The sequence below is a fragment of the Tinamus guttatus genome, unplaced genomic scaffold (assembly GCF_059628265.1).
Source record: "Tinamus guttatus ecotype Peru unplaced genomic scaffold, ASM5962826v1 Tinamus_guttatus_pri_ptg000602l, whole genome shotgun sequence".
Taxonomy (NCBI): Eukaryota; Metazoa; Chordata; class Aves; order Tinamiformes; family Tinamidae; genus Tinamus; species Tinamus guttatus.
In genome coordinates, this window is record NW_028289136.1 from 215,009 (window position 1) to 278,398 (window position 63,390).

General features: G+C 37.9%; 2 protein-coding genes across 2 annotated transcripts; one reads left to right on the plus strand and one right to left on the minus strand.

The window, feature by feature from the left end:
* The first annotated feature begins 7,470 nt into the window (after positions 1-7,470).
* CHORDC1 (cysteine and histidine rich domain containing 1) lies at positions 7,471-20,428 on the plus strand. Its single transcript, XM_088534923.1, has 11 exons — positions 7,471-7,560; positions 11,894-11,943; positions 13,780-13,836; positions 14,345-14,505; positions 15,148-15,248; positions 16,127-16,185; positions 17,193-17,263; positions 17,845-17,950; positions 18,401-18,520; positions 19,159-19,221; positions 19,781-20,428. Exons 1-11 carry the CDS (start codon positions 7,497-7,499, stop codon positions 19,919-19,921), a joined length of 993 nt encoding a protein of 330 aa, XP_088391049.1. The 5' UTR covers positions 7,471-7,496; the 3' UTR covers positions 19,922-20,428.
* A 9,624-nt stretch (positions 20,429-30,052) lies between these two features.
* On the minus strand, positions 30,053-58,660 carry NAALAD2 (N-acetylated alpha-linked acidic dipeptidase 2). The gene is made up of 19 exons (XM_010221528.2): positions 58,549-58,660; positions 56,813-56,924; positions 52,946-53,132; positions 51,693-51,794; positions 50,564-50,689; positions 49,718-49,904; positions 49,009-49,102; positions 48,378-48,476; positions 46,380-46,465; positions 45,691-45,810; positions 45,197-45,279; positions 43,052-43,115; positions 40,727-40,794; positions 36,856-36,947; positions 35,449-35,539; positions 34,529-34,793; positions 32,622-32,703; positions 31,768-31,860; positions 30,053-30,242 (listed from the first exon to the last, which is right to left on the minus strand). Exons 1-19 carry the CDS (start codon positions 58,628-58,630, stop codon positions 30,053-30,055), a joined length of 2,223 nt encoding a protein of 740 aa, XP_010219830.2. The 5' UTR covers positions 58,631-58,660.
* Between the last annotated feature and the right edge of the window lie 4,730 nt (positions 58,661-63,390).

Below are 63,390 nucleotides of genomic sequence, written 5' to 3' on the forward strand. Positions count from 1 at the left end.
CATAACCCTATATCATTTATTATTTACTATACAAACATTTGTGTTTTCATTGCACACGCTCAGTTTGATAGCCCCAACTAGCTCCTGCCTCAACAGAAAAAAACATATTATTATATAAATATGGTAACTGTATGTAGGCAAAACTACTTAGATGCATTTCAAGCACCGAAGTGATGCCATGTAATTCACAGTCACCTTTATCCTGTCATTTTTTGAGCACATAAGTTTTTGTCTATTGAACGCTTTACCTGTGAATCTGCATTCCCTGAATATTTATCTGTATTCCCTGAAATCTTTTGCTCATTTTATCAGCTCGCTCTGCTTCTTCATCACCGTTATTTTTTTGGCACCACTATCAGTTCTGCCCATTGTGCCGCACACAATTTTATATTTACGCTGTGAAGGACAAGAAATGGGGAGACGAGCACGCTGAAAGAATGCTCCGTTGTTGTAATCTTGGGTGAATATTTTCTCTGTCAGAACTTGAGCAGGAGGAGATTATGAAAGCTGCGGATGTGGTAAAAGGCCGTCAAATTTTCAAAGACCTTCAACTGCAGAATTATAACAGAAGCAGGGCTTGCTCTGGGTTTCTTTTTATATATTTATTTTTTGCTCTGCTTTTCTCTGTAGTCCTGGCAGCTTTGGACTGCTTAGCTTTTAAGCCACGCAGGGAGATTAATGTTCTCTTGAGCTGCTGTTTCAATTTACTGATAAATAGATCAAACACAGAACACTTTATTTTTCTAGCTGATTTTGTTGACTCTTCCTAACAACACATTTAAACTCCGCTCCCCACATTCATTTCCAAACTGCCCACTAAGTTTAAAAAAAAAAAAAAAGAGAGAGAAAGAAAAAAACCCATAGTTACCATAGAAACTATCTCTAAGATACAGAACAATTTCTTAAAGAAGCCAAAGCAGCAGAACAGAGGCTCTTGGGCACATTGAGGAGCCCTCCTGGGCTTCCTCGGAAGGAAATGAGGGGCAAGCTGGGCTCCAGAGCCAGAATTTATCATCATTTTACTACACTGATGAAGACTGAAGCAGGAGGGGTTATTCGAACAGAGAAATAACTTAGCAGTGGTTCACATGAATATCACAAGTCCCTTGCAAAATAATAAATATGAATATTTAAAGTATGACCCTTCACATCTTTACAGTGTGGCGCTTACTGAACATGTTAAGAGCATGAATGTTGCTTTGCACCAGCCCAAACTGATGGAGAAAGCTCTCAGTGTTTGTGTTCATCAGTGCGATGGAACGAGTAACAGAATTCCTCTTGATGGAAATACTGGGATATCTGTCCTTATCGTGGTACTGACAGCTCCCAGTCTTGCAATACTATGAACAAAACAAATCTCTTGCCACTTCAGCCGATAAATTACTCTCTTTGGTATTAAAAAGTCTGTAAAAATAATAATGATCATTGAAAAAAAAGAGACAGAACACAAGTAACAGATCCCGTACATCCCTGCTACTAAAAAAAATATATATAAATATGTTTTCTGAACTGCATTTCATCACTTTGCATTGAAACTACCTGCTGGAACATAACTACCCAAGGTTTTTAGGAGAATTGTGCTACCACCTTCTGGCTGACAGAAATATTTATCGCTTTTTTAATCAGCAGTACACTGAGGTTTTAATAGGTCTACTGCATTTTTTCCCATAATACCATGATATATATACATACATATTTAAATATTTTAAGAATTTTTGGTTATTTTATTAAGATTTAAAGTCATCATAAATTAAAAGAAACTTTTTGACTTAAAACTGTGTGTTCTTTCCACTTCTTTCCTGCCTCTGCCTCTCCCAAGTGTGTGATTCGGTCCAATTTATTTGTTTAAATGAGCAGCAAAGAGAGAAATCCATTATTTGCAGTACTATAATAATTCATGAATGCAAAGTCTTCTGGGCGCTTCTCCCACCGCACATTTGATTCTGTCCCATGGACTTCACCGTATCAGAAGCAAACAGCATAGGCTGGCTGGTTGTTTTTTTAATTTAATATAATTGCTTGCAATAAATGCAAGAAGGAAGAGGGTAATATAGATCACAATCTTGTCAGCTGAGTTATGACCTTTTGAGTATTAATACAAATCCTTCCTAAAGCTTCTGGACTTAAGTAATTACACAAGAAAATCAGCACTTCTTTTTCTCTCAAGTAACTCTCCAGCCTTCAGCCATACGAAGGAAAACCTGAACACCTAAGAATACACTAAAGATTAAGAAACAAGATGATAAGCAAAAGAGAAGTTCATATTTTAAAAATGTAAATAATTGCATTATTAAAACATGAGATTTGGGGAATGGATAAAGAGAGTGCCTTGAATGTCTGAGTTTGGCAATACTAATAAACCAGATGAGCAAGCAGTACGGGAGGAAAGGTCACTTTTTTCCATAGTTAAGAGTGGGTCACTTTATCTGGTGCTAAGTCCCTGGTGCTACTGAAACAGCTGAACTGAACTCTCCCACCCTGTGGACGAAAACACATTCGTTCTGTAGGTATCAATCCCTCCAGCAGCAAGGAGAAAGGAGTGCACAAACAGAAGCCCAAACCCCTCTTTCAATGGTAGTGAAAATATACATTAAAGCGAAAATACTACTGCTTTGTAACCTTTAAGTATCTAATCCATACACAGCCTTGCTTTCTTCTCACACTGGTATTCATAAATTCCAACGACTTTACTTTCAATTTGCTTTGGGTCACCACATTAATGTGTATTATGTGCATCTACATAATTTATCTGTTTATTATTTTCTCTCAGCCAGGGAGTTGTATTTTTTCAAAATTTCATCATGGCATTTATGTTTACTTACTTATCCATATACCATTATATTTCATCCACATTTCAGCTGCAGGAAGGAATAAAAGGATTATTATAATAAATGCATGACTGTAAGTTATTATGAAGTGCCATTTTACAGAAAGGCTTAGTGAATTGATACAGATTGCATCAAAAACATATATATATTGGTCAAAGAAACAGAAAATGTAAATGGGGAGGTATCACGGTACTTCTGGACTTAGCTTTTATCCTGTTGAAGTCAATAGGGAAATTCTAAGTCCCTTCAACAGGACGTGAAGTAGATCTCCAAATATAAATATATATATGGAAAATACTTTTTAGGTGTCCAAGGCCTCTTGGGAATCCAGCCTTAAATGACTAAGCCTCCCTCAAAATGAAATGCAGGCACCCAGGTTATTTAGATGACAGCTTTGAAAATTCCACCCTAAATGAATTCTTAAGATCATACAGCAAACCTATAATAAAGAGCCAGATATCAAAGCCAGGTGCAGAGCCTTAACAAAGCACCTACTCAAATTCAGGCCATGTTTTGGCAGCAAGCACTCAGGTGGATTATTAGAAATGGGTGCTCTTTAATCTCTCCCACCTCCTTGGGAAAACTGACATTTAAAAAATGTTATTAGCTACAATCACAGATGGGGGGTAAAACTGTTCCCTGCTACAAAGGCAACAGCTCTGCCTCTCCCTCTCCCTGAGAAGTGACATTTTCAGATGCTCTGCCCGTCAAACCGAGCACATTTCGTTGAACTGGACAGTTCTTTGCAAGCTCTGCAGCCTTTTGACTCTTGTAGCATTTCAGGGATTTACATCTGTATTTTAAGCCTCTGCTAAGCATAAGCTTCCTGAAGAAAGGATTTTTTTAATTGTTTCACGGTTTAATATATCCAGACCTGAAGGACAGCTGCCTGCCCTGACTCTCAATGAGTCCCTAGATTCCCTTGAAGTTTCAAAGACTTCACAACTGTTCTAAGGAAGTTGAGGGTGCCCCAAATTTTGCTAAAAAATCACGTGCTGCCCATATAATACTCCTGATCTAGATAATCCTCCCTCCACCTCGAATTTTATTCCGAATTTATTCTAGGGCTCTGCACCTTGGCATCCTGGTATTAGCAAATCCTCAGGACTATAGGATGGGTGGAAATGCTGGATTCAAAAGCTACAACACATATTCCTGGTTATGGCAGTTCAATGTATCCAGCCACCACTTTGGGGAAAGCAGAACAAATCCATAAAGAGAAGAAAATATTGTAAGAAATGTTTCATCTTCTGATTCAGATTGTAGGTAATGAATCTTAAGTTAAAAGAATATGAGTGTCTGTAGGAAAAAAAAAAAAGATTGAACTCCTTCACCACAAGAGAAACTAATTTTCTCTGTTTAATCATCTAATTTGACCTCCAGAATAAAGACACAGGAATTTCCAGGAGCAAATCCTGTTTCAGATATTTAATCGGTGCTTGAAAGAAACTGTGTCTAAAATATATTTATATATCCAATCACCATTTTAAAATTTTCAGTGATGGGATAATAATAATCCTTGGAAACCTATTCCAAAGATTAATCATCACTACTCTTAAGAACATGCACCTCATTTCTAGATTGCAGTTGTACAGCTTCACTTTCAAGTCACTGACTTTTCTTATCCTTTGCTGTTACCCTTGATGACCCTGTATCAACAAACGCTGGTTTCCCATGAAATTAGTTACAGATTATGATTAAGCCACAGTTTAAACTTCTTCAGTTAAAGGAGACTTTAAACTTCTCTGGAATTACTTCAAAATTTCCCTGTAAAAGAAGACTTCTGACATTTTGTAATCATGTAAAATCAGCAAGAACATCCACAGAAGATATGTCCTTATTGCCAATAAGGACCTGCACCAACAGACTATTTCCCAACAATTTTGGAATTCTATGTTTAGAAAAATAGCACATGTGTAACAGCACAAAAAAAGGCTATTACATGAGCACTTGAATCTTGCAGTATTTCCCAGCTAAGGCACATCAGAAAACAAAACAATAGGTCCAATTGTTAATGGTTTATATAAAGTTCTGGAAGACTTTGCAACAACAACAAAAAAGCAGAAATTTCATCAAAAATTATATATGGGATTTCAGTTTGGGGAGCCAAGATCCAGTGACCATGCATAGGACAGGTATTCCGTAACATTTTGAATCTCAATTGAAAACTGAATATTCTATAAAATATTTTACACCAATAAAATAAGATTAAATGGCTACTATAATGCACATGAGAACATATCTAAACCTTATCTGAACTACATCATTATTCTCTAAATTTCAAAAGTAGCTTTCAAAATCTTCTTACTATCAAGCATTAAAATTGCCTATTTGACTCCATAAACACTTTTATGAGATGACTGTTGCCTACTGCTGATTTGAAGTGTGTTTTGTGTGGGTAGAATACATGCAATTTCAATTAAATTTAATTTAAAATATTATTTGCTTGTATGCTCTTCTGTAAAACAAAAAGCTCATTCCATTTATCACATACAAAGGCAGTTGTAAATCAGAAAATAGATTGTTTTAAAATTAATGAAAAACTGAGTCTTTAGATTACTTTTCCATTTACTTTATTGTGATACACTAAAGCAGGTTGGACTTAAAAACAATGACATTTTTGCTGGATTTCTGTAAGATCTAAAGCTATGTTTCTGCATCACCGATGTAGTAATTAGGTGCAGAGTAGAGCCACATGAGACGTTCTGAGAACTATAAGGATTTTCAATTTTAGGTTCCCCCCTAAAAGTTTTTGAGTGGTTGAACCTACCTTTGTTGCTAAGGTGAAATGGATGCTACTGTGTAACCAAGTAAGCATCACACCATCAAAACTTTTAAATTTTTAATCACTTAACTTTTTAATCACTTTAAGCTAACTTTAAGTTAACTCTAAGTTTAATCACTTAAATTTTTAATCAACTTTTTAATCACTTTTTAACTGCTATGCAACTATTCTCAGGACAGAAAATGATGCTGCCTGTATAAAAGCTTTTTTTAACTTTTTTTTTTTTTTTTTTTGCATTGCATTGAATAGAGCCAAAAGGTGTTCGCTCCTTGTAAAAAAGGAAGCCTGCTCACTACATAAGGAATTCAACCATAGCCACAGGAAAAGCACAAGATTTTCTTTACAGATACAGATCAGACTTTTGTTCCTAAGCAGTATTTTAATTAAGAGTGTTTAAGGTAAATTTCATAATTTAAAAACAACTCTTGGCTCCAAGAAAATAATAAACCGACTCTAAATATAATGTTTCCTTCAGTTTTCTTCATATAACTGGAAACAATTTGAGTGATTTCTATATAAAAAGGAAGCGTAAGACTTAATGATATTCTTTGTCCTCTTCTTTCTTTCCAGTTTATTACCACACCTATTTAGACATTAAAATGCTCTGGGAAACAGCAAAAGAATGTGGGTTTTTTGTTTTTTTTTTTCCTGCCTAGAGCACAAATGTACCTTCCAAGGCTCACAGGAGCTTTAGGAGCTCCATTTCGACTTCAGGAGAAAGAACCAACACTTGGTTATTTATTGGCTCAAGCAAACGTTTGTTTTCTGACCTGGAATATGCCTATCTGTATATAAAGTAGGTACATAAATGTATGTAACCAGATATTTAACATACCTAAATGGATATAACCAAGTAGATAAAAGCACTTTATGTAACTTTAGCATTTTATGTAAGTTTATGGCTACTTTTGAAGTAATTTGATTCTCTTTGCAGTCCCTTTGAAGCAGTGATTTTGGGGAGCAATCTGCTCATTTTGCATGTCTTCTTGAGGGTGATTTGTCACATGCCCTGTGAACACTTACATATCCTTGTGGATAGTTCTCTGCAGCAGACATTTGAGATAAAATTTTAAGAAGTCAAATTGCATTTACCAGCAGGAATGAGCATGGTGAGTTTCAACACCTTAATGTACCCAAGAAAAGCTGAGGCACCAAGGGAAGCATACGCTGGTTAGTCAATTTAACACAAGCACTCAGGGTAGTTCCTGGGACTCAAAAAAACCACAGCAAAAACCTCTTTCCTCACCAAGCAGATCATATTCCCAATGTTTACAAGTGTCCTTGCTTCAGTACAAATGAGATGATTGAGCATCTAATATAAACTCACAATGGAAAATATACACATATGGAATTCATACACATCATGAACATCTAGGAAATTCGCACACGCGCACGAGTTTTTTGGCTTTTATGTCTTTTTACGTGACCACACGCTCTGGAGGTGACTTGAAAACCGCCATCCTCATGAGAGCCAAACGACGCCCGCGCGCTGCCAAGCTCCTGAGGCCGTTTCTGATCTAAACCTCTGCCCAGAGAAGCCGCGGGCTCCTCTTCCCCCAGCGCAGCCCTCTACCGCACCCCGCCGCCATTGCCCGCCCCCTGCCCGGGCAGCGCCGCCCGCACTGCGCCTGCGCGCCGCCACCGCGCTCCGCCCCGCCCCGCCCCGCCGCGCTGCGCAAGGCGCATGCGCACCACGCGCGTTCGTCGCCCTGGCAACGGCCGCGGCGCCTGCGCAGTGCGACCCACGAAGCTTCGTGAAGTTTCCGGAAAGCTCCGCTCGGCTTTTTCCGCCATTCCTCCCCCCTCCTCCCCCCGCACTGCCGGCTTCCGCCGCATCCGGCCGCCGCGCTGCCCGGCCCGGGGGAGCTGCCGCCATCGTCGCCATGTCCCTGCTCTGCTACAACCGCGGCTGCGGCCAGCGCTTCGACCCCGACACCAACACGGAGGGTGAGAGCGGCCCTTCACCACCCCGCTTTGGGGCAGGGGGTGAGGCAGGGCCTCGCGGCGCTGCGGGGCCCGCGGGGGCGGCCGGGCAGGACCCCCCGGGCGCTGGTGCTGAGGGCGCTGGGCAGCCGCACGGCGGAACGCGGCGAGGCCGGCGCTGCGGTGCCCCGAGTGCGGCACTGCCGCACCAACCCGGCGCTCTGCCGAGCCCCGCGGGCGGCAGAGTGCCCTACCGAGAGCGCAGGGGTGGTAATAATCACCGAAGATTTTGCTTCTCCCTGTAGGCTTGTGTTGGTCCGAGTGCTGTGTCAGAGGACTGTGCGGGAAAGCAGACCGCAAAAAGCAGTTCTTTACCTTGTTGGGATGTAGCCTAAAGGTATAAACTGGATGCCTTGAAAACAAAATTTTGCAGGAGAGCACCTCAGAGTGCTTCTGTGGTTACGGTGTGTATCACAGTTGCATTATCACCCCGTTTGTATATTTATAGCATGTACTCAGCAGGTAATTAAATGTGTCTTATGATGCACGTGCGTCTGCTTTGTCAACTGCTGTGAGCTGTAGGAGTTCTTCCCCCATGAGTACTGGGAACAAAGTAGGTGGTGAGAAATATCTTTGGTCCGCTGTCATTTTAGGTTGCAAAGTTCCGTAGAGGCTGCAAAAGGGTGATCTGAGTTCTCGACAGGATTACCCTTGACTGGTTTGTAAAGTATCTCTGTTGGCTGAGTTTCTAGAATGGCCTCTCTGTGTCAACTTATTCTTTAGTGACCCACGAGATAGAAGTAGACTAATGTGCTTTAGCATGGGCTTTAGCATGTCCGATTAAGAACCACCGCATAAAATCTTTGTTTTGTTTTCTTGAGCTAAGTGTTTTCCAGAGAGGGATGATGTTTTGAGCAAGATTCACAGAGGTTGGTAACAGCCGAAGCAGACATGGTTTTGGAAAGGTTCTGTTTGGTGACCTCTCCCACCCACCCTCGGACATGCACATATCTGCTTCCAAAACCCACAGTAGATACGTGTGTGTATATATGTATTAGAAACTTAACTGGAACTTCATGATCTATTCTTGCTAATACTTTTATTTGTCCTTAGTATATGATAAAAAAACACAGTAGACCTGATCAAGTTGACATGACCTGGTCATGCTTGCTAATTGAGTGATGGTTTGACGAGGAAACTAGCTTTTTGATCTGAAGTTTGTTTAGGTAAATGGCTAGAATGCTTGTTGGCATTACAGTGTCCTAGATTAAGCTGAAGTAAATTAATTCTGACTTTCAGCATCCCTAAATTTCTCCAAGGTCAGTGAGATGTTAAGTTAAAGGTTTGTACTTCTAAACTCCATTCTAAGTGGATAAAAACATTTCATACATTGTGAGGATTAAGGTTACTCTGTGTGTTAGCCACCAAAATGTGTTTTCTTTTCATAAAAACTTCTGTATTGATGTAGTATTACAGTTAAATTTAGGAACTGGCGTTATTAGGAAATATTCTAAAGTAAAAATCAGGACAAAATCAGACCTCTCAGTCCCCAAGCTGCTTTGGAAGTGATGATTGATATAAAAGGCCTTTAATGTCCTCTTTGGGATCAAGTGACTGAAATAACATGCATCAGTTTTCTGTATAAACCATTGTTTCAAGAATAAAAAAGACCAAGTGTTAAATGGCTAACATGGTGAAGGACTGAATACTTCTGAAAAAGGGGCAGAAAACAGCCAGAGGGAAGACAGTAGAGGTATGTCTGCGTAGTGACCAAATACAAAGTTATGAATTAATTCGTGGAATGCCTGCCAATATACAAATTGCACATCTATTTTAGATATGTTTACTAATTGGGCTATTACATGTCTAGAGTGGCTAGCAAGAGAGTTTCATTTTTTTTCTCAGCTTTGACTAACCTTATGAGTATTTTTAATCTGTTAAATGCTAGTCAGAGCAGAGGTGGTGCAAAGTATTACATGCACAATTTTTCATAGGTTTTAACAGTGTCCCTTTACTATAGTTGAAAAGCTGGTGTGCGCATGCAGACTGAGAGTACATCTATTACATGTTTTGTCTTTATTTTTTTTTGCTGTTGTGTGAGGTAGCATTCCTTGTATTTAGGCATATCTTGCTTCATCTTTTAGAGATTAACAAGAAGACATTGCAAATACCTCATTTAATTTTAGGTGACCTGTACCATTTTCTACTCTGATGCTTAACCAAAAGTGTAGCAAGGTACTTAGGTGAACAAAAAAGGATGTTACAGTGGAGAGCAGCATGTGTGTTGAAAGATTGGGTCTGGTTTATGAGCATTAAAAAAAAGTGCTGCTGTCATCTCCAGGAATGATGTGAGCGTGAGAGAAAATAGCTTTCTTTGCATGACCTGGTGGCTTGTGTTTGCCCTGGTTGAATGTATTAGTGATAATGGAGAAGAGACTTGGATTTCTCAATGTTTAATGGCAACCAAAGGATGGAAGCTGGACTCAGACAAATCAGAAGCAGGACATGCTTGGAACTGGTAGGTGACTACCAGTGTGTGCCAAGTTCCCTTTTTTTTCCGTGAGTTTGAAGTGGTGTATTTTTGTGGAGGTAGACTTCACTCAGATATGAGTAGTTGGGCTCTAAGAAGAACAAATGAGTGATAATCTTAGTGTCCTTTGATATGCACACTAGATAACTGGAATCCAGCCTACTTCATGGATATGTCCCATGGCTTGAGGCATGACAGAGCTGCTTCCCTGTGAGCTGCTTCCCTCTGCATCTTCTATTGTCGCTTCACGGAAGAAGGAAAAAGTCTTTGACTTGACCAAATGGGCACTTGTCTGAGTAGGAGCTGCAAGCCAGGGGATTCCTGTCCCTGAAGTCTGAATGACTTCAAAATGGTTTTGGTCTCTACGAACTTGGTATTTACTAACAGCGTCTCTCATTTGAACCCACATACTGCTGAGGAGCCCCAAATAGTAATACAAGACTTCTGATTCAGAAATTGTATTTGCTGCAAATAGAGCTTAGTTTTACTGCCATAATTTATGATATACTTTCATCCTTCTGGAAGAGAATAGCCTCTATTTTTAGTTTTGTTTGACTTATCAGGTAAGCCCTGGACTCTATACAAATAACTTTCATAGCTTTTGTGAGGTTTACTAGCATTAGCCTTTCACCCTAAAGCCAAAGGGATGGGTGGAAGTTAAGGATGTACATACAAGTCTGGTGTGGGGCAGATGTCCTAGAATAGGAGCTATTTGAGTTGTAGATGGGAACTGCCATCTTAAGGTAACTTGTTTTTCAGACCATTTTACTGTCTTAGACTTAGGTCCCAAATACATAAGCAAAGATATTAAGCAAATTCTTCTTAAAAACCTTATTTATAAATATTAAAAATAAGTGATTTGTGTTTGCCTACAGATATTAAATGGGCTACTTTGTTAATAGTTTTGTCACTTATTTGCCTCTTGCTATATAAAATGTGACTTGGTTCTTTTGGTCTTCTGTTTCCTAGGGACTGCTTATAAAATTGATTATTTTTTGAGTCACTTCCAATTTTAGCTGTCTCTACCTCAAAAATATCCATGTAGTATGTACTGCGGAGAAATTATATAATTAGAAAAATGAGTACACTTGACATACATATATTCAACTGAAAAAAAAAAAAGGCAGTTGCTACACAGAATGCTATCGCACTGATGTAATGTGTTCTGTGAGGTGGAAATACAGTGTTTGTGCACAACCTAGGTGTAATTAATACTGTTAACATGTCTGAATCTTTTATGTGGAAGATTGACTTTTGGGTTTGAGTTTGTGTGACCTAGGATACCACAAACAGCCACTGAAGAACGAGTTAATTGTCATGGATAAATTAATAAGCTTGAGATAAATTTTCCAGAGTGCTTGGAGACATAGAGCTGCTTCGCAGAAAGCCTGGATCCATCTGTGCAGATGTGGACAGGTGTATTTGATACTGTAAACTAATACTTTATTTCCTTCAGATGGCCATAGGGCTACTTTTTCTTACTTCTGTTGGGTTACCAGTGAGGACCAATCATTGATGGAGGCGAGAGATGATCCACAGAAAATCTGTTTGGTACAAACAGAGGAGGAGTTGGAGTTTACTTTAGGTGCCTGCTTTGTGGTCTGTGTTGTGTAATACAGAAGAAATACTCTTGGCTATTTAGGTTTAATATATGCAGGCAGGAAGCCTGTGGTCATTTCTTTCCTAAGTATGTGCATTTGGGGCAGTGGGGTAGCTCATGGCATATGTGAATTGCATGTGTGATGACTCTGCTATGTTTGTGATCAGATGAATAGCTTTAAGGATTTTTGGCATGTCTAAATATTAATAATAGTCATTTTCTTATAGATTCATGTACATACCATCCAGGTGTACCAGTCTTTCATGATGCTCTGAAAGTAAGTATGAAAATAACTTTTTCAGACTTACCTTTCTTTCTGTTTGTTTACAGCAGTCATCTTGTGATAGTTTTTCTTTCTTTCCTTTGAAATCTGTCCATTGCATAGAAAATAATGTCCAGTCTATCATGTTGCAGCAACACTGTGAAACTAGAAAACAGTGCTTATTCAAAACTGCAAAAGAAATGAAAACCTGTATTCATATCGTGTGAATGCTGCACATGTCACTGTGAGTGGTATCCTGTTGATTGACTTTAGGTGTCTCAACAGTTTAATTAGGTTCTCTAATAGATCTTTGGTAGCATTGAGAGGTGTCATACTCTTCAGTTGTTCACTTGCATGGCATTTAAACCATCCAATTGTAGGTTTCTGTGGCTAGAACGCTAATATCTAAGTTACATTTGGCTACTATTAGAAAAAAAAAAGTGTGTTTTAATCTGACAAATGTAAATGTCTGTTAATTTAGGAATGTCCCATGCCCTAGACACTACTTCCCAGGATCCTTGGACTGTATCTTCTTTACTGAAATAAATATAGCTGGAATTGATCTCATGTGGTTAGAATGGCAGACACAGCGTGGCCCATATTCATAATATTGAACGCTTTTCTACTTCAGGATCAAGTGGCTATGTCTAAACCATCTATTGGTAACTACTGAGAAAGAACAGTCTGGCTCAGGCTGAAATAGTACCAGACATCCTATTAGCAACTTAACTGTATACTAACAGAAAATGGCAGTGCATGGCACTGAGCTGTGGGGCAAACATCTTTTTCTGGTGTTTAGTAACTGCTTCTCCTGGCAGTGCAACACATCCCTTCCCAGTGCTGCATAATGTCTTTAAGTGCATGGAGATTGGTAGTTACATGCTGGGAAACATGTGGTCAGTGAGCTAGTGCTTGTGGTGCAAAGTGTGGCTCCAGAAGTGGCCCGTGTGTCACCCGTAAGAACATGATGGACACTGTTGGGTCACCTCTGGGTGTACTTGCAATATAGCAAATCACTTGCTATAAACTGAAGTTGTACTCATTATATATACATAAACTTTCTGCCTAATTAAAAAGATAAAATTCTAAATGTACTTCAGAAGATTGTGCTTGTTCCCTCTTGGTTTTATATAAGCACTGTTTCTAAATCAAGCACTACTTTTCCTTCTCTGCCTAACCCTATTCTTTTTTTTTTTTTATTTACCCTCATTAAAAAATTATAATCTTGTATGGGCAGCCTTCCTCCTGAGACGAATTGCAGATGATCTAAGTGGACAGGGACAAGTCTTCTATCTCCTTGGAAATACTGAATATGTGGTGGAAATAATAACATAAAAATAGTCAAAATAACAAATATTTTAAGAATGTTTTACAACTGCCTGCCTAAAACACAGTGTCTCACTGAAACTCCTGATGTTGTGGAGGAAGGTATTGGTTAGTCCAACTGTCACCTTTAATAAAATTGAGTTCTAAGATTTGTTATTTACAGTGGCAGGATACTGTTCTCTAAATGTTACTTTCTTTTGCTTATCTTCTATAGTACCACTTCAGTTTTCTGTCATACTAAGTTGGCATTTATCTTGTAATGGAATTACTGACTCTGAGTTTCTTATTGGACTTTCTGGTTAAGGTACCGTGAATAAACTGAAAGCTGGCAGTTGTTATACGTTTCTACAGTTTTAAACATTTCTGCAGTTTTTAAAAATACAGAAAGTTGAAGGCAGTGTCCAAAGGAGAGAGTATTATACTCTTGAAATTCTGCCTCTTGTAAAGGAATATAATTAGTCTTTTGTAACCTTTGCTAAATAAGGTGTTCATGCTTGTTTTGTTCTTATTCCAAAATGGTTATAGGGTTGGTCATGTTGTAAGAGAAGAACAACAGACTTTTCTGACTTCTTGAGCATTGTGGTATGTATGCAGGATACTTTGAAATTACTCTAATTGTTAAATCGTAATAAATATTACACAGTATGTGATTATACATGTTTAAAATTTTCTTACTTCTGTTAAAACCATCTGAGTCTCAGATTGACTATTCGTTGCAATGTTGAAGTTAAGTCTCAGTTTTCAATCTTTAAAGTTTATAGTTAGTTCTATCAAAACCTCTTTAGACTATTGTTAACAATGAAGGAAGAAAAATGAAGATTTTTTTTCTTAGCTTGATATCAAAAGAACCATTGCTTATATTTAAAAGACTTTGTTTCCCTTGCTCAGTTTTAGAAACTATACACTTAAAAAAATAAAATCAAGTGTTTGTGCAAGTGAAGATATTTTACATCTTAGTTGTAGGATTTCCTTTGCAGCCCATTAAATAGGCTAGTGGGGAAGATCAAACCTTGTTGCTGTTTCTGGTCGTTCTTAATCGGACACACAAAATATGCTGTATAATTATATAAATCTATGCTTTCTGTAATAGGGCTGTACAAAGGGTCTCCATAACAGTGAGAAGCCTCCTGAGCCTGTTAAACCAGAAGTCAAAACTACCTCTGAGCGAAAGGAGCTATCTGAACTGAAGCCCAAATTTCAAGAACACATAATTCGGGCACCAAAACCGCTGGAAACAATTAAAAGACCAAGGTATAGTATAGCAAACAGTTTTGCCAAATCGGTTGTCAGTTAGTGAATTTAAAACTCACCTGGTGTTAAATTTTGTGCAGATGTGTCTGAGCACTGGTCAGGGCAGTGTTAATAGCGGGTGATGATGCTCAGCTAGGCTTTCTGTTGCAGGTACATTTAGAAATTCCCAAATGAACTTTAATCCAACTTGTGTTTGTCGTCAGTGATGATGTTATCTTGAGATTCAAGATAAGATGTCAGGATTTTGATTAGGACAAGTCAGTACAGGATCCCTCAGCATTGACCTTAACAGGAAGCAAAAGCTGCAGTGTAATGCATCATGGGTTAGAATATCAATAACAGTTGTTCTTTGTTTTAAACATTCTTAAAGGTAATTTTAGGATGATTATGTTGAGACTTCATAATTTCTCTCATTTATTTTTACTGTAGGAAATTTAAGATTCTCTCTTGAAAAGAGATTGTCTATGAAATTTCTAGTCTGTTTTTCTGTAAGCAGTAAGAATTAGCATTTAGGAATATAGTATGTTTGTTATAAGGGAGAATGAAAAGGAAGAGCTCTGTAGCATAATTGAAAGTTACTGCTTTGTCATTTTTTGTAAATGTTTTTAATTAGTTTAACATGAATGTATTGTCTGTTTTTAGCCCAGATGAGCCAATGACAAATTTGCAGCTGAAAGTGTCTGCTTCCTTGAAGCAAGCTTTAGATAAACTGAAACTATCAACAGAAAATGAAGAGAGAAAAGGTAAAGTTATGCAGAAATCAAGTATGTTTATGAAATATCTTGTCAGGGAGATACATGGAAAATAAGCACTTTAAAAATATGAACATATTAAAAATACTATATTTTGTTGATGTTCTTAGTAATCTATGAAATATCATTCCTTCTAGCAGAAGATAATTCAAGATGAAACAAGAGCATAGTGTAGGGGTTTAATGTGAATGGCAATATATCTGTCTATTCTGACGTAGTATATATATCTATTCTGACAGTATATTTAAACTGTTTATTTTGTAAGGTTTTCCTGATAGAGTGGGTATGGGAACATCTTTATCTAAATGTAGGATTGAAGGAATTTCCCAAGAATTGAAATATGCTAATCCATTATTACAGACACTGTGCGCTCCTGAGAACTGATTCGTTCTCCCTTGCATGTTTTTCCCTTTTCCCATAGTTAGTTGGAATTGTGCTCCAGAGCTACTTTACTCCTTCTAAAACTTTTTCTGATATCAACCTAAATGTATTTGTGGTCATTTTGTGTGTTTTCTTTTCATTTATTTTTTCGCTTGAGTGTGAAAAATGTCAACTGTTTCTCTTATCATGAGTTACGTTTCTCCTACATTTTTAGTCATCCTTCTATGAATGTATTTTTTCCACTCTTACACCGGTGCGAAAGTCTAGAACCTAAAATCTTATACACAGACTGATGTGACACTTTTGCAGAATGTTTACGTAGCTTTTGTTTCTCTGTATCTTTTGATCAGACTTCTGTACAAGGCAGAAAATGGAAATCTCAGTATTTTTTTCCATTATCCTTTAGTTCATTTAATTTAAAAAATAAGAACAAAATAGTAGATTGTATGCTTTAGTTGCTTTACTTTTGTATATGATTCTGTTTGCAGAAGAAGACAGTGATGAAATCAAGATTGGGACAGCATGCAAAAATGCAGGCTGTTCAAAAGTAAGTTATTCATTTCTACTCTTAACAGCTTAGCAGGTGTAGTTAAGCTCATGTTTTTTTCCCCTTCCTTTTTGTGCGCTATAAAATGATTCAAAATTAACATAAAATCTACCAGGCTGACCAAATATACATTTGATAACACAGCTTGGTAACAATAAATGTGGGTTGCTTTGTATTATACGTGTAGGAAGTCTTAGGACTTTTTTTTTTTTTTTTTTTTTTTTCCCTTGCTTCAGTGCCCATCCTCCAGTTGTGGTTAGTGACTTTGTCAAAGCAAGGATGTGGAAGTGGTTCAGTTTAAAATGTTAAATAAGTATTGCTGTGAGCTGGCCTCCTGGTAACACTTTAAATTGCTCCTGTTAATCTATACCTGCTTCAGAAATTTCTGTTGACCTTACCAGTTAATGCTTCCCACTTGAACAATCCACAAAGGAACTTTTTAACACTCGCGTCATGAGTATTTCCTTTTATGTTACTCTCATATTTGTTGTTGTTTTTTTCCCCACTTATGGCCTTGTCTTACACAGAATAAGACAGTATCTTTGAAATATATGATTCACTTGAGATCTGACTTTTCTTTTTACTAAAATTCTGTTGTGAGAGGAGTTTACAGAAGTCTCTTGTTTGTGGTAGAAACAGCTGATATCATTGTATGGCAAAGATGTCTATCATTTGATTGATTTCCTTTTGGGAATCTGTGTGTTCTCTTTTAGTAATGCAACTTTTAATGTACTTCTAGTAAAGTACTTGTTTTCTGTGAATATTTAGTGTATTTTTTAGGCCCTCAGGGAGATCCATCATCTATTGAACCAATGCAAAATACAGTTTGTGAGAAAGGATTGCCAGGGGACTTTGTGTACGTGGAGTTTGGGAAAACTGGAACTTGCCATCAGATGAACAGCTCAAAAGCTTTATAGTACTTTGTTTAATATTTTTGTTGTGTTTTCTTTGTTTTATTCATTTTACCGAATTAGTGATGTGCTCAAAATGTTTTCTGTCTTTTACAGACATACGAAGGACCGCAGAGCACAGAAGAAGTATGTATATACCATTCTGGTGTACCTATATTCCATGAAGGGTTAGTATTTTAATGTTAAATCTTAAAAAAAACATAGTGCATTATCTGTAATTGCTTTCTTTGCAGATTTTGCATTGTATTTGTTGTATATTTCAGAACAGCAGTGCTAGGAGAGAAAATACCAAATTAACAGTAATACTGCATAAAGGAAAGCTCTTAAGTAATCTTAAGCCATCATAGTAAACAGTGTCTTAAACCTGTGTCTTAGACCTTATCGCCCTCTACGTCTACCTGAAAGGAGGTTGTAGGGAGGCAGGTGTCGATCTCTTCTCCAGAGTCTTGTCCTATGGATAGGACAAGAGGAAATGGCCTCAAGTTGTGCTGGGGGGGGTTCAGGTTGGCCATTGGGAAGAATTTCTACATGGAAAGAGTGGTGAAATATTGGAGCAGGCTGCCCAGGAAAGTGGTGGAGTCACCGTCCCTGGGAGTGTTCCAAAACCATGTAGATGAAGCACTTCGGGACATGGTTTAGCAGCCGTGGTGTTGAGGGGCTTACAGTTGGACTCTTACCTTGAAGGTCTTTTCCAAACATTATGATTCTAAATATTGTTTGTTAATCGCCTCCTTTCCAAACTCTAAAGGATGAAGTATTGGAGCTGTTGTAAAAGAAAAACATCCGACTTCAATACATTTTTAGCTCAAGAAGGTTGTTCAAGAGGAACACATGTGTGGACTAAAAAGGATGCGGTGAGTGGTATTGGTGTTGCGTTCTGTAGCTAGAGTTCTGAGTACTGAGAAGTAGTTGTGTCTTTGAATAATTATAATACAGCTGTTGTGGTTCATACTTTTGAAGTTATTACTTTTTTCTTTCTACCACCCAGTGGATGCTCTGGTCTTGGATAGAAAGTTAGTCTAACAAGAAAGATTTTGTTTTCATTATACCACAGTGTCCCTTTTTCTTATCATTGTCTCTAGCATGAACGTTCGTTTTTTTTCAATTTTAATATTTGTCAAGAACCGGTAACTGGATATTGATTTAAAAAAAAAAATGTGGACTTTGGCACACTCATCTGAATGGAGGATATAGGACTGTATTAGCCTTGTTTATTGATTATTAAAGTTGACCTTTCCTGTTAATCTTGGGAAAGTTCTCATAAATGCAGTTTTAATGTTTTTCATATCTTTTTTCTTACTTAGGGAAAGAAAGTAGTTCCATGCAGGCATGACTGGCACCAAACTGGAGGGGAAGTAACTATTTCAGTATATGCTAAAAACTCTGTTCCTGATCTTAGTTATGTAGAAGCAAATAGCACAATGGTAAGTTACTTCCGTAGGATTTTCCCTTGTTTTGTTGATTTGGTTGTTAAAACACAGCAGCTTGAAGTAATGAAAACCTATTTTTTGCCTTATTTACAAAGCAGAGTTGAAAATAGCATAAGATTTTTTTTTAATAAACATTTTTTCATGACATTTTTGTTCTATTATGTATAGCACTTTTTTCCCTTCCGTATACACATCTGTACTTGCAATGCATTTATAAAAACTGCAATAAAACATATAAAAAATCAAGCTTTTAAACCTTAAATTTACGTCACTGTATGTATAAATAACTGTAGATTCATCATTTCATTATATTTGGATTAAAGTAGATTAGTATAATTCATTATGGTATGCAGTATGGTATTCAGAGGTACTAATGTTAATCAAGTTTTAAAAGGACACTTCCATTAGTGCAGCCTCAGGAAATATTTATGACAATTATAGATTATGATATATAGGATCTTTTATATTGTCAGAATCTATTGCTATGAATTTTAAGCCCTGGTGTAAGAGGCAGTTTGATTATTTTGCCCAAGTAGGGTCCAAGGCCTGTTGTGATACATTTTACTTTAAACATATTTAAGTTACTAAATGTTTCATCAGTCTGACAAAATTCTCTGTTTTCCCTCTTTAAGTTAAATATCCACATTGTATTTGAAGGAGAAAAAGAATTTCATCGCAGCGTGAAATTGTGGGGAGTAAGTATAAGAATCACTTTAAAAAAAAAAATGGCTTTCTGTCTTTCTAAACCCATTTTTGAATTGAAAAGTTGAATTGCACATCATTCAGTATTAAACTTAAATCTGAATTACTAGGTCTAACATGGTAGTTTACCTTGTTTTGAGCAGGAAGTTGGACAACATTGTGAAGTCCTCACTGACCTGACTAAGATCCTTTCCTAAATATGGTAGTGGTGTTGCAGAAAACGCTTTATCATTTACATGCATTCTTATGTATGTGTTAAGCTTGTATGTATATTGTATGTACCCTGGCATTAATTCGTAGTTTGGAAGTGAGAGGCCTGAATGTTAGATTTATTTATTTTTATTTTTTTAAATAGCAGTAGGAACTTGGTCTAAAAATTAAATCTCTCCCCAATTGTATAGTATATAAAATATTCAGGTGTAGGATGGAATAGTTTAAACTTTCAAACTAAACATCTAAAGTCTAATGTATCAAGTATCCTCTTTAACCTTGTCTTAAACTTCTGACAGTTATGCTCTTCAATTGAAGTGTGAAATGTTTGCTCTGTTTTAGGTAATTGATGTAAAGAGGAGTTACGTGAACATGACAGCTACAAAGATCGAGCTTACTATGAGAAAAGCAGAGCCCCTATTATGGGCAAGTCTTGAATTACCAGGATCAAACGCACAGCAGCAAACAGAAAATTCAGATTAATAATGAATCCAAGAGACGAGTTATTTCCCATCATGAAGTGGTGACTTGCTACTGTAATCAAGTATTTAACTTTTGTACACTTTTTTTGATGCTAGATCTTGTGCTTCAGCCCACAAAGAAAGTTGATGCACAGTAAATGAGGGGTAAATTGAAGAGCAATAGCTATTTTTGCTCTTGCTCCCACGAGGATATTTATTCTAATTGGAGTGTTCCCATGGAAAGCTAGAGCTGTTGCCATTCTCTTACATCCTTGCCTGCTGTGCACCGACTTTCCAAATAGATGGGCTCTGTGTAATTTTTCAAGTGTTTTGTTTAGACTGGATCTGCTGGGATAGTCCATGCTAAATTCAGTTCTATTCATTATGCAACTTTTAATATTAAGGATACAAAATCTGAGTTTATGAAGCAATTAACATGAAATTCCACATTTAGAATAAAAAGGATACTTAAAACTAATTACAAAATGACACTTGTAGAATCTTCCACTTTTGTCTTCTGAAATTAATGTGCTGTTACCTCTTGATTCTGCAGTGATGGGATAAAGAGTATTTTGCAAAGGGTTTAAGTACTTGCTCACTTATTTGCTGTCTTTTGTATGTGAGAGCAGAAAATGGAGAGAAGGGGGAAAAAAAAAATAAAAGCTACAGCAAGATGGGCAAGAGAGTATTCTTTTGTTCCAGGGCATTTCCCTGGCATTGGTTCTTGAACTGTAAAAAGGAATGGACAGTGAACTGGCTGAATTAACCTAGCAAAATTCAGAGTACTGTAAAATTGCCAGGCTGCTATCTGTATTTGTTTGGTGGAGTTATTAGAATGTGTATTCTGTCCTATTCCACAGCATTCAAAATTAGGAATCTTTTTCAGAGAAGGTGGATATCTGTAGTAGTAGAAGACAGTGTACACAGTGGATACCTGAGGAGAAGGTATTGCTATACATAGCACTTGTTGCTGAAGATAGGTAAATTTAGTTCTTCGCTGACTGTGTGATGAGTCCTAAGAGAAACAAATAATAAGTTTTAAAATATGTCTCAAATCATAATTATACCGTTCAATTAAAGTAATTTAAAAATACATTTTTGTTTTCATTTCTCCAATGGAAAACATTTAAGGTGCAACTTTTATCTAAGCAGCAGCTTGTGTAGTAATATTACTTTTACTTTTTCATTCTGCTTAAAATTGCTTCTTCATTTTGGGTTACAGCTGAAAAAAAAACACACTTTCATGTGCAAGTCATGCAAAATCGCATTTTGGCATTTATTGTGCCAAAATTTGAAAAGGAAAATTTGCGTTCATGTGGGGTTGATGGTCAGGTTTCCTACCTTGGCAGTCTTTGGAGTGAAGCCAGTAGTAACTTTGAATGCAGGAAGAGCACTCTGAAGTGAAGAATGGGCTTCTAAAAATCGTACTTTTTTCCAGTAGGTGTAATTTGATTTAAATATCAAGTTCTGTTTCTAGCAGTACTCTGAAATCCTACTTTATGCTTAAAATAGTAGGAAATACATTACCAAAGAGCTGTTCTTCCCCCTTCCTTCCCCACCTGCCCCCCAAAGTCTAATTCCAGTGTTGCATATATGGAATCTGTTCTGGTGATGCTTCACCTTTGCTTCAAGATCCTGTTTCCTCATTGACTTTGAGGAGGGAGTATGACTGCTTACTCCCTCGACCCTCTATTTGAAAAAGAAATCCAGCTTTACGCTAGCTCTAAGTTCTGCCTAAAAGCATTCTGTTAACTTTAATAATACTATTTTGAAGTATTCTTGAAAATGTCAGATGATACTCAGTGGTGAGGTGCAAGCTTGCAAAAATGTGTGCCTGAAAATGGTCCTCTAAAGCTTGTGCAGATGCCTGGTATGTTCTGAGCAAACAAGCAAAGTTCCTCTAGTACTGACAGTTACTTAAGCAGATGACAAATCCTAGATGCTGCAACTAATAGCAGGGCATGTGTATTTTTGTAAGCAGAACTCTGAACTTGGAGAGCAAAATGAGCACTGTATAAATGCCAGGATAAAATTCTTATTTATCAAGCAAGTTTTAAAATGGCTGTCTTTATCCATATGTATGTATATGGATATGCATTTGTTAATGCCTTATGTTAATGTTTTCAGTGCTTTAGTTCTTCCATCTTTTTTCAGTATCATTGGCAGTAAATTTATATCATGTAAACCCCATATTAAGGAACAACAAGAAAAAAAAAAAGAATTTATGTTTTTAAGCAAGTCACAATACTTGATCAAGGCCATCAGTCATATGATTACTGAGCCTACTAAACCCTAAATTTAGCAAAGTGTGGGTGAATGGGGCTTCTGCTGTTCAGGCTTCACAGTCCTGTATCCATTATACTGTTTTACATTGCATGCTGCTGGGAGCTGAGAGACCTTAGCAGTGCATTGGTCTCAGAAAGCTCCTGTAAACTCGGCCTTCAGTTTTGCTGCTTTTTTTTTCTCTGGTTTTGTTTAACTCGGTGATTTGACAGTTCCTGCTTTTCTCTGTTGTTCACACATTCAGCAGAGAACTATAGTTATTTCTGCAGTTCCCTAACTTCTTTTCTAATCAGTGACAATAAAACAAGGCAAGGAGGTACAAGTCTTGAAAATAAATAGTAGCATAATTTTGCAAGGTCTGTGACATTTGGTTTGGGGAATAAAGGATGAACTTTCAGATGCTGTAAATCGCTGCAAGTCTTCTGTTTAATAATTTTTAGCAGCTTTGTATAGCCATATGTCTGCATCCATCATAAAGTTGCAAAAGGTATTTCACTTTGAATGCTTTGAGGAGATCCTTACTGCTACTCTGAAGCTGTCTTTAAAAGTGTTTTTGCATCCTGTGATATGGAGAAAGGAGATCTTGAAATATTAGTGGTTAGGTGGCACTTGGGAGTTTTTTTTTTTTTTTTTTTTTTTAACTAACTTTAGTAAACATGGAGAGAAGGTGAAACCACTTGTCGTACACCAAACCCACCATAATACTATTTGAAAGCAATATTTGAAAATGTAGATAAGTGATTTGTTGATCAAACAGGTCTTCACCTGTCTAATAAGAGTTAAACTAAGTAACTGTATAAAGTATGACCCAGCATGTATGTACTGGGATGTCTGCAGTTAAATTACCCTTTATTTCATGTCTTCAGAAGTTGTACTGTATTTAAGAAGTTGGTTAACTTGTTATAATCTGGTTATATTTTTCTACTTCATGGGACTCTAAAAGCTATGCTGTGTTTAGGAATGAGGTTACATGTTACACATGTAGACAGCTTATTATATGTCTTAGAATTTACCAGTCAGCTGCATGTGTCATAGTCCCTCCTTCAAATGAGAAATAATTTATGGATTTCCAAATTTGTGGGTTTTTTTCACTCTCATGTATAAGCACATTCTCCTACCTAGCATTACATCTTATCCTTAAGAGAAGTTTTCTGGGAAGAGTTAGAATTTGTTTCTAAGGTTAATGCATGTAGGCTCTTTTGCTGCTCTGACTCTTACATTTTACATGGCACTGATGTAGTAGTACCAAAAAAAAAAAAAAAAAAAAAAAAAAAAACCTTCCATCTACTGATCTGCTGGAACACTTGCATTATCAAGTCACCATTTCAGTAGTCTAGGAACTAGTTTTGCTAGGAATTTTGTCTTGGAAAAAAAATGTCTACTTATGATGCAGTTTTTGCTTGCATTCTTTGAATATGGCATGAGTGTCGGTGAAATACTGTACTATCACTGGTCCTTCCTTATTGCTACTATTTTATTTCCATTCAGGAAAGATCTTTAAGGTAATGAGTTATGTGTCTGGAACACTGTTTTTAAGGTGGCAATTTTGCCATTACAAGAGTCTTGAATTACATTGCAGAAGGGAAGTTGTCTCTTGCATGGTTGTCTGATTCTGCACATTCATAAAACTTACATGCAGAAAGTTTCTCTGATCTCATGTCTTTATGCTCTAGATTTTTTTTCTAAATGTATTCAATAAAATTGTTACTACATGCCGGTTCCTTGTGTTTATTTTTGACTTTGTAGCAGGGAGATCTTTTGTTTGGATTTGCAACACAGTTGTCTAGAAGAAGAAGAAAAAAAAAGATTCCAGTGGGCACTTCTCGCAGGTCAGCGTATATTTGAGGAACACTGCTGTATTTTGATACAGCAAAGGTGGTTTGTTTGTTCTCCCCGACCCCCTTGTTTGTTTCTTTACATTTGTTCTAAAACAGCAGCCCAATCAAAAGTTTTGCCATGGTTGCTGGGTGGGGACTTGCTCATAAAAACTTTTCTGCCCAAGTTTCTTCAGCTTGGAATGGGATAAAGTAGGTGGTACAACCAGTAGATAGTAGATGGTATAATCAACTTCACAGTTATTGTGTCAAAGGGTTCATAGTCCCTCAACTATGGTCAAATGGTTGATAGCGCCTTCCCTTTCACTGAATTTGTCAACAAAATGAAAGGCCCTGGGGACAGACAGGCAGGCACAGTAAAATCCACACCCTGTCATCAAATCAGCATGCACGGACTGCAGATGACAATGAAATGATCAATATTTCTCAATATGTGTAACAAAGTCTGGGTGTGCTGAGTTATGCCAATTAGAGTGGTTTGTAAATGTAAGAAGAGAAAAAACAGATGTTTCATCCATTTGATTTTTTCAAGATCTAGAGATATATATATATATATATTTATATACACAGACACATATCTTTGTTGACAATATATTGTCTTTGATAGTTCTTTCAAAAACTGAAAATGTTGGTCCATTTCCCAGTAATCCTTAAGTGAAGTTTCCTCCTCACAGGTGACGCTCAGGGGAACTTTTGTAGTGCCAAATGCAGTGCCAAGCAGCAAGGCTCCTTTTACTTTGTTTGTAACAGCAATTCTCTAATGACCAGCTGGCTATTGCCTCATTTGTTTGACATATGGTATAACCATATTTAATAGTGCCAAGCAGATACCGATGTAGGATGAGGTGTGTTATTCTAGCAGTCTGCTGCAAAGGCAAACAAGGCCTATCCAGCAAGCGCCTTGAAAGCTGCGGCCAGGCTCAGTGCAGGGGTATGGGGTGAGTAGAGGAGGGGTGAGGGTTGGTGCTGGAGACCCCAGGAACCGTAAGGGATCAGCCTAGTAAATACAGACCTAGGAGCTCGGCCAACAGCAAAAGAAATACCCTGCATATGGCGGGCAGTGTGGTGTTTAGGACAGTGGAGAGTGAGCGAGGAAGTATTTGGAGAAATTGCACTTTGAAGTGGCAGCTGTTGTGAGGAAGAAGAAGCCATGAGTATCACATGTTTCACATTTTACTTATTTTTGTTTTTCTAGTTGTGACTAATTCTTGGATTGGACGGTTAACATAGCAGTTATACTCCCCATAAATTTTATTTCCAAGTCTCCTTCGGCCCTGAGCAAGGCTGTTGATGCCTGCGTTCTGCTCCTTTCTCACCTCTGGCCATGGGTAATGTACACAAGTGCCTGCGTCTTTTGTGCTGCATTTCCGCAGAACTAGGAGTATTTCTCCTGCCTGAGCTGTTGCCTGAAGCTTGTGTTTGCTGCAGAGAAGGAAGGAGGTGCTAAAGCCCCCAGACTTGGGTTGAAGGGAATGGAGATAGGGTTTGGGAGGAGGAACATGCTCAAGAACAAAAAACAGTGGGAGGTGTTGGTTCCAAGAATACCAGAAGGGAAGAGTGATCTCAGCAAGGGCTAAATCTTTCCAAGCCTTTCTCTGCAGTGTCCCCAGCTGGCAGCGGAGAGGCAGCCCGATGCCCTGCTGTTTATCCGTTACATAATCGTGTGTTGTTACAACAGTTGCTGCATCCAGCAGCTCCGGCTCACGTTTCACTGTAAAACTGCAGCCGTGTTTGGAGGTAACGGTCGTGGCGGCATCAGCGAGACGTCAGCAGCGGCTCCAAGCACAGCTGGGGAGCTGCCAGATCAGCAGCAAGCCGTGACACCCTCTCGTGAGATGCTGCTTTCAATGTTGTCTCTCTGGTTGTTTCCCTTTAAAGAAGGGCGGAGCAGGTGTTCGCACTTCTGCCTGGACCAGGCCCGGCCTGTGGTGCTGCTCCCCGCTGGAGACAGCTGGTCCGAACTGCAGGGTTCTGCAGGTCGGCCTGAAGAACCACCCGGGTCTTCTTAGAACTGGATGAAAGGGGTCTAAAGGATTCTGCAGGAGAAACTCTCCTTTGGTTGTCAGTGCCTTCTGGACTCTGCTCGCTTGACTCTATGGATTAAAACTGTCAGAAGAAAGAAACACCCCATGTCATTGACAACTTCTTAACCATTTTGTTCATCTAAGTTCCACCTACTGACACTGATTAATATATGTGACCAATGTCTTTTCTGAGCTCCACTCAGAGCTTAAGTCTCATATTCCATACGCCCATGGTTAAATCACAGGGTTAAACTCTTACTTTATTGGATCTAGTGTTAGTCTCAGTGGTGCAGAATGGAAATAGTCTTGTCTTAAAAGAGGCTGTTGACTAAATTCAGCTCCTGCTGGTTTCTCAGGGGATAATTTCTCCACAGCAGGTGTTGCTCAGTGAGCAGCATGTTCCTTTGGCTTGGCTGAAAAGAGAGCACTGTGGCAGAAACAAGCGAAAGTAAAATGAAATATCTGTATTTCATTTAATTAGCGTTGTCTTTTCTGCTTTGCTGTAATGCAGTCCGTAATGTTTCCCTCCATTCAACTCTTTTAACTGTATAACATTAAAATCTCAGAAGCAAAGATTAGGAGAATTTAAGAAAAAAAATGCAGGGTGTTTTGAGTATATATTCCTACAGGCTACAAAGAGCGCATCCCTGGCTGCTTTTAATACCATGCTGCCTGGAGGGCCCAGCTCTGCCTCCTTGCGAGTTTCTACCATCATGGGATTTTCTGGGAGGTAGGAAATCTCCTCAGTGACTTTCAGACTATGTCAACATGTTCCAGAAACTAATCCTGCTTTTTTTTTTCCTCTAGGAATAAATCGGGGTCACTATATAGCTCTTGCAGATGAGGTGTATCGCCTTCCACCCTCCGAATGGCACCACTGCAGGATAAACTGTTCCTACTCTCAAGCAATTTTGTTATATTAAAGTGTTTGCTTAAAAAAAAAAAAAAAAAGATACCTTAGAGGGCTAAAAAGTACTGTCTTCCACTTCCCTTGTGACTCCTCTACTTGCAGGTATCTCTTTTTAACCCTTTGCAAGTGCCTGTAGCAATGAGATCCCTGATGTGACCACATAGTGTGTCGGAGTCCCTAGGTATAAGCAGGGCATGGACAGGAGCAATGTTAGTTCCTCCATGCAGAGGAGGACTTAATGGTAACACTGAGGCAAGCAATGCATTTTTTTTATTACTGTAAACAAAATCATAATTTTAGCTAGATCAGCTGAAGTGACTTAAAAGTTTGACCTTGACTTGACAAGACTCTTCAGCTGAATCATAAAAAATGGGTAAGTTAAAATACTCTGTTTTAACGCCTGACTCATACAGCTTTTGCGAGGATTTGTGAAACTTCTTCAGTCAGTCATCAAAAATTACAAGTTTATGGTGTACTTGCACTTCAGTCATTAGGACACCAGGACAAGTAAATTCTAATTTGATTGCTGCATTCAAGCAATTGCTGATGTGTAACTCAACCTTGTGCTGGGGTGCTACATTACAGGATGTTAAAGGTGTTGAGAGAAGCACTGGCATCTTCTGATCCTCATAACTTTTTGATTTAATTTTCAAAGGTACTAAATTAGCTTAAGCTTTTATTAAGCCTAAGATCTGCAGGGCATTCTGAGGATAGTTTGATTTTGATTTATGTGATGACAACTTGCAGAAGAAATGTTTAAAATTACTACAGTTTTTGGTGCTAAGGAATGATTGTTGTGATTTAATTGTCTTATCACTTAGTCAGGTAATGCAGATAACATACTGAAAGGGCCATGTATATTATCCCCCTTTCTGACCACCACTGAATTGGACAATTGTTACAACTTCTTTTTCCAAAGGCAAAACAAAGTTATTTCAAGAGTAAGGGAATCTTAAATAATAAATACATTTATTGGCACTGTTCCCTAGACATTGGTTTTCTAAGAGACAGTTAGCAAACCAAATGTCAAGTTTTATCACAGTTTAATTTGTCAGATTCATTTGTAGTTTTAAACGTTGACGTGTGTTTTCCTTCTAGCTACATGATTCACAAATTTCTTTGTCCAGGTTGAGTGAATGAGCCCAAGCATGGGTACTGTGTAAGCAGAGTTCATAAAGGAAAGAGCGAGTGATATCACATTACCTGTTTGTAAGGAGAGCTTGAAAAATCCCTGAACACTTTGAAACTACAGGCAGCTAGAGATACACAAATAATCTGGGGCTGGAAGAAAGCTGTCAGCTGCTTTCTTGCCCATCCATGGAAAATGGGAGAGTTCTGACTAAAGCAAGGGATGGAATTTCAACTCTGAACAAATGATCACCAAATGTTTGGGACTTCATGGAACTCAATCAGTATAAGCCCTTTATAAGTGCCATAGTTTGCTTTTTTATAGGGGTTTTGGTATTACTCTCCCTCTGTAGGTTGTAGTAGAGAGGAAGGGAAATATATTTAAGCTATTTCCATATCTTTTTCAGATGTAGCAGATCATGATGAATCATAGTTTGTGGTTTCTTATTTCCATAGATATGCAGCTGTTTGTTAGCAATGATGCCAATGAAAGCCTATTCTCTTGGTAGCATTTTTTCCTTTAAACCAAGTTCCTAAAGGACTGAACTAGAGTAATTTCTGTTTTCCTTGGCTTTGCTTGAGATGGGAACAATTCTGCCCGTAGCCTGGAAGAAGTTATGATGTCCACTGTTCTGTTTCTCTAATTCTGTCCTGTTTTGTATGACGTGGTTGCTACTTCCAGTAAACAAATAAAGAAAAAATATTTTCACTATGGCCTGCTGCAATTTATAGTTGTGAAAAAAGGCAGTATATTTTACATAAGATATGAAATTGGTTATTACCTGCCAGAAATTGGAATGCAATTTAATAAAATTTTATGCCATTTTACCAGTTGTAAAGCAGGTGGATAGGTTGTACACTTTAAAGTCAACTAAAGCAAGAATCTTTTTTTATACATATAAATTAGAGCTTTGAATGTATACACAGCTCTAATGCAAAGTTACTTCAGCTCTTATTAGAAGGCAGAACTACTGCATGGACTCAAGCCTGAGGCAATCAAAAAAGCCGTGTTTCACATGACATCCCCTTTTCCCACAGCTGTCACTACTATCAGCCCATGCAGTTACACTGTCCTCGAGCTCCCGCAGCTGCAAGGCCACATCTCTGCATGAAACATCTGCAGCTCCTGCAGAGAGAAGCGAACAAGAGCTGCCCCTGCTGTGGGACAAGCTTCAGAAGGAGCAGGACGATCGGCTCTGTTGTCTCCTAGTCCAGGATTTCTGACTGCAAATAAAGGATGGAGGTGCACAGGGATGTTCACTGGGGTAGATGCTCAGTGTTTCTCCATAAAATGCAGAGAAGTCAAGGTTTCTGCACAAAAACAGTTGTGTTTTCTGATGATCAGGCATGTCTAGTAGCCCTGTGGCTCCCTTCAGTGGGGAGGACCTCTACATATATGTACATATATGTGAAATATCTATATGTTTATGCATATACATATATATGTATATGTGCGGGAGCTAAGTATAGAAAGCAAATTACAATAATGATCCCTCACCAGCCCTGCAAGAGGGGCTCTAACATGAACAAATGCCTTCAGTGTCTTACATTATAGCAGTCATCATTAGAAAAATGTATTTGCTGGGCACTGACGTTTTTCTTTGAAAGGTTTGCTGTTGATCACTGCTACAGACAAGATTTACAAGATTATAAGAATCAGGATATCAAAATCAGCAGATCCTTCAGAAAAAAAAAATCTCATTGTGAATTGATTCGCTTTTTTCCTCCCCCAAATTTTTCTTCCATCTAGTGCTTTCCTTAAAGTTACAGTTTTGCCAGTATCAGAGGAGCAATAATTTCCTTCTCAGGAGGTTTTTTGATATGCAAAGCCCTTGCTCAGTCTAGCAGAGCATTTGCATGCATTCAGAAACCAAGAAGTGGTGGCTGTTAGAGGAGGCTGTGTCGCTATAGTAGGACCACTGCAGTGAACTTTAGACTTTGCTATTTGCCTGAGCTCTTCACAGAGCAACATCCTACGCTACCTCTTTCAGTGTCTCTGCTGCTGCCTGCACAGTGAAGGCTGCAATGGAAATCTGCCTCTTCACTTCTTGCCAGGCTCCACGCTGATCTGCTTTGCTTTCAATGTCAAACAGGGCATCGTAGATTCCAGGGAAGGAATCGCCAGCATACTTGTTGTGACTGCTTGGAGCAAAGATGACGTGTCTGTGGGGAAAGGGAAAAATGAAGGTATAATCACTAACAGAGTGCATGCTCTTTGCAGGGACCTGGAGATCTGAGTGCTGCACAGGGCAGCTAGAAATCATATGAGGATCCCCATCCACTAAATATGCAGGAATTCCAGAGGGGCCTAGCTTTAAAAAGACTGCATTAAATAACCCTGAGGACAAAATCTATAGGAAAGAGGACAGATTTAAAACAGACAGCCTTCTCCTTGAAGAGTCACTGTGTTTGGCTAGTTAAGAATGAGTCCATGTTAAACTTCTGCAGAGAGGAACTCAAGGCATGAGCTGAGCAAATGTGGTAGTCAGAGAACAGGGAGCAAATGCAGCAATGGTGGCAGAAGCCTCAGAAATCAACTGAACACTTGGCATGATGCAAGGCAGCAACGCAAAGGCAATGTGAAAAGAAAAGAATTAGGGGAGGATACTTGAGGAGAGAATGAATTCTGCAGATCTCCTAGATAAGAAGTAATTATACTGCAAATAAAATGGGCAAAAGCGTGGTTTATTTTTTTTTTTAATGAAGATGGATTTTTGCAGCCCTGTTGTTAAATTGTTTTGGCTTATATGAAGTCATAAAGCACATTTGTAAAATATGGCCCCCAAATCAAAATAAATACTAAAACTAAATTAATAAATGCAATCCATCCAAAAAAAAAAATCTCTGACTAGTTCTAAATGATACCTGATACCCCAGGAGAAGAACTTTTATAAAACAAACATTTCTCTTTTCCAAAAGGCTCAAAGACAGTTTAATCTAGGAAGGATGACTCTGAGTTCTACCTGCCTAAGGGTTTTCTGGTTTGGTGTGAAAGCCGTTGGTCAGTGAGTCAGCTCTATCTAGTCACTAGGAAAAGGGCGACACTGCGAGTAAAATGAGGTGTCACATACCTGACGCTGAAAACTAGCTTCTGTCTGACATTACTGATAAATGCATGAGACTTCTACAAAGTGTGATGCACCAAACATCATTTTTCTCCACAATAACACGCTTAGAGAGAGAAAACAGAAAGGAAAAAAACAGCCAAGGGCTTCAGCTAGGAGGAACGTCTACAAAAGCAGCCAAAGCTGGGATGGATGAGACTCCTCAGCACAGCTTTAACAGGCCTTTACCTTTATCTATCCAGTGCTCAAAGGTCACTCTCCTGATTCTCATTTCTTGACTTCTCCACCTCACCCTCACTACAAAACTGTTCTTACTGTCTTCTCCCTTTTACTGTGCTCTTATTTCTTTCCGAACAGTTGAGTTGCCACTGAATCCTTACTTGGTATAGGTTTGAAAGAACCAGTAATAGCAGAAGTGGCACTATATACTTGGCACCATTACTTGGCATTACAAGGCTGGTGCAGGCAAAAAGGTCTCCTTAGAGGTTATAGACAAAGTCCTCTGCTCACTGGGTTATGCCTTAAACAGAGTCTGTCAAGCTAAAAGGGCCCTAAAGGTCTTTTCCACAGCATTTGAGCTGAACAGTCAGTCAGGGTGGGATGGATTCACTTTGTTGCCTCACCTGTAAAATTTCCTGTCTGGTAAGCCCAGAGGATCAATAAAAGCTCTTTCCACAAGCATCAACTGATCATTCACGATTCGTACTGCAACCACACTGCAGAAATTGGAGACACAGAAATTCACATAGTGAAGAAATATGATTCTTTAACTTCAAACACTTTTGTTTGGACAGAAAAATGGCAAAGATGGTCTGCATTTTACGAGAAGAAAATATTCAAACTGAAATATTCAGTACATGCTATACTAATGCACTAGGATTTCTGTGTTAGGTTTTGCAAAACTACAGGACTTGGTGAGATGTGAAATGCTTTATGATAGCAACAGAAACCTATGTAGTTCTAAACGGCACTTGGAAAATCCTTCTTAATAAACAGACAGGAAGGGTGGGATTTAGGTAAAGATGAAGATATCTGGATTCAGGGGTACCCTGGAAGCCACATGTCTAAGCACCCTCTCTATTAAGTGGAGCTTATGCAGCTGACTGGCCAGTATGGATGGGATTCATCTGCCTAGACAGAACTACCTGGTACTGTAGTAGGTGTCTTTAAGCATGTGGCTTCCAGTCACTGCACCCAAAGGGCATGGAAATCCCATAGGGCCCATAGGTTTACAAGCCCCATGTGGATGTCTAGGGCATTCTGGATGCCCAAGGATTCTTTAAGGATGAACTAAGTTACACCCTGGGCTCCTAACTGGTCTGTCTAGATCCCAGTGGTTATCAGCTACAGCACCCAAGTATAGCTTTTTAAATATACCCACATTAACTTACTCTTCAGGAATGTCCCTGGACAAGGAAAGGAAAAACTATGGATGGAACCATGTTAAAATGGATATATATTTTTCCTTCAAACTTACTCATTTGTGTCAGTTTGTTCAAGTCTCCTATGAAACTCAGCAGCAGCATTTGAGAAATTCACCACAGCAGAAAAAAGTGGATCTAGAAAAGAAAACATCTTTTGCTAAATTTCAGAGTATTTTGCTGAGCTCCATATAGCTTTCATGTGTATTTTGGGGGACATAAATACTTTTGTTAATGATGTTATAATTCTGTTAATTTTGTTGTCTTTCCCAGAATTCATTACTTTCTCTACTGCAGGCTTCTAAAAAGCTGCACTATTAACAATAATAAATGAAGACCTTATACAACTGTGCCAACAGCAAACCAGGACACTCTGTAAAGCTTTCTCAGGTATACACCTGGCCTCTACGGGACAAGGAAAAGCCAGGCTGGAATTGCACGTGGAAGACACTGCAGTTTCATTTCTTGATGATGCACTGCTGCATTTAGTTAAAGAAGCCTGACTGAGACCTAAAGTTCTAGCTCTTTCCCCAGGTTGTTCAAGGATTTTCCTTTTAGAACATCAAACATTTTCTACTCATATCACACCAAAGGAATATGATATGCATACTGAATAATATTAGCACAGACATAAAAGAAGTGATGGTCACAGTCTTCTGTATAAGGGTCTGTTTAAAACAGACATGGGCCAAAGTGTCAATATCTACAACCAAGTTTTATAGAACAAGGAAAAGGTGGACAAGATGGGGAGAAGAATTTCTGACCTTATACCCAGAAAGCGGTTTTACAACTTGTACTTTCACCCCATAAGTTTCAGAAAACTTCAGATAAACTAGTGTTCCCTCTCTTTGGTCCTACGGAAACATGGTACATATGATTGGGTTATCCCCTACATCCAGTTGCCTATGGGCAATCATGACCTACAGATGTTTGGAAATTCAATGAACATTTTCAAAAAATCCCTTAGGATCTCTGTTCCCAAGACCCCCGTTGAAAGCTGTTCCACATTCTCATTTACTCTTCTGATTTCCAGCAAAGCTATTGATTCATTACCAGCTTATTTGTTCTTGCATTAGCGTATTCAGTTTATATAACTTCAGGCACAGATTTTACCCCTGCAATCTTTTTATAGACTGTGGCATTAGAGATAGAGGTCACCTTGTGAGAGTGAGATTTTTACACTTGTTTGCAACTGTGCATTTCCGCAGGGCAATAGATAGACGTTTGCTACGGGACAGAGTTCTGCCCTTGTTGACATCATGGCTATGTTGTGGTAACAAATTATGTTTCAGAAACAGAAGGGGATTTGAGAGAAAAATAAAGGGCACCTGAAAATATGTAAGAGAATTTGTGCTCATGTTCGCTAGCTATTCAGTGCTGTCAGCTTCGGTTATTGTATAAAATATTATGTACACAACCTTTCTTTTTCTTTTCCCTGTAAACCTTAGTTCCAGATAGCATATGAGTAAATGAACATATTTCTTGAAAAAAGATTTCCAGCCTTCACTGCTGCAGAGGAGTTACTGAAATGTGAATCCAAGTACAAAAAAAAAAAAAAAAAAAAAAAAAAAAGGCTTTGAAAATTTAGAAAATGCAGAAAAAGCTTTGTCTATTAGAGTTATGATTTTTAAAGGCAGTTGTGTGACTTGTTCAGGCTTAATTTACAGTTTTGTCATTCAGTATTGGCCATAGGGAATCCCTTGAAAATGTTGGGTGAATTTCACAATATTGCAAAACCTATCCATAGATTGTAATGCATTCTGGTGCCACAGAATAAAACCAAACAAAACAAAAAAGGTAAAAATTTAATTAAGAATGAATTTAAAGATGATTAGATAGCAGAGAAGAGACATGAAAACAGTAAAATACTGGATGTATTATATGTATATATGTTTTGTTTTTATTTATATGGTGTCTCTGGATATTGACCTGCTCAAAAAATAATGCTGTGGGTATTACTCACCAAAAGATACTTCATAACTTTTCAGTTGTTGTTCATATTTTTTGGCCCATTTATAAATTCTGTTACTATATCCTTTCAAGGCTTCTCCATAATCTCGACAGTCAAAAGGAATGATGTGGGAATCTGCAAGTTCATAAACCAGTCTGCCTCGTAACTGGGCAACCGTCAGCTGCTTCCTGAAGGTTGGGTCATAAAACTTCTCCACTAATTCAAAGGTCTCATACACTGTGTGATAAACAGGGTAATTGCTGAATTTGTCTGTTTTCTGAAAAAGAGCAAGTAATTTTGTCACTGCCCTGTGTTTATGTATTGACCATGTAAAGACTAGGATTTTTAGCACAGAAAGAAGCAGTTGCACGCTACAGAGCACAGTTTTCTGTCCTTCCCATTTTAATGTTTTCATCTTATGTAAGGAAAATAACGTTAATGTATGGACTGTCATGCAAGACAAAGTGAGCAGTTATTCCTTGTCTTCACCTGTACTGAGCTGCCTCCCGCTCCACTGGACGCAGATCGTTCTCACCAAAAATGAAGAGAGCCTGGGCGTGTGGATAGCACAGAGCTTTAATCGTAGGCCCCTTGGGTATAGTGATTTTTTTTTTCTGAACAGAATCAAGGAAACTGTCTATGTATGGGTGCTACTAATGGTCCAGTGCAATGAAGTCCACATCTCCATTCAGACTCTATAAATATCTTTCTGCAAACTAGACAGCCTATAGAATGCACACATCACTCCAACATGCTGATTCTCCAAGCTTTTAGAGTTTTATTTTGCTAATTAAAAGATGGTACCGATGAAAGTCAAAGGTTCTTTGTTTTTTTTTTTTTCAATTTCAGCATTAAATGAATTATGAATAACTGCTTTTAAGAGACAATTGCTCCCCATTATCAAACTTCTTGGAGCAGTTTAGATCACTTACCCTATTCTTGGTGTAACGAACCCTGGCTGATGCAATTCCCAGTCGCTGAAAGAAGGCTTCAAAATCACTGCCTGATCCTAGCTTGTTTATTCTACTTGTAGGGAAGAAAACACATCTTTGTAAGAATACTTATTGTATAATAGAGTAGTAATTTATTGTAAAATAGAGTAGTAGTAACATCAGAGACCAGACAAGAGGCAATTCTAATTTTTCAGTTCAACACACTGAATTAGCAAGAGAGATCTTCTTTGGCTCTACCAGGTAGCAACCCTGTCATGACACTGACCACATAAAAAAGCACATGGTGTGGGGCACTGCCAACCACTAGAGCTGCAGAATTGCAGCAGATGAATCTCTGCAATCTTAAAATATTAATAATCTATTTCCAAACTAATGCAAGTAGAAAAGCAATGTATGTAAAAACAGATGTGTTTATATCCTTAATGTATTTCCAAAGTACAGTCAAAACCTGGTAAATAATTTCCACTGCAGCAGATAGATACAACTAGCATTCAGTACTTACAAGTAAATATTGCCATCTACTGGGTCGATGTGGCAAGAGAGAGGAAAACAAGTAACAATAATAGAGATAACTGTAACATTCGAAATACTTTTTAAAAATATTTATTTAATTTTTGTTAAGCTTTAACTTTAAATATCTAGTCAAGAAAATAACTAGTGAAAGTTGTTAGTATAAATTACTTCAAGAATCTATTTGTGTCAGCTGAGAAGGGCCAAATGTGGTAGTTTTTAAACAGAGGAGAAATCTTACTAAGTCTAATGAACCTAGAAGTACATCTTACCAAGGACTGGGTGCTGTATACAAAATGTTTCAATTAAATTCCACGAAGACCCATTCTATTTACCATACATGAGTAATGCGACATTGTGATTTAGCTCTACCAATCACAAGCTCAAAAATATCTTGAAATTTTAGTATCTTCAAATACAGAGTTTTAATGTATATCTTCTATCTCCACAATATAAACAAAACATAAGTATCATGAGAGCATTTTAGTAACTGTTCGAGGCAGTTTCTTTCAAAAAACCCTTTTGTTTACCCTAACAATCTTGATACTACTGCATCTACTTGGGTGAATATTCTAAATTCTTTCCCTGACCTTCACGTCTTTAACCCCTTTCTAAATCTTTTATTCTTCTCTTAATAAAGGGCCTTTAAATAGTATGAGGTTTCATTCTGCAGTGAGCACAGATGTCACCAGTACAGATTTAAAAAAAAAAATAATGATGTAAGATTTTATTTTATTGAAGTGATACTGTTAGTCGCCCTGCATTAAAAGGCTTTGTACTATTTTTTGTCAACAGCATCTCATGAAAAATTCTGGAGAGTGTAATGAGATGATATGATGTAAATACAAGGAAGGGAAAAACAGATTAACAGCTTACCTGGGATAACTATTATTTTCAGTTGCAGGGTCTTTCTCAAGCCAGCTTTTGTAAAGAGACTTATTTTCATAACCCTCATCAGGGCTTGAAATCTATGGAGGAAAAGATTATAATCTCTAATACCCCTAATTCCATTTAGCTTCAAAGTCTTACAGCTATCTGTCTGCATCATTCTTAATCTGGAGCCTTGCTGCATGTAAGTCAGTAGCTGTGCACTATTTACCTTCCGTACCTGCCCTTGCAGATCCAGCTGTGCACCCCTGGCACTAAGAACCCTCCAAAGACAGGCCACTAGTTTTGGGGGAAAATTAGAAGAATCCTGGGGATTTCTAAGATTTTTTTCACACCTTATTTTAGCACAGTGTATGTAAGCATGCATATACTTAAATAGTGCTATGGAGTTGCTTCAGGACCCAGGCTGCTCCAGCTGTGTTCTTTAATACATGGAGAGGATAGAAGCTGTAAGTGGAGGTTTTCCCCATGCTGCACCAGTATTTTCTCAACAGGTTGAGCCTGTAACGTGACAGCTTTCTGCTATAGGAAGACTATAGGAAGAATTGTGCTAGAAGGAAGGGTCGAAACTGGTCATTAACTGTTTTACAGCAGCGCCAAGGGGAGTAAACGAAGACTGTTGTACAAGACACCATATGTGCAAATGCATTCCCATCTCATCCTTAAAAACATGGGAAGCTGCATAACCATTTTAGAAAAGATAAGTATTATTAGTACATCCATCACCCTGATGGGAAAACTATGAAACAGGACCAAATGAGCTGACTATAGCTGCTAGGAAATCTGTGGCAGATTCACAAATCAATCGAACACTCCGGTCTCCAGGTGCACTTATCAATCTTCAATAGTTATAGCTGAAGCCAGGGACTGTCTTTTAAATATAAAATTGGTTGTGATGGATGGAGGATTGGGATTTTTATTTTCAAAGAAGAAAAATGTTTCTTACAAATACCAGTCATAAATGCATGGTCAAGGCAAACGGTTCCACAGTACTGTGAGGTCTTAAATGCTGCATTGAAAAATATACAGACTTGCATTTGAAAATCCTAGGGGTTCTGGCCTCTGAGATTATGGCAGCAGCTAGCAGAAAAACAACAACTTTGGGAAGTGATTGTTTGGCTGTTGTCATTTCCAGGGCATTTTGGTCAAGTTCTAGGGCTAAATTGAAAATGGCACTTTCATAAAAGCCAGCTGAACTCTGCCATATGGGAACAGGAGTGCTCCACGCTCTGGCAGAGATATTGTTCTGACAGCTCTGGTTGTAAAAAAATTGGTCAGCTTTTTCATCCAACACTGAGAGCCTAGTGAAACACACTGTTTGCACTGATTTAGATCCGAATCTAGAATCAGTGTAAGGTCACTACCAGCTCAAGAGGATATGCAGAGTTCTGTAAATATAAAAACAAGGCAAAAAGTGACAAACCAAAAATGGGATTTGGAGCTGGACTAGTGCAATAGCTGGCTGGTGGGTAGCGATTTTCTAAAGTCTTGTAGTAGAGCATAACCAGAAAAGACTGTAAAGAACTAAACATCCCATCTGTATACTTGAGGACCACATTTTAAGAGCAGAACTCCCTGGAGTGCAGCACTTCACACGTACCCTGCAGGTTTGGATGAAAAGTAGCTCCCTCAAAGAGGGAAAAGAGAGATTTTGTGATGGGTATGCTGGGTTGGACTCTTTAATGTGAACAGAAATCACTTTCCTTCAGACATACGTAATTTTCATCCACATCTACACTAATGTTCTTTTACATACTGGACTTTCTGAATGAAATTCTATGTTGTGCAAAAGTAAAATGCAAAGTATAGGAAATATTTAAGTTCATTTTATATTATACTGTGACTTCCTGAGCTGTCCAGGACTTCCGGCTGCTCAAGAATCTGACTACCAAAATATCTGAAGACTTAAAGGGTCAAGGACTTGCTTTGTACATCTCATTTCTGTAGTGAGGCATCCCTCGCTTCTCTTACAGAGTCTATTAAAACAAAGCTGTTCTTGAGTATAACTTTCTAGACACAGGTTTCACAATCTGATTCCTGGGGGTTTCTGGTAACACATCGAGACTGGTAAATTAAAGATGGTTAGGAAATTAAAACTGCAGCACCTAAGAAACTGTTGTAGAAGTTGGTGTATGAATTTATTTTTCATATAGGTGAAAGGTGGTCCCAAATTGAAAAGTAAAAATAAAAATAAAGATAGGAAGGTACTATGCTGGAAAAATGTGGAACTGATGATCTCAAATTTATTTAGAGAGACAGTGAAAAAATATGAATAAGGCGAAAAAAATGCAAATGAGATTCATAAACCCATCCCCTTAATAATGTCTCCATGAAGTATATGCTTGTATATAGTCTACTTCTTATTATCTCTTTAGCAAGGAAATAGTATGGAATTATGGAGTAGTTGTCGGACTTTCAATTGCTTACATTACTTTCTGCTGGCAAAAGCTTAAAAGACACTGAACAGTAGCATTTTCTCAAAAAAAACCAAAAAACAAACAAACAAACGAACAAAAAAAACCAAGTCTCTCAAGGATTTCAAATGCTGCTTTAGCTGAATATTCTACCCCGAATCCATATTAGTTGAATGTGGGTTTGAGATCAAAGATTAAGGTAGTATTTTTAGTCCAGAGCATTATTAGTCTCTTTTGCAGATATATGGATCCCTGGGTGAGTGACTTGCTATGGACAGAAAGTATATTATTCTAACCAGGGTCCTGCACCATGAGGGACATCACAGACCCTTCCATGTATAAATTGTCATGACAAAAATGCAAACTCAAAAATGTGCCCATCTTCCTTCCCTGAAAGGTACAATGAGTAAGATAAAATGAGATGATAAGAAAATAAAATGTAGGGAAGAAAAGAACCCACAGGAATAACATTGATAAACTATCCCAGATCCACAGCAAGGCATTGACAGTTTAAAATAAAATGTACTGCATTTGAAAACTCAGAATGAATGCAACATAATTTATAAGGGAGACTAATACCTGGAGTTATCTGACCAAGAGCAGCTACAGCACAGATTCTGCTCCCTTAATAGTTATCGGGAAAAAAAAAAAAAAAAAAGGTACCTTGGGAGGTCTGTGTGTACAAAAGGAGACAATAACATTTGGTCAGATAAATCCCATTCTAAAGGCATCTATTTCTAGCCATTCCCTTTAAAAGAAGTCTGACTTGCTGAACTGGGGCACAGTTACCTCCTGTTTATGGAGATAAATCCAGATCTGAGCACTGTGCTGGCTCACACTCACCACAGTGATAGTGCAACGGCTCCTGCCAGATGCCTAATCTGCTTAACTCCTTATGTAGCCCATGAAATGTCATGCCTTGGTATGTCCTGATCTTCTAGCCCTAGGACTATTATTGCTGAGAAGTAAAACTGAAGGATACCGAACTGTATGTATCTTGCCTTGCTATAAGGACCCATGCAATCTTTTGTAACCACAGTTTCTCAAGGTCTTAGTAAAACTGAGAGAAGATTTAGAAGGAACAAACAGACAAGAAAAAAAAGGGAACAAACTAACGTGGAAAGAAATACATTCTGTTCTGCACTTGAAACAGAAATGTAAACACAATTTATTTCTTTGAATTTCCTCACACCTTTTGACAAATGATCTAGTTTGAGTATTTTATTGTCTTGTCTTTATCCCAATTATGTCAGATATACCTTCAAGCCTTTCAAAGAATACTGACGATGTGTGAGCCTGGGTTGTATACAACTGTGGGGAAATTTGGCCATTGATTTTAGTGGGATCAATTTTCTTCTTGCCCAGCCATAAGACATGATAGCCAATAAACCTGCAGTTCTACATTATCAGAAATTCACAAACAAGAGACAACTCTGATTTTGTACCTCTTTTGTCAGATTATACACCAGTTTGTAGAGAAGGGGGGTGCAGTCAACTCTCAATGTGTAGTTGCCTGAAAATGAAACACAGACAAGGAAGTTTTCCCCTTACATACCAGCTCCGATAAGCAGCATTATCTTCTTAACTGATTAATCCCCGCAGTTCTTTCTTACACAAACCTATCCTTGACTCTAAAATAAAAACTGTAGATCTTACATCAGAATATATACAGAAACAGACTATTTATTTGGTCATGTCGTGTAAGCTACAGCCTCTAAATGGCAGTGATGCACTGGACACAGTACCAAAGCAATAATGTAATTGAGCCTTCCCATAGTTCTAAAATACACCCAACTATCTTTCATTTTTTATAAGCCCTTTTCATTCACATGTTCTCCAAAGCTTGCGTTAAACAGAAAGCAGCAGTAACACCCTAGAGAAAGAAGTTGTTAAAAACAAAGTGAGTGCATTCAGGAACTGTGCAGGAAGGACCTGCTCCTTACAACATTTTTTAAGAAGTCTTCAAAGCAGCTACTTATTTTCTAATAAAAGAGGCCCTTCTGACTGGAGGCCTTCCTGAGGTATTCACTGACTGGAACTGGAAGACAGACCATCTTCTGAGTAAGAGGCTTGCAAGACACTTGACTTTCTGTATTTCGAACTAAACCTCACCCAGACAGGAGGCAACATAGATGGAGAGTAATGTTTTCATTCATTCTCTTTTAACCTCCCATATACCACCAGGTCTGCCCCTCACATGCAGACTAAAACAAGGAGGGGTAAGAAGGCTTTGCTATAATAAAATGCAAGCTATAAAATAACACTGTTAATAGATTTTGATACGGCTGCAAACTAATGGGTCATCCTTTGCACAACACATGCTCGTAAAAGGGCTAGATGGACAACTACCACCCTGCTATAACGATAGAAAAGATACTAGGTAACAAGAAACACTGTAGGGAGTGTGTGATGATAAACAAAATAAATATCAGAAGATATGAGCGCCATAGCTCCACCAGGCTCTAAAGATTTAAATTTTGAGAGTAAGGTGAAAAATGGCTAAGAAATTTTAGAAAGTACTTGGAGGGTGGTGCTCTTTTTTTTTCTTATTGTGTATTTCTTTTGCATTGGATTTGCTTTCATGTTTTCTTTAATGCTTGAAGTAAGAGAAGTGTTTGTACAATGAAGATTTGGAAGCAAATTGTTAATGCATCAGTGTGCTGGCTCCAGATCAGCTAAAAATTATGTGTTACAATCCATGCTGAGAATAAGAGGCAGTTGTAAAGCTATTATTTCATCCACGAGAACTTCTAGGCATCGAATTCTGCTCTACTTTTCACACAGTATGTAGGCTGCATAATTGAAAGAACAGCTCTCCTCTCCCTCTACCCCAATACAAACTCAGCATTTAGAAATTGTTTGGCTTTTTGATTCCTTCCAATCCCATTTTTGACAGACAGAATTTTCAGCTGACAGAAAGAAAAGGATTTCTTAAAAATGCCTATCCATATACAATGTATTCTCACACATCAAGCCTAAATAAGGGGGGTTTAACACCAAGAGGGCAATGCCCTAAACAGCGGATGTCATGATGCAGGATGCTTCATGGGACTTCACTGACTACTATTTCAGTGCATACAATGGCAAATGAATCCCCTTTATAACAAAATTCAGGATAATTTAAGAGGGATATCCTCCTCATAATTCTGAGTTAGGTCTTAGTGCTGGCCCCAACATCCAAAATCCAGTCTCTCAGCAGCATGCCTGTGTGACAGATTCTGTGCAGAATTTGAAGGCAGTAATGAGCACAATAAAAGTGACTCATCTTTTCAGTACTTATTTTTCTTGGACAGCCCTGCCATGACACATAATTAACTCTTGGCATAGCCAAAACAAAGCACCAAAATGGACTCCCACCTCCACAAAATTTAAGCCCAAGATTTTGGCACAAATTTTCTTTGGACCATAATAAATGATAGCTCTCCAGAGTATTACCATTCCACACCTGAAAGCAGCACAAGGAGCACCACCTTACACATATTAAAACTGCAATTGTATACTGAAGCTAATGAAGTTAAGAGAGAGTTTTAAATTCAGACTTCACCATTCAATAGCCTATAACACTACACTCCTTCAGGAGACCTTCTGGACTCAGTGTCCGTGGACTGGAGCTCACAGAGGCTGCTATTTGCCAAATTCTGTATTTGATACATTATTCTCAAGTTCACATGATCTATCTTAGGTTTGCCAGTCTGGATACATGATACAGAGTGAAATATTAAAACTGGCACCTAAACCAAGTGAAGTGAGTTTAAAAATAAAATACACACCTTCTATAGAAGAATCTGTGTTGATGTATGCAACTGCTCGCTCCTGGAGGACTCTGGCATTTTCCTGGGGTTGCAGAAGTATAATTGTTACTTTGAATTGTTGACATTTAGCCAAGGGCATGTTAAGGACATTGTTTTTTTTTTTTTTTTTTTTTTCCCTACAGCATTACATTTAAGAACCCAATCAGGATAAGTAGTGTTATGTATCTTACTAATTATATTAATGTCAGAGGATGGGTCAGCTATCTGGACACATGAAATACACTCCTGCTTTCTGGAACGTCTTAATTTGTCTTGCAAACCATTTTTCTCCAGTATCACTCAGCAGCAAGAAGGAACTGGAGAATTACTGAACAGTGTTAGCATAGGGCAAAGTTTAAAGTTATATACTTTTTTAAATTGTGCACTTATTTTGCCTAGAAACTATGGCACATTATCAAGTTGAATGTCAGCTGCTTTTTCAATTTGCAACACACGACTGTGAGCTGATCCAAAATTCCTCCGTGCTTTTAATCCTTAGTTATTTGTATGAGCTCCCACAACTGAATTCATTTTACCACTGGTACGAAATTAATTTCAAAAAAGGATGAGTCAAAGCACTGACATTTACTATTAAACTGAATTTGATGATTGACTATTTTGAGACAACAAAAGGATTGCTTTCATTCCAAATATATATATACATATGCTTTTTTTTGCACACCAGTAATTATGTTTGAAATTGATATTCTAATCAGTAACTCTTGGCTTTGTGATAGATATTCTAATTAGTTTAGAAAATTATATTTGATTCATTTAATTTATAAGCCAACTAATCATTTTCAAGTTATTTGAACAACAAATTTTGTTGGTAATTGATAACTCCATAACACAACTAGTGTCTTTAAAACCAACCGTAGAGGAAATAATGCTGCAAAAAATATAAAGGCAGGGAGAAAGCTTGTGCATGCATATATGCCTTACATATGTGCAAAATCTTATTAGCAAAATAAATCCTTTCATTTACAAGGAATGAAGATTGTTTACATAAAAAAGGATGGTGGCATAGTTGCAGAATTTTCTTTTTACACAGAGGAATTTGAACAAACAGGTTTATTTTCCTCAAGATTTAGAAAATGACAGATCTGGCAGCTGCAGAAAACATGGATGTAAGCTGTGAGGAATGTCTCTAGAGAAACTGAATCTAATTTAGGTGTCAAAGAGGACAAATGTACACTGCCAAAATAAAGCAAGAAAACTATAAGAACACTGCAGTGCAAATATGCATTGTGCTTATGGCTTTCTAAAATAGTACAACTGCCATGTCAAGAAATAATGAATTACTAGATATTAAATTATTCAGCCAAAACATTATAGAACACAGGTAGCAATATGAGAACAAATCAAACATAACAGACCTCCTAATTTATTCACGTCTTACCTAATGGAAAATGATATTTATAAGCATTATTGTTTTATATTCCTCAGAGTTTAAACAATTGTTCTTTTCATATTGACAGCATCTAAATATGTGTAAATATATGGACAGAGAAAGAATGCAAAAATAAAAGTTTAATGCGCAGCATACTCTTGGTACCTGTGGAGTTTAGCTGGGAAGTTTCAAATCCAACACTTCATCGTAAAATTAATTAGTGATAAAAGTTTAATTTTGCTTTTTTTGATCTAATATCCCCTAAACCAAGATGACAAGCCCTTTCATTTGCCAAAGAGGATTCATTTCCATGCAAAGGGTTTGGTGTGCTCATGGATCACAGATGCATGATCCACAATTTAGCTTATAGAAACCGAAGAATTTCTCAAGTAGGAAGTGAGAGAATATATCAATTTAGACAGTGCTATGATTCTGTTGAATGAAGGCACACTTAATTCATACCTCAATCTTCCACACAGTATGGAGACCACTAGGGTGCACTTGCTTTGAATTAAAGGAGATTTTTAAATTGTAGAAAAGCTTATCTACTCATGCTGTTGTGAATAGTTAGCTAAGGGGGACTCATTCCTTCCTGAAGAGGAGTTTGTTTTGAACCAATTTTACCTCGAATCAACTGCAATCTACGGACAGACACCACTTGACACTGTGTCAGTCTGCAACAGACTTCCGAGTTATACTTAGGGCTTTCTTTATACTAATCTTTATTTATTTACCTCAGCCCATTCTGTGGAACCCAACAATCCAAATTCTTCTGCATCCCAGCTAGCAAAAATAATAGTTCGCTTTGGTCTCCAACCTGTAAACACATAGTTAAACTTGAAAATTAAACTTAAATTTAGGAAGTCACTTTTAAAATGAAGTCATTTTTAAAATAGCACTTAACTGATATAACAGTAGAAAGATTTTCCTCTAAATTCTTTAACTGAAAGTATTTCTGTAGAGGCATTTCCTGTTAATGCAACATTTTCATTCCATACAACTAAAAGGATAATATCACACTGATGAGATACATGAGAGAATAACTTCAACCAAGGTCCTGTGCTGGTTATGCATCTCTTCACTGAATTTGCATAGTTCATAATGAGAAATACAACTTTCTATAGAGGTGAAAAGTTAAATTAACAGAGCTACTTAGGGAAATGCTCAACACAGTCCATCCAAGCTGCTGTTCTCCATACCCATCCTTTAAACTGTTAAAATAAGTTACCTTCCATCTTCATTTTACCGAAACTCCGAACAATCTCCTGAAGAACAGCAACCCCAGTAGTTGGGTCAATCCCACCAAATACCCAGGAATCTCTGTGACCTCCTAAAATAATATACCTGTCTGAAAAAATCATGCAATATAAATCTTTAATTCAAAGTAACCCATGTTTCCTTAGATTCCATTCCTACTTGTGTCAAAAGGAAAACAAGGTTAATGCCAGCCTTAAGGATTTATTTTTAAGATAATTTGCAACCATTCTATTACTTTAATGAAATGTAAAGATCAAGACAAGAAACATTTTATACATATTTTTCTAGTTAAAATTTTCTCCTACGTGACTTGCTACTCAGAATCATCATGATGTTGAAGTCTCAATTTATCACTAGATTTCAGTATTTTGCATTGTGTTAAGCTTTGCAAGGGCAAAATGTATGAATCATGTAAAGGGAATCCTATAGTGGAATATCAGGGGTTACAGAAAACTGACAGCTGTCATTCTAACATTTCCAGTCAAATATATTTTTAAGAATGTCAACACTAATAGGAGGGAAGGACAAGATAGTAAGGACTTCTCAGATAACCACTGCTATTTGATTATCTCACAAACTTGTAGTTTCTTGCAACATGAAAACAATTCACTAAATGCAAAATACAGAAGAAATTTAAATTCTCAGGCGTCTGCTGCTCACCTGGTTCCATAGCTCCTTTGAGGATGCCAATGACATTGTAAATTCGTGTGATTTGATTATTTGTTTGAACATGCATTCTAATTTTCCTGAAATGAAAAGCAGTGTGGAGTAACCATCTCTGACAACAAATCTCAATGAAAGAGTTTGTAATCCAGCAAGTTGGTGTTCCTGCTCTGCTTTGTGTGCTCTACCCTGATTTAACCCCTGACATTTTAACAGTATCCCAATTCTTGTTTCAGATTAAACTATTCATATAAAGATACTTCAATAACTAATCTATAAAATCTCAATAATTTAAATTATTTACTGATTTTGTATTTATAGGATCCAATACTTGCAAATCAGAGGAGGAAACTAGCAGGCATAAACAGTAATTAAAATAGATTTAAATGTGACCAAATTTGATAATAGTGTAGAAACATATTTTTATAAAGCATACACTGTGGGTTTACAGCACAATTAAGTGTAACAAGACAGTAGTTGGAGAGAGATGGTCATTATAATTATTCATCCATGAATAAACTCAAAACTCTCCTTAGGAGAGCAGATCAAAGTGATCACACTCTCTCAAGCAAACAAACAAAAAATGGTATAAAAAGGAGATTTACTTGAAAATAATGGAGTATTCAAACTTTCTTTAATCTGTAGAATTTGTAGAAAAAAATAAATAATTATGCTTTTAATTGTTTCTGGCAAAATCTCAAGAGTTTCACATTTGAAGTCATCCTTTCAGCAAAGAATCTATATAGCTGTCAAAATCAAAGCCTTCTTCAGGACAGCTACTGGATCTTTGCCCAGAAAATAAGTGACACCAGCGCCTCGAGCTTGCAAATGCAAATGTGCACAAGTGACTCTTTACCTAGACTCAAAAGGATGGTTCCGATATGGAGCTGCTCGAATAGAGAAGTATATGTAGGATCAGTCTATAATATTTACAAAACTGTGTCACTATCAACTGGGAAGATGTTAAAAAGTGCATTCTAAAATACTTTCCATGCACATATTCTTTCGATGGATCATAGTGTTTCCTTTCTCAGGAAGGAGAAAGTTTGCTTAGTTTGATTGCTCTTCAAGATGTTCAAAATACTGGTTTAATTATGTAAAATGTACTCTTTTGTTTGTTTTCACACTTTATTCATTTTCAGTTGCTGTTAAAAATACAGCAAGCAAGAATAATGATAAATGAGGTTTTCATGTAATTATGTATTCAGATTCATTCTTTTTTTTTTGCATGAGGTGGAGCAGTGATAATGATACATCATTGTTACCAATGACCCATTGTTGCATTCCTCATGGAATATTTCATTTCAAGTGAATATTTTTATATTATGTATTCCTATAGGAAGCAATTTATAGCTTTATCTAACACAGCTTATAAATGAGAAGGAATTGTTGGGAAGCTCCCTGACAATGAGTCAGGTCCCTGAGAGCCTATAATAATTGCTACATGGTTCAGTCTGTTAGTGCTGGGGAGCTGGCCAGTTTTATTTCTCCAATAGATCTGAGAAAATGTAAACATCAATCATGTTATTGTTAATCCAATTGGTCAAAGTCCAGTTATTCCCAAACAAATCAACAAGATGTTTTGTGTCCTTCGGCTGTGTTAGCATTCAGGACTTTAAGCCATGGGGCGTACCAAGTTTTGGGAGCAGCTGATGGACTCCTAAATCTTTTCACACACTTCTCAGATCTAAGTTCACACAAATCCTGGGAGACTTCCAGTGGTCAAGGGAAAAATATAGGGGAAAAACTACTGAATAGTCACTGCTTCCCCCTTCAACTACAACAAGCTGTTTGTTCTGTTGTTGCCTCAGTCACCAGAAACAGGAAGGAAAGGACAAGTGAGGAAGGGGTTTAGGTTCACTGAACAGGAACAGAAAATGTCCACTTTCTGCCCTCTAGCTATTTTTAAAAACATCACTGAAACACTGTCTGAATCGTAAAGTAAGGATTGAGGAGAAAAGAACAGAGCTTGATCTAAACTCCCTGAGCACAGACCTTGTAGAAAAGCTGTGTGCAAATCCTGGCCCTAGATTATAAGGCACATTGAGACTTCCCTTCCAGCTGCTGTCTGGAGCCGCGGGTCCTCCCATTGCACTGTTGAGTGAAAATGGAGACAAATAGGATTGACCAATAGGCTAAAACCGGAAATTCCTTTAATTGTTACTATACCTAAGACAATGCGGGCATACATTTTTTAAGACATACAGCATGCCAGTAACTCATTGCTTTGAAATCAGCATAAGCTTAAACATAAGCTTAAACAATTATGCACAGTTTATTAAAGTGGAAAGGCCTGTAAACCAACGTAAGTGTTTAGCATTTTGAGTGTCATGGGTTTGATAGTGAGTTAAAGTGGAGAGGTAATAAAAAGGATTTTTATTTTTCTACTTTCTCACTGCAATTCAGTAGATACTAAATTGTTCTTTAAAAACAGAATGTAGATAAACTTGTTTTTCCATAGAAGGCCCGCAGGCAGTTGCTATTTATTCATGTTTCGGAAGCACACACTACTACAAAAGAGCAATAAGTGCAATAACAGCATAGATTTTACATGCTTAGTATAAAAGGGTTTTGCCACATATTTGTGAATACTAAATTCAGTTAAAGAGGACTGATGGACACTCACCGTAATAATACTTCTGCATCATGATATCCAATGGGATGAACTGGGATCTTGGGAATCCCTACTCCTTCTTTAACTTTATACCGGAAAGTGTACTCTGAGAAAATAGAACAAAATGTCAATTTTAGTGTTCTTATTAACTTCCACCAAACTGGATTTACTTCTGGACAGTGCCAGCACACAGTAGCCTCAAACACACATCTCTTTTTTACTTCTTAAATCACTTCTTTAACACTGCTTCTATGAAAACAAAATGTTTCAACTCTTTCTATTTGGAATTTAGGATCAGCAAGGAAATATTCCTTTTGGAAAAGCTATTACTCCTCTTTGATATTAGACTATAATTTAGTTTAAACTGATCCTCCTGAGAAACACAGAAATTTAAGACGAACTATAAATATTGAATCATTTTGTACTATGTTGCACTACCAATCCATGTGCTGTTTTCCAATGAGCTAAACGGCTGGGACTATACAAAGGCATCATATGGAATTCACTGAAACTTACTTTATCAGAGAATCTCAAAGAAACCAGTTGAAATGACATGCAAATAGAACTTGATCTGCAGCAGGAAAATGAACTACTGACAAAAATCATTGTAAGCAGCTTTTATCTTACATTGTACTGGAAAAAAAGTATTCTACTGACATAATAACTTTCAGCCACAGTTTAGGAAGTACATGATGACCCAGGGTACCGATCTGTCACTCACCTTTTGCAGGATAACCTGGTGTTAGAGGGTCCCCCGCTCCATTCAAGTTTAATACATTCCCACGCTGGGCTCCTCCACCTGGCAGATTCCAGCCAGCTGGATAAGCATCTACTCCTGGGGCGCAGTAGTCGGCAGGGTCTGAATAAAGTATGATTCCTTGGGCTCCTGCTAATATGGCATTTTTAACCTGCGAAATTATTATTTTTTTTAAGAAATGTCAAATGATCTTTTTTTTTAATGCAGTCATAAATGTGAATGTTGCAACATGCTTCCAGGTCTGAAAATCACCTTTGTGGAAGAGTAATGATCATGAACTGAGCAGAAGACCACAGCATAGTGAAACACGGTATGCGCGTTACTTGTATCACACCGTTTTCATAGCTCGGGAGAGATAAAGCACAAGGCATAAAACAGAGGCACAAGAACCAACTGTTAGCTCTGTTATCACACTATTGCCAGCTCTGCTGAAATCCTTGTCTAAAGTCAGACAAGTAGTTATTTAAACTCAGTGCTTCAGATTCAAACGTTTACATCTTCAAAATACTGCAGCCCTGTGGAGGAAAAGTAGTAACAGACCTGGTTGTAAAGCCTATTCATTTCCCCAAACTAATCTTTCACAAGAAGTGCCTAAGGAGTTTGCAATCATCTCATTCTCAGGAGTTTCGTGCATTCATCTGGTTTTATTGTTTTGGAAGTTATTCTTAGCACATGGTCACACTGGATGGATTGCAGGCTTCCTTCTGCTCAGTGTTCCAGCTTCCAGTCCTCATTAACTCCTGCTGGCTCTGCTGTGAGCAGTGTCAGAAACAGAGACACATGGAGGGAGAAATAAAATACAATTCTTACTTTGTTTCCTCTGAAGATCTTCCCATATCTGGCAATGACAATCTTTCCTGTGCAATTAACTCCCATTTCACGCTCCAGCTTAAAAAAATCTTCAGTGCGGCCATAGTTCACATATACCAGATCTGCCTGAAAAGGAAAAAAAAAAAAGGCAGTTTCATGAAAACTAGTCATTCCGTAAAGAAAATTCCTGTTTTCACAAATACACAATTTCATTTATTACGTATAATATGGTTAGTTTTTGCATTTCTGCAGACAAGACCAGGTTCTGAAAAATAATACCAAAAAAAAATCCATAATGTTCTTTGGGAAATCTTGGTTCAAACTTTAAGTCTTCCTATATTTTCCTGCACTTAGCGAAGCCCAGTTCATTGAGGCTGAAAACTAAAACAGTGTAACAGAGGAAGCAACATCCGAGTATGAGTAAGAACTTATTGACTGTGAGGGTGACAGAGCCCTGGAACAGGCTGCCCAGAGAGGTTGTGCAGTCTCCTTCTCTGGAGATCTTCCAAACCCACCTGGATGCCACCCTGTGCCACGTGCTCTGGGTGTCCCTGCAGGAGCAGGGCAAGTTGAACTAGATGATCTCTAGAAGTCCCTTCCAACCTCAACCATTCTGTAATTCTGTGTTTTTCCAGACTCAAAAATATATATATATATGTAAGGAACACCATTATTCCCCTATTACATAATTTTAACCATCTTGGCAATGCAATGCTGCCCCTGATTGATTCCTCTAAGATAAATTTTGTAGTCTTTCAATACATAAGTATAGTTCAAAATATCTTCCTAACTGATTTATATGTTGCAATTTCTCCTCAAGACTTATGTTGTACCTCTCAATGTGAGTAACAGGGAGTAACCTGAGATGTATCCAATACTTTCCATAAAGATAAGTCTTTAAATCATGTGATTCAGATTTCTAGCATTTTGCGAAAGCCTGTTTTAATAGGAGGCTTCAGAACTTCACAGTGTGTGGAGTAGCTGTCCTTTTGTTCTAATTGTTAATTAACCATTTTACTAATGGATAATTAAGACTACTACAAGAAATATTTTGAGAAGTCAGAGGCCCATCAAGCACTTCCCAAAATATGACTTCAGCTAATAATACCCTTGATTTTTTTTTTCTTACCTCTGGTACTCCTTGTGCTGAGAAAGCATTATATGGTGGCAGAATACCTGTAATATTTTCATATCCCTGCGGAGGCGGTTCAAAAAACGATGTATTGAAAATCTATCAATTAAAAATGAAAGTGTTAAGTCAGCACCTCTAGGCACAGGTTTGCACAGTAAGTCTGACTATTGCAAATAACATGCTGGTTTACATAATTCGCTAGCAAAAATATAAATAAATTAAGCATGCATAAATTAAAACAAAAACTAGTTAGAGATACATAGCTTATTTTTTTTAACATGATGCATATAGGAATACAGAGAGATAGGTCATTGGTCACCAGAGGCTTATGAATAAATGACTGAACGTGAGCAAAGAAGTAGCTGACAGATGCCAAGAACTAGTGATGGTAAAAAGACATCTACTTCACCACAGGCATTTTAGGGGGTTAATCCCACCTATGTCATTACTTATCTCTTTACTTCATTGGTAGATACTCTTTAGCAGATACTTTCCAGGTAAATGTGCTGCCTTTCATCACTATCCATAACAGTCATGTTGTTTCAAGATTTACCTCTACGCTTTGTCACCCTGTGAGATCTATCCGAGAGACTGTTAGGAGAAGAAGTTTCTATAAGAATCTCCTAATTCCCTCTAAATTTACGTTACCCCTATGCCCATATTTCCCAGTTTATACTCAGTTCCTACCTACCCACTACCCTGTTCTTCTGTCAGCCCTGACGCCCTTCCTTACTCAGGTTCCTTGGTAGATTTTACTTCTAGGTCCTTATTTTTCTGTGTATACAAAATGGAGACAGTCATTGCAGACTGATTGATATGGATTGACACTGGAAGAATACATGTCTTGCATATGTTTCCTTGTTCTTAAAGTTTCCTGCACATTCATTTAAGGCTATTGATGGAAACAGGACACTATATCCTTAATCTGAATCAGGATGGCCATTCTTACATGTTAATCTGAACCAGTATGGCCTTTCTTACATGTTACAGCTAACTGATTTCAAGTCCCTGTCCCTGTGTGTCCAAAACATCCTCTCTAAATCTCAGTTTCTGAGGGACTGAAATTTCAGTCACTTTTTGTTCTGTTCTGCTGAACATCTTGGAAAACTATTTCTTAATTTGAGTCCCCTTTGCACTAGATTTTTCAATGGATTATATTATGCTGGGACATGGAGGTGGGAAGGCAGAAGAAGTCACTGTTACTTTAAAGACATCTTACATAAATGTAGTTTAATCATTAAAAATATCACCTCATTCCCTTGATCATCAATTATTGAGATGTAGTTTGGCTGCATTTCATTTGGGTAGGAAAGAAGGACATCATAATGAACTAGTTCTGTTGAATCCAGTCCAAACTCCTTCCACTGGCCTTGAATTTGTTTGGCAAGAAAAAGATTCTGCTCTGTTCCCGCGAGGTGAGGAAGCTTTGTAAAGGAACTGGAATAAAACAGAAAGTCACTAGTAAGCAATAAGCTCAGAGAAACTGAATGGCCAAGTTGGATCACTGTGTCTAAAGCTTATCTTTAAGGCACGTGCACAGACATTAAGTTGTTAGGGTTACAAAGTCTGAGCTGTATAACAAGGTTGTTTATCAGGGAGAGTCAGGATAAGCACAAAGGGTAGTCAGAGCAGAGGATTTTTCCTGAGGCCCTAAGATAAGTCAGACGAGCTTTTCTCTTTGTGTAACAGAATTAGCCACATCTATATACAAGCAAAAAAAATCAGTGTCAAAAACATTTAACAGAAGAATGTGAATAGTATGCAAGGAGCACAAAAGATACAGAAAAGCTACATATTGAGAAAGGAACTCTCCAAATTCTGGTATCATGATGACGGATTTGTATATTGTTGGCATAAAACATATTTAATAAGTTTAACTTGAAAAACATTATGTCAAATGATCTGAATATCTTTATTCCTATTTTTTTTTAATCAAAAGCCCGAATAATATAACCTGTATTAACAAATTTTCCTCCAGATGCAATACCTAACTGTTAAGAGGTCAGAAACAACTCCCAGCACCTCTAAGCAACCCTACACAAATCTGTCTACAGTTTGGCTCAGTGAAAAACTGACTCACAATGAGTGATGGGTGTCATGTACCACCTTTTGGATTCCCAATGGGCCACTTGCTACTGGCTGTCATCTCCATGTCAGGCACCACTAACTATCACTAGTAAATAGCATTAATTACCATTGATTAGGATCAGCTGAACCTGGCAGTTCAGATATTTTTCAACTCATCCAGCAGCTTGTTCTTCCACCACTCAGTTTCACAGCTTCCACATGGGAATGCTGTGGGAGACAATTCAAAACCTTGTTGAAGTCAAGGATGTTACATCCACCATAATGTCTCCACTCATCCACACAGCCGGTCATTTCCTTGTGGAAGGCAATCACCCTGATCAGTGTGGTCACACAAATAAGTGGTAAATGAAAGTGGTAAATGATTCCTTCTTGTTCTTTGTGTGTTTGGAAACTTTTTGAGGACTGAGTGGAAACCAATCAGTGCACAATCCCATACATTCTTCTTTCCCTTCTTAAAGATGATCACAACACTAGTCAATCACAATGAAAGACCTTGCCCAATCACCACAGGTTCCCATATATGCTCCTTTCAGACAAAAGCCACCTGGCCCCTGGTTTTTAATACATCTGGACTCGCTAGGTTGACCCCAACCTTCTGCTTCCTGCTATTGACTGTTCCTCTCCTTCTTGAACTGTGCTGGAAGACACAGATGGCTGGAAGCAACTTTTGCCACATCAAAACAGTATTGAGTACCTAGATTTCCTGTACATAGACTTTTTATTAGTAGCCTATCTTCCCAGTTCAACACAGCAAATTCATATTTCCTCTGCACTTCCTTTGACAGTACCATACTGGTAGTATCTATCCCCACAACCCTTTCAATCTCTCATGGGTTTTAGTTTCAACTTAGGGCCATCCTGATTTACTGCCAAGCGCCCCCACAGGACTTTTACATTCCTCCTTTGCTGCCTGTCCTCCTCTTGCATTTTAAGTACACTATAATTCCTTAAGTACTGTAGTTTAAATGTTGCAGATATGCTAGCAGAAAAATATACATAAGTGAAGATTTCTGAACTAGCAACTTGTGGAACAATCTATCATCTCTATTCCCACCATGTGCAAAAGACAACAGAGGTGAAGAATGAACTGTAAAGAAAGTAAGGTACAGGCAGGACTGATCTAAGGTGGACACTTCTGTAAATTAATTAAGCGATAAGATAAGGGGCTATAGGCCTCAGGAAGAAGCCTCCTACCTATAGAAAATTTCTAAATTAAAAATACAGTAATATGAAGTCATGGATTTTACACTAAAAACGCTCACTAAAAATGTCAGTGATGTTCCAGTCACTACACTGGGGAGCACTACAAACTCTGATTTTCAAAATTTAGAGTAAAAATTATCACAGTGGGTATGGATATAGAAACAATCAGCAAATTCACCCAAAACAAAGTGCGCTCTGGCGTGTAGTAACAGCCAATAAACAAACTCAGTTGATGCATTTTAGATTTCCAATCCCAAACTAATTGAATGTTACTGAACTGAAAGAGTACATCAAGTTTTACTTCTGTCTTTCACCTCCAAATAGTTTCAGCTTTTGCAGAGCTATGGTTAATGCTAAGGTCAAGCTCTCTGCATTTTCTGATACTTAACATTTGTTTTCTCCACTTATTAACTGTATCCAGTGGTTTATAAAATCAAGAATATGGGTCAAAATTATGCAGTTTGTAATTTTTCATGCCTTAAAAAAGGCTGTGGATAGTGGATAACATAGTTTTTATGCAGCCCCTGCTTTTTATTTGAACTTGGAAAATGAACAAGTAGGAAGTATTTGGCCCATCATCAAAGCAAGCAAACAAATCAGATAAGATTAATATCTTAGAGCCAAGAAACTGCAGCATAATCACAGAGCTATTTTGTGTTGTTCTTAGTGTGCATTACATAGACTCTGACTCAAACATAAACTTTAGGAAATCTCCCACTGAGACCAAGAAATGCAAAATAAGATAATACAGATACACTTAAAGAGCTAATTGGTGCCGGGAATGAAAGCTTTTGGTTTTAGAATTAATGTACAGAAATCTAATTTGTCAGTAATCCTTTGATGTTTATGATGCAGCTGAAGTCTTGCATGCTGGATACCAACATGTTATTAACCAGAAGTAATTTTTGTTGACTTTTTGTTTGTATATATTTGTTTCTCTGGGCAAGACGTAAACATGCACAAGAGGAATTGTTTTCATTTTCAATAAAACACATAGCAAAAGCAAGAAAGTATTTTTATGTCCTTAGCATTTTAGATATTTTGAAAGAATCATTCAGAAGCACTATAACAGAAACAAGTGTATTTCATAACAATTTACAACGTGAGGCTTAACCAAATCCATGTGCACACTGTATTTGGATAGGAACCTGTGGCTTCTGAAAGGGAAAACAGGATATCAAGGAGTCTCAAGCACCCACTTCCCAAGACATTATCCAGTCTGGCTGCACTCAAGGAATTACCACTTGTAACGACACACACAGCTCAGTGACATGCAAACTTTGTACTTCTGCAAACTGCACTCAAAGACTCCTGAAGACAGACTTCTTCAAATCAAGACTATGGAAATTCTTCATAATAAAAAAGGCACGAAGCACTGGCAGCAAGCCATGAATAATATTCTAAAGGATTTTACTATTAGAAATAAACATAACTAAACTAACTTGCAAACAGAGAAGAGTTTTACCTATGGAAGCTTTTTAATTCTTTCTTTATAATTAAATACTTTATGTGTATATCACAAAATAGGAAAAATGGAGATGGTTATAGAAATGTATGAGTTTTTTTGTATTATCTAGGTCTCACATTTTCTCCATATAGCTTGAAGGAAGTATTAGTTAACAACACAACTAATCTTAAAAGTTAACATCAAGAATGCAAAGAAGGAAGGGGAGTCCCTCCCCTTTCCTTTCCCCTAAAATCCTGTACAAAATAAGTAATTTCAAAGAAGTGCCCTAATGGTTCTGATTTCAAAGACTGTTTTTTGGTCCTGATGCTATGTGACTGATAAAGTAAGTTATTTGAAAAGCAAGGAACATGGGGCTTACCGAAGGAATTGCTTGATGTTTTCTGCTTTCATTTCAGCAATAAGTTTTTGTCTCACATTTTGATAGACACCCTCTGGGTTGGTTGCTTTCTCAGTCGGTTTTGTAAACCATCCTGAAACACATTTGAAAATCACCCTATTTACCAAGAAGCCCAGTCCTCACTCATTTAAACCTGCATGCAACTTAAACTACTGAATAGTCTCATTAAACCCAAGAGGATGAACAGGGCTTAGAGCACCCTCTGTCAAGCACAGAAGTGAAAAATAAATATATTTCATTATCTGAATTGTGTAAAAATGATATTTAAAAAGCATATTGTAAATCTCTAGATTTTATACTCGTTTTTTAAAACAAATTCATCTCTTATTAATCTCTAAAGTACCTCTTACGAGGTGACTTCTTAACTATTCACAGGGAGAGATTTAGACTCCTCATAATCATAATGAAACTCTGACTTAATTTATACATCTATTTAAAAATAGGTGCATGAGTATTCAAATTGAAGGCATTAGATTGAACAGCCATTCAGTAATATGGCTGAATGGCTATTGTAATAGTTGTCAATGTGAGGAATGGGCACGGAGTCTATTTAAAATGTCAAAAGCATAAATAATCTGGATTGCTAGACAATTTTGAAAAGTTAAAGATGTTTCAGATGCTATAAATTTGCAGGGAGAATGATGTTAAATATATTACTTTGGCCTTAAAAATTAATAAACAAATACTTTTGATATTTTACCTAGAAAACCTCCAAATGGAGGATTTGTCACAACAAAGCCAACTACATGCGTTGTCTTATACATAATATATTTAGTCTATTAGATTTAAATGTAATTGTAGCAACACTTTGAACATAGTAAAGTGATATCAATGATATCTGGATCCGATCAAAGGTCCATCTTGCCACTATCCTCTTCTGGGTAGTGGCCAAAAGATGCTGTTCAGGGAAATGTGTAAGAATAGCACAAGCACATAAGGATGTTTCTTGGTCCAAGTCAGTCTTGAGAAATTTGCATTTCAGGAATCTCCTGCATCCAAGTAATATTTTTTTATATTTAATAGTTCTCATGGATCTTTATTTCATGCTCTAGTCTTAATTGTGTGCTACTATGCAAGTTAAAAATAAAACAGGCAGATGATGAAATACGATTTTAGAGTGACTTAAAATCAAATGCTGCAAGGGTCTGCAGAAGCGGATCTGATGTTCATTTGAAGTACAGCAAATATAATGGTAACTTCAGCAACCCTGCTCTGGGCTGTCAGTCAAAACTCCTCCTCTTCACTCTGACCTTAATTTCTAAGGCAGCAACTGAATAGGAGCATTTAAATAGAGCTGCAGTACAAATCAGGAATTGCAAATGCAAAAAAAAAAAAAAAAAAAAAAAAAAGAAAGAAAAAAAAATCCTGGAGTTTTCAAAGTCATGGAAGTGTCAGATTCTTCCATTAATCTCTCCTCTTTTAATGTCTGATGATGACTATTCACCAGGGCTCATCTTAGGCTGAAGGATGCAATTACTGCATTCCTCTCTCTGCCCCAGATACCCCAATTTCTATAGAGAGAACAATCTCTTAGCAAAACAGTGGGGGCAGTGAGTATTTTCCAGTGCTCACACTCACAGCAAAGCAGTACAAGCTCCCTGATGGGTCATGTTGCCAGCTATTCTCAGCAGGGCTTGCACATAAGGATCTGCAGAGGGCAAAGACGTCGGGCTGAGTCCCGGAGGCTCCGCACTCACCTGCAAGGAAGCCCAGCAAGAAACAGCCCAGCAGCCCGGGGCAGCCCAGCCACGTGCAGAGCGTGGTCCTGCTCCCAGCCATGCAGCCCGTGGCTGCCAGCGGCTCTGCAGGCAGTGAGGAGTGCGGGAAAGCGGCCGCCTTCCTCCTCCTCTTCCTCCTCCCACCCTCAGCCCCAGGGCTGCCCCTGGCTCCTGGGATCCTCAGCGCTGGTCCTGCCAAACCAGCTTGGATGTTGATGCTATGGTTCTCCGAGTGCAATAAAAAACTTCCATTTCTTTAGTCTTGCTCCATGAGACAGTTTCTATGTTACTCTGTGTTTATCTCTGCAATAAATATGCCTCTAGATTGCACCAAGCAACATAAAATACTATTTTTAGAAGTTTTTTGTACGAATTATCAGGACCTTCTGCTTTTGAAAGTTCCCGTTTTAAGCTTAATTGCAATCAGCATTTATCCTAGTGGAAGTTGCCAAAAGATGAAATGGAAGGAGGGAAAAAAAATTTTTTTTCTTTACAGAAGAAGCACAAAATTGTTCCTCTTTGCAGTAGTGGTTAGATTAATGCCTGGCAAGTGATGAATACTAGGGCAGCTCAAAACACAGCCTAGATCAACGAGCTTCTAGGTTCCACCCATTTTGAAACTAGAAAAAGCTGCAAAAATATTTTCTATTCTCCTGCTTTACATAATGTGGATTACAAGGTTCTCAGGACCTAGTTTTGGGCGTTGAATTCAGCCAAAGTGCTGTCTGACAAGTACCTCGTGAGTAAGGACACAATCATAAACATTTTGTATAAACTTATCTGGCCCTGCACACTGCCACTGATGGTTTTCTGCATTGTAACATTGAAGCCAAGTCTGATCTTTCTGGAAAAAAAGGGCCTGCCCATCAGACTAATAACTGGCCAAAGGCAGGAAAGCTTTTCTGGGAGCCTGGCCATGCTCTGGTTCTCACCACACACTCCTTAAAGGAGTCCAGGGAAAAAGAGCCTGAGAAAGAAATGACAATGCTGCAAGTATCAAACATTTCTCAACTACATGAGGTTGAACCAAAAATATTCAGAAACAGCTGAAAAGACTGGTGTATGTCCCAGTCATTTCCCTGGGGCTTTTCAAAAAAGCCAGAGATTAGAAAATCCTCACACCACTTGAGTATTCTGGTCTGGTCACAGACACTATCTTAAGCATGTGGCTGGATGTCTGTGTCCAAACGGTAAACACATCCAGTTTTGTGATCTTGTTTTTCTGTCATTTCCCAACTGCTCATAAGCCATCACAAATTCTGAACAGCAAGGACTTTTCACACCAACATTTCACTTGACATATACAAACCAGATGGAGTTCCACCTACAGAAATTATAAAGAATGAGCATATTGGTGTATTATTAGCACTTATATAGCACCACAGGTGTAGGCTTGGCATATAATAGACAGAAAAATGACAAGAGCTTTTGGAGACTGCTAACTAAATTAGACCTCATATGATGATAATATCAGAGGAGGGAGAGAATAAAAATAACAACAATAAGAAAGTATGAAGTGTATTTATTCCTATGCCTATATATTTTAAAGAGATAACTGCATCAACAATCCTGAGATTGAACCTAATATTGAGGCTGGACTTGGAATCTCTTGTTTAAGACAGCAATAACGAAAAGACTTCTACTGTTTGTGTCACAGTCCCAATTCCATTAATAATTAGTTGTGGGATGTTTTTACACTCCATGGATAAGCCAAGTTTACACACTTGCAGAGTGTGATCAGCTATATGGTAAGCTATTCTATTCCAGTAAATGTGAGTATAGCATACAATATAAATCTGTGCCTTGAATCAGCTTGGTATGCTGTGGAGACCAGTATAAGGAATGACATTACTACAGAAGAATTTTTGTGTCCCTCCTGGATCATAATTGTTTTGTATATATATGAAATTATCTGCTGATACACTGCAAGAACATTGCTGATCTATTTTACTCACTTCCTGGGAAGATGAGAAAAACATTCTCTAAAGCCTAAATCAATTTCATTCATACACAGGAGACAGGAATTTTGCCCTGATAATGGAATGTGCAGATGCTGCTGGCTTCCCCTTTGGAAAGGGGAACAGGGCACAGCAGTTCAGATGCTTCTTAAAGGATGTGTGTGGACAGAGCAGATACCTCCTCCTAACTCTCTTCCCATTCAGCTATTTTTTTTTTACTTTCTTTACCTTCCTTACTTTCTTCTTGTTGCAGATACTGCAAGCTCTGCAGATACATGCAGCATAAGGAATGCGGTATTGACCCTGCATGTTCAAATATTGCCAGCGTCCTAGGACGTGCCCTCAACAACTCACCATACATGTTACTAAACCACAAAGCCACAGTTGTAATAAATACCTTCAGTATCTTGGAACACCTCAGAATGACAGTAGCCAAAGAAAACGAGCCTGACATGCTGTGGCCTGAAGTACAGCATGCCTGGAATGGAAAGTCTCATCTGTGAGGATGTGGAGGAAGGCACTCTGAAACAAACCCCATCCTACTACTAGCTGTCAATAAACATTTCTGGCTGAGACTAGAGCTTTTAGATGATCAGTATCCTGTAATGTGTCTGTGTACGTGTATGTCTCTTTGAGTCACTTCATGACAAGACCAACAGCAGATCCACTGGCCTCCCACTTTCGCGTAGCTCTTTTCCTGATGGAACCTAGGTGTTATCTGCACAGTACATAAGAAAATTTCTTCCTGTATAATATACAAAAATGTATATTTTTAAAAGTCATGGTTTGTAAATTGTGGACTGCAGTTGGTCAGCTGCTGGGCCTCAGTGGTTAATACCGAAACCACAGGCGTACATTGGAAAACGAAAGGTTACATTTTGATATAAGGGAAAGCCTTTTCACCCTGATGGCAACTTACATGGCTTGTATTGTGACAGCTACAATTTATTTTAATGCAGATGTAGATTCTGTCCATCATACCCATGGGTATGTTTTCATGTCTTTTGATGAATTAGTGCATAGGATGGTCACTGTATGAACTTATTTGGAAAATGTTAACAGTATTAAATGGCAGATATATGAAAGGAAATACGTTCTTCAAAAAAAAAAAAAAAAAAAAGTTGTTTTTCATACTTGGGGCTCGAAGCTATACTTTTGTGCCACCCTGATATATCTAATAGAGTAGAGATGCTTAAGAGGTAGCTGCTGCTGAACCTGGCTTCTAGTTGCTAGCCATTCCTTCGTGGCCTGGATTGTAGCACACACGTTGTTCATGTGGCCGGTTCCATTTTTTGAGCTCTAAGAGCTCAAATGGACTGGAAGTGTTTCTCAGTGCAGTTACAAAGTCCCTAAGAACTTATTAACAGACAGAGCTTTCAATACTCAATAATTATTAATTTTGCCATGCCCCTCATTTGTCTGGTAGACGGTAGATGTCTTTACTCACCTGTCAGCTGCCTTGAATTTGTTCATAAAAGCCAAATGGACCTTTGTTTCTCCGCATCATTCCAGAAAAGGAAAGAACATTCCTTTGAGCATATACAACTATTCTTTCATTTTTGCTGGTTGTTTAAAAATTCTGCTGAAGCAAATAGGAAACAGTCAGTTCCCATGTAAATATTTTGTCACATGGTTTGCACAGCTAAATACGAAGCATGTAGCTTCAGTAATTAGCTGCATAAGCTTTGTCATCTATTGTTGGGTAATGACACCAGCCACTTCTGCATGGAAGAGTCTTTATGCAGCTCAAGGCCTGAGTGGCTACCTCTACTCTGCAGAACACCACCAACGAGAAGGGATATAGGGAGAAGCATGTTCTTTCCATAATTTTCCTAAGAATCCTTGAAGGCTAAAATCATCTGGTCTTTTATTTGAAAGTTCATAATTTGAATCCCACTTTACCAAAACATTATTGTAAACTGCTGTCTTACTATCTGCCTTCTGGGGGGCTTTTCTCTGGATCTATCAATCAGCCCTGATCTTCTTCTATGCAGGGACAAGGAGTCAACAGCAGAGCGCTTCTGCTCTGCCATATCCCCTATAGTGGTTAGGGCACAGCCTTGAACTACATGCTTAAAACAGATTTCATTTAAGTGGATGTTGTTGTATCTAGTGCTACTAGAGAGGTACCAGAGTTAAGAGTGTAACAAGCTCTATATTACATTAGGTACTGGGTCCTGCCATTGTATATTGTATATTATTGTATATTGTATATTATTGTATATTGTCTACCAGTTGTCAGAAATGTTCCTAAGGAAACTTAAATGAAACACTGCTAAGATTAAACAAGAGATGAAAAATATGTCTTCTGAGATGAGAGAAAAAGTTCTAAGAGAATTTACATGACAAACAGGAAGAGATCTCTGCAATTTTGGACTTTGGTACTTCAATTCTGAATATATCCTCCCCAGCAATGGAATGCAATGGATGCAATGGAGTGCAATGGATGCACTCTTTATGTATCCAGCTGGTCAATAAAAGCTGTTCATCACTTCTCTGCAACATGGATGGTGGATTTGTGTTATCATTCCCTGGATTGCAGCAGACAAAATCATCTAGGTTAGTTTAACTGCTGATCTAAACTAACCTGCTTAAATTTGCCAGAGATGTATTATAGACCACTGGAATGAATTGCTCCACTGGCATAATTAGCACCTCCAGCACCGAGGAGTGATAAAACAGGTGTAAACAGCAATGTCTCCCATCCTCACAGCTGTACTTGGGAGAAGATATGTTTCCATGATCTTACTTTGAACTCTCTCTCATAAAAAATTAAAAATCAGCTGGAGATAACAGTGGGTATAAGGGTATCTCCCATTATCTGGTTAGCTGGATTGAAGAATGAGAAGGACTATAATTAAGC

What these genes read in the sequence shown, in the direction of transcription:
- CHORDC1 (XM_088534923.1), top strand. Translation starts at nt 7,497, where the DNA reads ATGTCCCTGCTCTGCTACAACCGCGGCTGCGGCCAGCGCTTCGACCCC. An exon ending in TCTTTCATGATGCTCTGAAA is followed by an intron (nt 11,944 to 13,779) that starts GTAAGTATGAAA and finishes AAATGGTTATAG; the next exon opens with GGTTGGTCATGTTGTAAGAG. An exon ending in GCAGCGTGAAATTGTGGGGA is followed by an intron (nt 19,222 to 19,780) that starts GTAAGTATAAGA and finishes GCTCTGTTTTAG; the next exon opens with GTAATTGATGTAAAGAGGAG.
- NAALAD2 (XM_010221528.2), bottom strand. Translation starts at nt 58,630, where the DNA reads ATGGCTGGGAGCAGGACCACGCTCTGCACGTGGCTGGGCTGCCCCGGG. An exon ending in TGTATAATCTGACAAAAGAG is followed by an intron (nt 36,948 to 40,726) that starts GTACAAAATCAG and finishes TTTCCTCCATAG; the next exon opens with ATTTCAAGCCCTGATGAGGG. An exon ending in GAACAAACTGACACAAATGA is followed by an intron (nt 31,861 to 32,621) that starts GTAAGTTTGAAG and finishes CAATTTCTGCAG; the next exon opens with TGTGGTTGCAGTACGAATCG.